The 71,702-nt window shown below is 31.0% G+C and overlaps 7 protein-coding genes across 10 annotated transcripts in view; 2 read left to right on the forward strand and 5 right to left on the reverse strand.

Annotated features, from left to right (window-relative positions):
• The first annotated feature begins 13,079 nt into the window (after positions 1-13,079).
• Positions 13,080-18,746, forward strand: LOC108454492 (pyruvate kinase 1, cytosolic). Of its 2 annotated transcripts, XM_053019302.1 has the most exons (18): positions 13,100-13,317; positions 13,512-13,586; positions 13,703-13,799; positions 13,892-13,989; positions 14,235-14,390; positions 14,625-14,702; positions 14,869-15,000; positions 15,132-15,212; positions 15,352-15,423; positions 15,512-15,601; positions 15,941-16,085; positions 16,340-16,428; positions 17,130-17,225; positions 17,364-17,431; positions 17,571-17,670; positions 17,937-17,984; positions 18,149-18,208; positions 18,306-18,746. In XM_053019302.1, the coding sequence occupies exons 2-18, from the start codon at positions 13,518-13,520 to the stop codon at positions 18,456-18,458; spliced, it is 1,632 nt and encodes a 543-aa protein (XP_052875262.1). In that variant the 5' UTR covers positions 13,100-13,317; positions 13,512-13,517; the 3' UTR covers positions 18,459-18,746. The 2 variants fall into 2 exon arrangements, with proteins under 2 accessions (XP_017608458.1, XP_052875262.1); XM_017752969.2 differs by lacking the exon at positions 17,937-17,984 and having other exon boundaries at positions 13,080-13,317.
• Positions 18,747-22,362: 3,616 nt separating this feature from the next.
• LOC108457420 (uncharacterized) lies at positions 22,363-24,630 on the reverse strand. Of its 2 annotated transcripts, XM_017756475.2 has the most exons (2): positions 24,220-24,572; positions 22,363-23,988 (listed from the first exon to the last, which is right to left on the reverse strand). In XM_017756475.2, exon 2 carries the CDS (start codon positions 23,984-23,986, stop codon positions 22,589-22,591), a length of 1,398 nt encoding a protein of 465 aa, XP_017611964.1. In that variant the 5' UTR covers positions 23,987-23,988; positions 24,220-24,572; the 3' UTR covers positions 22,363-22,588. The 2 variants fall into 2 exon arrangements, with proteins under 2 accessions (XP_017611964.1, XP_017611963.1); XM_017756474.2 differs by having other exon boundaries at positions 22,363-24,630.
• Positions 24,631-34,425: 9,795 nt separating this feature from the next.
• Positions 34,426-39,728, forward strand: LOC108454274 (F-box protein PP2-A15-like). The gene is made up of 3 exons (XM_017752683.2): positions 34,426-34,959; positions 35,482-35,600; positions 38,283-39,728. The coding sequence occupies exons 1-3, from the start codon at positions 34,648-34,650 to the stop codon at positions 38,743-38,745; spliced, it is 894 nt and encodes a 297-aa protein (XP_017608172.1). The 5' UTR covers positions 34,426-34,647; the 3' UTR covers positions 38,746-39,728.
• Positions 39,729-43,025: 3,297 nt separating this feature from the next.
• On the reverse strand, positions 43,026-45,186 carry LOC108456921 (60S ribosomal protein L24). Of its 2 annotated transcripts, XM_017755660.2 has the most exons (6): positions 45,036-45,186; positions 44,191-44,266; positions 44,002-44,103; positions 43,591-43,739; positions 43,295-43,482; positions 43,026-43,145 (listed from the first exon to the last, which is right to left on the reverse strand). In XM_017755660.2, the coding sequence occupies exons 1-5, from the start codon at positions 45,044-45,046 to the stop codon at positions 43,326-43,328; spliced, it is 495 nt and encodes a 164-aa protein (XP_017611149.1). In that variant the 5' UTR covers positions 45,047-45,186; the 3' UTR covers positions 43,026-43,145; positions 43,295-43,325. The 2 variants fall into 2 exon arrangements, with proteins under 2 accessions (XP_017611149.1, XP_017611148.1); XM_017755659.2 differs by having other exon boundaries at positions 43,142-43,482.
• A 1,361-nt stretch (positions 45,187-46,547) lies between these two features.
• LOC108456920 (embryonic protein DC-8) lies at positions 46,548-48,605 on the reverse strand. The gene is made up of 2 exons (XM_017755657.2): positions 47,051-48,605; positions 46,548-46,965 (listed from the first exon to the last, which is right to left on the reverse strand). The coding sequence occupies exons 1-2, from the start codon at positions 48,488-48,490 to the stop codon at positions 46,696-46,698; spliced, it is 1,710 nt and encodes a 569-aa protein (XP_017611146.1). The 5' UTR covers positions 48,491-48,605; the 3' UTR covers positions 46,548-46,695.
• Positions 48,606-51,049: 2,444 nt separating this feature from the next.
• LOC108454343 (probable glycosyltransferase At5g03795) lies at positions 51,050-55,285 on the reverse strand. The gene is made up of 4 exons (XM_017752774.2): positions 54,417-55,285; positions 53,895-54,178; positions 52,132-52,480; positions 51,050-52,044 (listed from the first exon to the last, which is right to left on the reverse strand). Exons 1-4 carry the CDS (start codon positions 54,825-54,827, stop codon positions 51,361-51,363), a joined length of 1,728 nt encoding a protein of 575 aa, XP_017608263.1. The 5' UTR covers positions 54,828-55,285; the 3' UTR covers positions 51,050-51,360.
• A 15,146-nt stretch (positions 55,286-70,431) lies between these two features.
• The window catches only part of LOC108454355 (threonine dehydratase biosynthetic, chloroplastic-like), a 4,751-nt gene continuing 3,480 nt past the window's right edge, over positions 70,432-71,702 (reverse strand). Inside the window, exons 5-9 of the mRNA XM_017752791.2 lie at positions 71,643-71,702; positions 71,462-71,529; positions 71,152-71,269; positions 70,924-71,058; positions 70,432-70,847 (exon numbers count right to left, since the gene is read on the reverse strand). The exon at positions 71,643-71,702 is cut by the window's right edge and continues 189 nt beyond it. Coding sequence (XP_017608280.1) covers positions 70,707-70,847; positions 70,924-71,058; positions 71,152-71,269; positions 71,462-71,529; positions 71,643-71,702 — 522 coding nt within the window. The 3' untranslated portion in view covers positions 70,432-70,706. The remainder of the gene's footprint in view (positions 70,848-70,923; positions 71,059-71,151; positions 71,270-71,461; positions 71,530-71,642) is intronic.

Below are 71,702 nucleotides of genomic sequence, written 5' to 3' on the forward strand. Positions count from 1 at the left end.
ATTTAGCATCATTATTATTTATATTGTGATTTGTTTTATCGTAATATACATATGGATTTATAATTGCTAAATTATGTGTTGAACTATGGTTAGTGTGTTCAACATTTCAGGTGTGATTTGAATTTGAGTCGCGCTAAATATGTAACTGTTAGTATTTTATCTTCCTTTTGTAATTAAAAAAAAAGAGTAAAGCAGAGACATTGAAAATAAATGGCAATGTATTATTATTAATTTTGTGGTGGTTTGAATTTGGTTACTCTTTTCGGTTTCTATGATCCAAATTTCGCCTAACCCGCCAAAGACAATGTCCTTTAAAATTATATTGTGTATCATGTATTTATTCTTCTCATCTTTTTTTGTTTCCAGCAAAATTATTTTACTGAGTTATCTTTTCACTGTGTAATACGAGTTTTAGGTTGAAATTCTTTTGGTTAATCTCTTAGTTTTAAATTTAAATTTTTTAAAGAAAAAAATTAGAAGCAAGTTAACAATGGGATCAAAAGCAAGAAAAAAATTTATATAACAAATATATTTTGTAACACCCAAAAAATTATAGGGTTAGAATTTATAAAAATTATTACGAATTGAGTCTTAGTATTAATGGTTAAGAGCTTAGTAAAACTCAAGCCTTGCTTTTTTATTTTTTTTTCTTTATTTTCAACTAATCTAGAATTGAGTCGAGCTTGAACTTTAAAATTAATATTCAATCAACCTCAATTTAAATATACAACCTCAAATTTCGAGTAGAACTTGAAGTTGAGCCGTATATAATCTGAAAGGTAACATTGAAATCCACCAAGTTTCATCACATCATTTGGAACTGTCTTGATAAAAAAACTCAAGCTCCGGGGTGATTCTTTTATTCCCTTCTTCTGAAACCATCCTATAAGTAAATACAAAATGTTGCAAATGATGTCTAATGAACTTGGATTAGTATTATTACTCACTGTTAAGAACATTATAGAAAATGGAAGTATTTGCAGAATGCTTCAAAACAAAATGTTATTAATGGCATCGGGTTTCACCCTTCTGTTCATGGAAATCTCATAATAAACAGTGATACAAATTGTAAGCAATTTAGTGGTACATGCCACTAATAAGTTTTCAGCTTGTGACATCTTCCTACTTGTAAATTTTAATTCTAATCTAAGAGTAATATCAGTGAACTACAAACTCTTCCCATAGTATCACTAATGTCATTGTTACACCGCAGCAACCATACTCCATAGCTCATGTTTCAATAAGTTGAATCTATTTCTAACACATTAAAATTCAATAAGAGAATAAAGATTGTGAAGTGAAGCAACTAGCTACAAGATGTTGCAGACCTGGCATCCATTAGAGCAACAGCAAATCTTTAAATCTATCCAAATTTTGGGGGCACAAGATAAAATTGGCCCTTTTAAAATGGGTATTCCTGAGAGAACATTTGAGAACAATGAAGCCCCAAAGTTTTACGAATAATTACACATTTCTTTGGGAATTCGGAATTGGCTATTTTGGCTTTTCAACAGTCACTACCTCCATTACTCGCATTTGGATTCCATTAGTAAGAAATTAGGAGTCTTAGGGTACCCACCTGAAATACGAATCATATGATTTTTAAGTTTTTGGTTTTATTTAATAATTAAATTTTATTAAATTATTTCATATAATATATTTTTTTAACTTTTTAGTTTTGACAAATATGATTAAGGGTGCGTTTGGACAAGTGGTGCTTTTATATGCTGTTAGTGTAAAAATAGTGTTGATGGTAAGATTAAATACTATTGCGTGAGACAAAAAATAAACTAAATGTACTACAGTGCACTCCATCGCTCATCCAAACCCATCTTGAAAAATCAAAATATAATAATTGACAATTAAATTTTTTAAAAAATGATAATTGACATTAAAATTAAATATCTATATTTATTTAGAATCAATTTTGTAAGGGCCAATTTTGGCCCAGATCAATAAAACAAAAAAAAACCCAAACAAATCAAATTAATTCTAAAATAAAAAGTCTCAAAATAAATAAAGTCCATTTTACAAAATCAAACAGCAGGCCCAATTTCCATATTGAATGGCCGAAACCCAAAACCAAATGGCCCATTACATCAAACCCTAGCCCAAATCTTAGCGTAATATCCTAAACTTTTTTTCAACAAACTAACCCTAGGGCTAGTTCCTATTGTGGCCGCCGCTCCCACCTTTGGCCTCCCATCTGCTGCACACCACCCCTCCACGCGTCTCTCACCTCTCTGACACATGCAAGAAGGAGTAAATGTGAAGACAGAGAGCAATACACGGGCAGTAGAAGAAATCAAGCAAAAAACGACAAAAATATGAAATGGATGGTCACCTTAATCGGCTATAAGAGCCCGATTCTTCTATTTTGTATTTTTTACACACATTGGCTCCCTTTGTTTGCCAATAAAATGTTTTCCAGAAAATGATTTCTGGAAAATAATTTACTTTTCTGGAAATGATTTACTTTTCTGGTGTTTAGATGAATCTGTGTAAAATATTTTCTGTTGTTTGACAGATTTCATGAAAATATTTTCTAAAAAAACTGTTTTACATATATTAATAAAATTATATATATATTAATAAAATTATATTTTAAATTATTTTTACATATATTGCAATGATTTATTATAAATAAATCAAATTAAACATATAATAATACTCAATTATTAAGTTAGAATATTAACATCATAAATTAAAAACAACCAAAGTCAAATAAATTATTTGTAATTGTGTTATAAAAATAAAAAAAAACAAAGATTGAATAATTATAAATTAGCTTCCAAACCACAATTAATACTAGAAATTAATAATATTATCCAAATGCATAATTAGTAGTACACCACATAATAACAATAATATTGTTCAAGTGCATAACTAATATTACACCACATTAAAAGTATCAAGATCTTCAACCTTGAGAAAATTTTTGAAGCCAAAATTTTCTATGCTTCTTACTTGAAAACATTTTTTATCACAAATTTCAGACGTAGAGAAACTCACCAATTTTCAGCTTTGAATGTAAAGCATAATGTTAAGATTCTAGGAATAACTGAGATTTCTAATGATGCTAGTAAACAATGACAAAGAGTAAGTTGTTATGATCATAAATATACAGTATTTTCCAATAGACGACCAAGCATAATAAGTGAATCAGGATGTGTTGGCCATGAACTCGATTAGGAGCTGGTAACCCTGTGCTAACACACGCTGCTAGTGCTAGAACATCGGAACCAAGGCCATGAGACATGGCTAGAAACAACAGCAAATGGAAATCCGTGATTCACTTCACGAATGGAAGGCTCTTTGTCCTATCTAGATGATTCTTCAGTGTCCTCATTGTCACAAGGTTGTTCTGGTTCTCAATAGGAAAGGTTGATGAAAGAGATCCCTGCATCAAAGCAACCATTCATTTGTGTTTCAGAGTAATTCTTAAGTAAAACACAGGTCCAACTCTAACCTAAGAAATAAAAACATAATAACCACCACTCTTGTATTTATTGTAAGACTAGTAGCGAACATAGGTGGACTTCGTTAAGCCACATACGAGGCTGCTAGTAGAAAATGACAGTCAATGATGTTTTTTAGGAGCCTTATATTCTAATATTAGCGCTGCACATAGTTACACGCCTAACAATGGCGATTACTGATTTCATTTGTTTCAAAAGTGATTGTTCGGTATGGTGCAAGGTATCAATATCAGAGTGACAACAATCAAGACCAGACAGTCATGTCTACTTCCAAACTTAAACACTAATATCAAACTTAAATACCATGAAGCGGTCATGGCAAGAAAAGATCGATTTGGAACAGACATCAAGCAAGAATGGTAATTAAGAAGCTGCAAAGTTTGATATAATTGTGGTTCTTGCTGTTTATCTGTCTGATACATCAGATTAAGGCAGTCTGCAAAGTTAAACCTTTGACGTAGAGCCCAAAGTGTTACTAAATTTGCTCACAGTAGATAAATATGTAAGTCGAAATAGTGTGTTTTAATGTAGATGAGCATTACAAATCAAGGGATTCGGTTCATTAGCTGCCCAATTTCTTCACTATAAATGTGTGTGTATATATATATGACCCACCTTCCTTTCTGCCAGTGAAAAATAGAAGAAGCCGGTCATTGCCCTCTTTAGTGCATTAGGATAATAATTGTTCCTTTTATTCTTCTTTCCATCATCTTTTCCATCTCTACTTTTCTTCTTACTTTCTTTAGAAGAAGAGGCAGCTGCAGCTGCAGCAACAGCAACTTCCTTTATTTGATCCTTTTTCGCAGGTTTCTGTAATTGGCAATTCAATGTGAGATACCAAATTATACTTTGTCGACAATTTCCATTTACAAGAATAAACTATATGAATGAACAAAATGACTTACCTGTTTCTCAGCTCCACTTTCACTAGCATCAGATTCTTCCTCCCCAAAACCATCAGTTGGAGAACCTCTGATAATACTCTAAAATGACGTGTTTTTATATATTAATCATGTGTTTATTTTGAGCTTGAGCCTACTAATTTGAGCTATTTATGTCTTTTTATCTTTTAGGGACTAAATTGGAGGTGAAAAGTAAATTCAAGAGAAAAAGCGTCAATTTGAAGATTAAATGGGCCAATATGCAACGTGGGACAAATATGGTGCCAAAAGTGCGAACATGGAAGGCACAAGGACTTAAAAGCAAATAGAAGAGATTTTATTTTGGAAGACTCTATTTTCTTTTATTCTATTAGGATAATTAATATTAAGATAATTATTAGGATTATTCAAATTTAGGATTTTATTTTAATTATCTTTGTTTATCTTTAATTAAATGTATTTATCTTTTTAGAATTTAAGTTCAATTAGACTATCTCCCTAGCACTATAAATAGGGGGTGAAGTGACTCTATTTGGAGGATCTTTTTCGTAAACACTCTCCCCAAAAGTCTTTTGTTCTTTCATATTTCTTTTCAATAAAATTTCTTTTCCATATTTTTATTTATTTTCTTTCCCACAATTATCATGAGCCACTAAAACCCTTCTAGCCAAAAGTTGTCAATATTTCCCAAAAAGGTTCTTGAGGCCTAGAATCCTGACTTAGCTTTCTCGCCAAGTATTCATCGTTTCTCGACTACGGGCCGACGCTTCCGTCCATGGCCCTTAAGAAGTAAGCTTTTCAAAGCATATGCAAAGGCGGCCGCTTTGTATGTTTTGGAAGGATTGCATAGTCGGTTCGTTAACTTATCGTCGAGGTTGGCGAGCCAAAGAGACAAAATGGCGTGGATTCGCCATTGAGAAGCGTTGATCTAGCATAGATTACTGGCTAGAGTCAGGTTCCCTAAAAATCGTAAGTCTAATCTTTGGAGTTGGTGGTCGTAGGCGTCCTCTTCCACTATAACTGGCTTACTCGAGTCGAGAAGGATCATCCGAAAGCCAAGGATTGAGCCCAAGGCGAAATGAGACAACCGGAGGCTGGAACTTTCCCATAAGAATTTCTTTTCACTTAAAACTCTTTTTATTATTTTTATTATTTTCGTAATCATAATTTCAGTAAATTTTAAAATCTGTTTTAATTTTATTTTCCCTTCCAAAATCAATTCTTAAAATCTATTTTTTTTTTATTTTTTCCAGGAACGCAGGTTTTCTTGGGCACAATTCTGTCCAGGATTTCGAGAAACAAGCATTCGTATAATCCGGTCCCTGAGGATTCGACCCTACTTTCCCTTTACTATTCTTTTTCTATTTTTATTATTTTACAGGGAATAGGTTATTTTTGGTGCTCTCAACGACCGCATCAACCTCCGTCGTCTTTTTCAATAACAAAGTCCTCATCTTGCATTTACAACTTCATCAATAGGGATAGCCAGAAGCTAATAGCTCAGATGTCAATATCTAGAATGTGTTTAGATATTTTTCCTATAACTACTACTAAAACCATTGTGTTTAGGGGTCACTCGATAACCAAGTGAAAATTGTAATCAATGCATATTTCAAAAACAAAGAACCAAGTGCATATTAAAGACCTAAATAAAGATGGGGAAAGAAAAAAATACCTCATCATCATTTTCATCCACACCAGCTTCGTTCTTAATGTGTTCAAGATGTGGATCAACTGCATCATCATCATCATTTTAAAGAATCTTAGCCATACTATCTACGGTTTGTACATCTCCAAGGTTCATAATCTTCAAACTCTTAGAACTACATGGTAAAAGAGCAGTTAATGAATTGCCAAAATGACCAGAATTACTAACTCAATGGAAGAACCTATTAACCTAAGAACCTATTAACCTAACCTGATGAAGTCAAACAAATTGTGATATTCATTTCTCTGAGTATTCCGAAATAAATGTTCTTGCTCAGTTTTTAATCTTATAAGAAGATCAAAGTAACGCATATTTGAGCTACTAGCAGCATGCCTCTCAAATTCAACATAGTCAATCTGGCATTTTGAGCAGAAAGGGAAAGATAACCAAACATGTCAGTTAAAATGGGTATCTGTCATTTGCATCTAGAACAACAATCAATCAAGAGGCAAAAGTATGAGGCTGGTTGAACTGTCAAACAAACATAGTATAGAAAAGTATGTTAAAGAGGTTGTAAATATATTTTGCCTCTCTTATACCAATGAACATTACTATATTATATCAGTGAAAGAATTGAACCTTTGGAAGCAAAAAAAGATGCACAACACTACTATATTGAATTTTGAAATCATTAGCCTCTCCTTGGAGTCGCAAGAATGACAGATGAAGTTCAACACTATACCAACCCTTGTATGAAGAGCATACTAAGTCATACATTTAAAGGAAGAAAACAAAATTGTATAACCTAAAAGAAACAAACCAAAAATCAAATATACACAAATGACACATTGGTTCTGATTAGATGATTTTTCATCCCAAATGTCAATGTGCTACCTTGGTGTGAGGATTGCAATGCCCTCAAAAGTGACAACAGCTTCCTCAACTCCAGTACCAACATCTGCCACTGACATGATTTTTTTCACGGAAAACCTAAAAGGTAATGGTACATAGATCACCAAAGTAATCATTAGTTGTAAATTTACATTTTCCTAATAAAAAAGTGACAACAGACTTACCTGAGCAGAATGATGATTTTCATCACCAACAAATTGGGTGTTGGCGTTGGGTATGTGGAAACTTATCTCTATAAGAATAGAATATGCGACAGACTTTTACCTGGAAGAGAAGATGAAGAACAGAAGAAGGAAAATGAATGAAGAACGGAAGAATGAGAAGGAGCCTTACTTGGATGAAGGAGGAACCGGAAAAGCTCATTGACCAAACTGATTTGCAACCCAAGGAGAAGGGGAAAGGGAGAAGAATGTGTCATTTTCCGGAAAATGTCTTACCGAATTCAAAAGGGTAAGACATTTTCCTTAAGAAAGGATTCTCTTTTTCCTCGGGTTTGTAAAATATTTTACCTGGGAAATCATTTCCACCCAACCAAACATCAGAAAAGCCTGAAAAGCTTTTACACGTTACAAAACGGAGCCTAAGAATAAAAAAGAGAACAGAAGTTTAAAAAAGGTGTTAATTTTTTATTTATTTTTTCTTTTCGTTCTTGTTTCTTTTCATTTTTATATGTACATATATATTTTTTTACGAATTGATTTTTTAATAAAAAACGTAGGATAAAGGAAAGAGAAAGGAAAACTTACCCAAATCCTCGCAGCCCTGTCGTCGGAGACCTTTTCTCCGTCGTCAGTTCCTTTTCTTTTGATTTTTTTTTTGGTTTAGGAAGCCCTCACCGTGGAACTTGTTTTTAAAAAGGGTTAAAAAACCGATGTTGTGCGCCTCGACCGCCGTCCACGGTGGAAGTCACTGCGGCGATGATGGGTTAAGAAACCTTAGCAGAAAAATGAAAATAAAGGAGAAGGGCAGCTGTTTTTTTTTAAAAATTTTAGGGCTAAAATGGAATAAACAAAAAAAAGAGGGGCCTTTTAAACATTTACAAAATCTGAGCCATTTTTGGGAGTTTAGGTGCTGAAACGGCACCGTTTTGGACTGCTCGTGCGTAACCCGACCCCCCAGAGGGGTCTGCGTGTTTCCCATTATCGAGATATTTATGCGTGAGGTCCCTCCGCTTTTGTGCGCGCCTGCAATTTGGCCCTTTCATTCACTTTATTCATTTTTATAAATCTGACCGCACAATTTATTTTTGTTTACATTCGGGTCCGTGTTGAAAAGTTGCGCCTAAGGGATGAGAATATTTTCTAATTAGTCCTTCATTGCTTTAGCGCGTTTCACCTCGATCCCTGATAGCTTTTTTCATTATTTACAATTTTTACCCTTAAGTTTTGATCCGATTTCAACCTAGTCATTCGTCTGTCTATTTATTTATTTATCCCTTTTTTAAAAAATTTGTTTTATTATTATTATTCATTTTAAATTTTTTTATATATTATTCATGTTAAAATTTTTATATATTATTATTTATTTTAAAGTTCTTTTTCCACATATTATTTATTTTAAACTTTTATACGTTATTTTAATTTTTTATTATATAAACTATTCATTTAAGGTTACTATATATTTTATTTTATTTTAAATTGAATTATATATTAACTACTTTAAGTTATTTCATACTATTCACTCTAAACTTACTTTATATATTATTTTAAACTTGTTTTTATGTATTATTGTTTTATTACTTGCTAAATTGTTACCTTATTTTAAACTTATATACACATATATTATCTATTTTAAAGTTATTCATATATATAAATTTTTTAAAATTTTTTTGTGTATTATAGATTTTAAAATTATTTTTCACATTATTTATTTTAAATTCATTTATTATCATTTTAAATTTGTTTTTACATTTTGTTTATTTTAATTTGCTTTATAATTTTTTAATTGTTATATATTATTTAATTCATCGGCCTTTATTTATTGATGTTATTATTTAAATGATGGATGTTGCGTGATTGTTGTCATTGTAGATACTATGATTCATTTACTTGTAATTTCATATTATTGTCATTCATAGCATTTGTATATTATTACCTTGTGTTCCGCATCATTTTTTAGCTATTTCATTTAAATCGCATCGTGAATTAAGCTCCAACATTGTTATCCAATATAGATCACTTTACTTTTCTCCAAATAAATAGATGCACATCGTTTCTGTTTTATCATCGCTATTACTCGAAATTTTTTTAAATAAATCAATATTTTACGTTTTAGGAAATTTGAGGAATCGTGCCCTAACTTATGGGGTTTCGATTTTATCGTTAAACCTAAATGGCCAAATATCCTTTTAAGTTTCAAAACACATGAAATTTCAATTAAAATTAAAGATAAACTTGCGCTCAGGAGTTCATGGTATCGCGTCCTAACTTACGGGATGTGATACTCTGATATCTCGAGACGAGGAAATCTTTAGCAATCGTTTTGATCTAATTCAAGCGCTTTTAAAATCGATGTTAATAAAAAATGATCATATTTTAAATTCGTTCCTGATTTTTAACTTTCGACATCAAGACACTAACTAATCAATTCGGTACCAATTTTGGGCGTGACGGGGGTGCTAATCCTTCCTCGCACGTAACTGACTCCCGAACCCGTTTTCTCGAGTTTCGTAGACCAAAAACATTGTTTTAATAAACTAAAACGTTTTATTAAAGCAAAGGTGATCCGATCACACCTAATAAAGATCAATGACGACTCCCGTTTTAATTTTCATTTTCAAACGAAGTCGATTCCCGTTTTCAAAAAATGATTTCAACAAATTTAATAGTAGTTTAATACAGGAGTGAATTATATTTATTAATTAAAATATATTATTTTTAAAAAATATGATCAGGTATCTTATAATGGAATTTATTTTATTTTATTGAATTTAGAATTTGAAGTAGTTTATTTTATTTTACATCTATGTGGACAAATAATAGAATATCAATTTTTTACAAATTATTATTTTATTTAATTAAACTTTGAAATATTTATTCTATTTTACATGGATATGAACAAATAAGAGAGTTAGTTGTATACATAGACATGGTGGTAAAAATCATTTTAGGTTGAGATCCTTTAGAAAACCGCAATCAGCTTTTATTGTATTAATTATTATTTATTATGTGGAACAAAAATATGTATGATATTATTAACCTATTGATAAAATTTTGTTAATTGAGTTTTAGTTCGATTAATATGAGTATTGTTATCAATATAAGAAGACGTAGACTCAAGTGTACTAAAGCACATTATCTTCCTATTTATAAGTTAGGGACGGGTTATAGGTAGTTCTAAATATTGTGTTAATAACTCTTTTAAATTTTATAAATAATGTATCAAACAATATTTTATTTAAATATAAAATTTAAAAAGATGCCCTAAACAAAGAGTAAAAATATTAATGGGAATGCAATAATAATGCTAATAAAACTTATGGAGAAACCTATTTTTCAGAATTAATCTGCTAAAAAATTAAAATCAATAAATAATTGAAAATATTTTATTCAAAAATTCATATACTACAACTATGAATTTGATAAATCACAATGGTTAGATTGTAATTGTAATGACTTTCCGATATTCATTTCCAACTTTCTTTGCCTCTGACGATCACATCAATATTACCTTCCGACTTTTCCTTCCCTATTAAATACATATTTTTCTATTTCCAGCTTCCATTTAGGTGCATTGGACTTCCATTTATTTATCATTTAAGAAATTACAAAAATATTTTACCCCCCAAAAAAAAAGGGCTAAATGCTAAGTAACCTATATATTACGATGAAAATGATTTTAGCAATCACCTATTTATAATCATGAATAAGGACGTAGTAGTTAAAGATTTTAAATGAGGGTTTTAAAGTCTCTGATTATTTAATTAAAATTATTATATAATTTAATTATTAAATATAATTATATCCAAATTACTACATTTAATTTTCTTATTTCAATTTTATTTTATTAAATAAATAAGTTATAATCAAATTGACAATATATAAAATTTTGAAATGTAAATTTTACTTATATTTTAATTTTACTTCAATTATCCAAATTATACCTAAATTTGATAATTGATTTTTAAAATTTTACTTATATCCAAATGTAAAATTATCACAATATAGACTTGTGTACCTTATTATATTATATATATATATATATATATATATATATATATGTATGCATATATATGATGATTATATTCCCATTTAAAAAGTTTTTATATAACAAAATTTAATCATTTATATAATAAGTATTTTTATATTTAATACAATCTAATATATTATATTTATATTAATTATATATTATTTACATTATGACGAATTTATAAACTATTAAAAGAGGGAAAAGTTAAATAGTGAAAAGTTCAATTTTCAACTAAATTATGACACAATTATTTTAATAATTTAAATAAAAATATTATTTTACACTAATTATAATAATTAAAATATATTATTTAAAATTAATTATAAAATTCAACGAGTAAAATCACGTTGATTTATACTAATAAATATCACATTAATCCATATCTTATTTCAAACTAAGTTTGGTAAGTTTTTCTTACTCATTTTATTTTTACAATAAAAAGAAAAGGTAAAGTAGATAAATAATTGCAAGCTTCAAAGGCAAAGCTATTACTAATTTGCTATGATAAAAAAAAAAAAAGGCTGTTAAAAAGACTATAGTAGATTAGGACTAAATTTGACCAAAAAAATTAGGATTAAAAATAATTTGTTTAATCTATTATCGGTATAAAAGTATAAGTTTATAAATTTAGAGAAATTTTAAATCGATAAAAATATATTTTATGATTTTTATTTTATTAATTTGATATCAAAATAAAATTTTATTTTTCAATATTAAATAATTTTATTAAATATAAAATTTATATCCATGTTAAACTATAATTTCATTTCACTGTGAACTAATATTCAACTTAGGTATTTTTATTTTGAAAGAATTACAAAAAATAATATATGAAGTTATTGTTTTTACAATATATTAATGATTATAAAAAAATAAATTGAACATGGGTTTTATTTCGTATATATTTTAATATTTTCTGGTTTGAAAAATCATCACACGTGAAATTACCAATGAAATTTTCTTTGTGATGGTTCTTTTGACTTTATCATCTGACGGCTTTGACATATGAGTTTATCTACCGTAGTTTGAAGTATATTTTGGTTTTATACATTTTAAAAATGAGCACAATGTTTTATTACATTAAAATGATCATTGTTGTGCTATGAGCTAGACATATGAATTTAGTTTAAAATATAATATGGTACTTTTAAGTGAGGTGTAATATTTAACTTTTTAAAAACTCATGTGGCTATTTTGTTAACTGTCAGTAATGACATCCATCGAAGCACCTAATAAAACTACCATTTCCAAGTACAGATAACATTTAAGTCCAACTAAATATTTTTTTTAAGGTTAATATGTGTCTTTAAAGTACCTGTATTTTAAAAAATTTAAGAATTTAGTCTTTTTATTTTTATTTTATAGAATTTAATTTAATTTTTAAAATTTAAAATTTAAGTTTAATTATTAATTTTATTATTTTTTATTAAATTTAAATTTATTATATATTTAAATTATATGATAATGAAGTGAATATATTTATTTTAAAAATATGAAAACAATAAATAAATAAACTTACTAACATTTTAAATTGTTTTTAACATACAAAAACATTATTCTTATTTTATAAGAAGGAAATAAATTTTGGTGTATAAAATTTAATTAGACAAGGAGATTTGTGAAGGTAAGTAGTAGGTTGGCAGGGGCATTCTTAGGATAGCCTGCTCCTCTAAAAAAATATTTGATTTTGATTGGACAAATAACTTTTGGATTAAACAGTCTAGCGAGTCCATCCTTCTAGATTCATATTTTACTCAAGAAACGTGCCCCATCCACTCAACACCTCCCCACAACGGCCAGCGCCCGTTCTATAAATCAATTATAATATATTCTTAAAAGAAGTGTAAAAGGACAAGCCCACTGGATTTGACCCTTGTTGTTTTGGTTTCCTTGTGCGGAGCTAACTTTCCACCTTAGACGCCATGCCGCCATTCTATAAAAAGCACGTGCTTCCATTCTTTTTACTATATAACACATCCAATCACTTTTCTCACTCCATCCATCCAATCCTGCCCTTTCGTTTCATACACGCGCTACGGCCTCGAATGGCCACGCCACTTCATTTTAACCCCCCCGCCAAGAAACCGTACGATCCATGCTTTACCAATACCAACCCTAATGTCAAACTCGTGAGCCGTTGAAAACACAATCGGTCCATCTTCTTTACCAACGTTGTAATTTCTAAACAGTGCGCTGCCTGCTGAACCAGGTTTCCTTCCTTCAATTAAAAAAAAAAAAAAGAAGTTATTCTTTGGTTTCTAGGTTTTTAATTTCTACTTACCAGGGCAAAAGCATATATATAAATATATAAACCCTTCGTTCTCTTAACGCTAAAGCTCAGAGGATTCTCAACAAGGGAACCTAATTGATTCCCTTTTTTCTTTTTTTGTTTAAACTGTGAAGAAAAAAATGCAGTCGAGTCATCTGCTTCTGGAAGAGCCAATCAGGATGGCTTCAATCCTGGAGCCATCAAAGGCTGTAAGTTTCGCTTTCGATGTTTTTCAAGTCAATCTGTTTAGGAGTTTTTTTCAGGGAGCCTGTGAACAGATCCATGTATGTTTGGATTCTGAATGGTTTCTTTGTCTTCTTTCCAGAGTTTTTTCCCGGCAATGACGAAGATAGTGGGAACTTTAGGTCCAAGGTCTCGATCCGTTGAGGTTCTTTCTGGTTGCCTTAAGGCTGGAATGTCTGGTACTCTATTTGCTGCCATAGACTTAATTTTTTTCAAGTTATTAATTATTACTGTGTTGTTGGAAGTAATTCTTTTTTTTTTTTTTTTGTAGTGGCTAGGTTCGATTTCTCGTGGCATGACCCGGAGTATCATCAGGAAACATTAGAGAATTTAAAGGCAGCCGTTAAACTCACTAAAAAGCTTTGTGCGGTATGTTATTTGTATTTTGATCGAATTTTGTTAGTTATGTATCTTTTTGTTTGCTTCCTGTTTGTTTGTTTGTTTCCTAGAAAAAATGTCTGTTTCGAAGTAATCTTTATGTTCAGCAGAAAACAAAATACTTTTTTTTTTTTTTTGAGTGTGGCAAAAAGTGGGTAGTTGGTTATCGTTGTACAGATGGGGACAATGAAATTTCAGAAAGTAAAGCGATCTGTATGTGGGTTATTGCCTTTCAGGTTATGTTGGATACTGTGGGCCCTGAGTTGCAGGTTGTTAATAAAAGTGAGAAAGCGATTTCACTTGAGGCAGATGCTACCGTTATTTTGACACCAGATGAAGGACAGGAGGCATCTTCCAACTTATTGCCTATCAATTTTGATGGCTTGTCAAAGGTTTAATGCTAGCCCTCTCTACCTCTCTTTGCAGTTTGTGTATCCCATTTGGTTGGCTGTGAGAAGTATCTATGAGCCTTCTTTTGTTGCTATTTGATTCTCATGTTAAACTTCAAGGACAGCTTTTCATTAATTAGGGGTTGGGAGGCATGTCAATTCAATGTCAAATTTGTGGTTGTCACTCTTTTTTACGAGCAATCTTTCTGACAAACCACTCAATCTGGTTTTCTGCAGGCAGTGAAGAAGGGAGACACTATTTTTATTGGTCAGTACCTATTTACTGGGAGTGAAACCACATCTGTATGGCTGGAGGTAAGGAATGAGGAACTAGAAATACGAGTTTTTTTTTTTCTATTTGTGTTTCATTTGCTGTTACTGTACTACCTATTAGTTGATTGGTTGATTAGGGAATTTGATCTTCACAATTACAATTTCCTATACATCTTCAATTGCCTAAAGTGGGAATGAAACTGTGCAGGTTAGTGAGGTACAAGGAAATGATGTGGTTTGTGTGATAAAGAACACTGCAACATTAACTGGTGCATTGTTCACTTTGCATGCTTCTCAAATTCGTATTGAGTTGCCTACCCTCTCTGATAAAGACAAGGAGGTAAGATTGCCATTGATATTATGTCCATTTAAAGAGTAATGGTGAAAGAAACTTCTCTCATAGTAAGGTTGTAGCTTGCTGCTTTGATAATTCCTAAAGTTCCTTTCATGACCTAGTGATACTTACTTCAGGTTATGAGCTCTTGGGGAGTTAAAAACAAAATCGACTTCCTCTCTCTATCATACACGCGACATGCAGAAGATGTTCGTCATGTAAGTATTATTTTTGCATGTCCTTGTGGTTCTTTATGCAGTTTATGCAGTTCTTTGATTGCTCTTATATGTTCTTTGTCCTTGTGGTTCTTTATGCAGTTTATGCAGTTCTTTGATTGCTCTTATATGTTCTTTGTAGGCTCGTGAGTTCCTTTCGAAGCAGGGTGACCTCTACCAGACACAAGTTTTTGCCAAGATTGAGAACATAGAGGTGCATTATATGTTGTGTTTACTGAGAATGATGAATATATAGTTACAGAAGCTATGAATATGTATGTGACATTATTTTGAATTTCTAGGGTTTAAACCATTTTGATGAGATCCTACAAGAAGCAGATGGTATCATCCTTTCTCGTGGAAATTTGGGCATTGATCTCCCACCTGAGAAGGTCAGTTTCTAAACTTAAACCAGCAGTGATCTGTGACTCAAAGTCAGCAGTGATTTGTGACTCAAAGTTTTTGTTATAAAGTATGCAAGTCATCTATAAAAATACCAGAGATCAAATCTGCAAAGAGGGTATGATGTGGAAGCTTTTCTGCAAAATGTTTCTCGTTGAATAATAGAGCACATTGTTCTGTCACATATAACTTTACTTTGTAAATGCTTCCTAGCAGCCTTGATTCTTGGTGCTTGTTTTAATTTTGTAATTTAGTTTGATACGTGGATTTGTGTGTTCATGGCAATTTGTTAGAGCTTTGCTGGTAATTAACTTCCTTTTTCCTTGCAGGTGTTCTTGTTTCAAAAGGCTGCCCTCTACAAGTGTAACGTGGCTGGAAAGCCTGCAGTGGTCACTCGTGTTGTGGACAGTATGACTGACAACTTGAGGCCAACTCGTGCTGAGGCAACTGATGTTGCCAATGCTGTTCTTGATGGTATATTACTGTGCATATTGTGGACATTTACTGCTTAGAATTTCTCTTTGTTTATGTCTTTCAAATTATTTATAATTTCATATTATACGTGATGATATTTTATGTATGAATGTTCTCATTCTGTTTGTGCCATTTGGGACTGAAACTGTTTCTATCGAAGACTTAAGTCTGTTCCTATTATTTAATGTTTACACCCAGGACCATACAAGACTTGCAACCTCAGTTTTTTAAGTGACCCATTTTCTTTGCTGCAGGAAGTGATGCTATTCTTCTTGGTGCGGAGACCCTGCGTGGATTGTACCCTGTTGAAACCATTTCTACTGTTGGCAAAATTTGTGCAGAGGTAAATTCTGTCTCATAAATGTGCATGGTTGAATCTTTTGATATATGCAGCTCCAAATTGGATACCTATGGCCTTGATGCCCTTTGAGTGACTATGTATAGTCCTAAAATATTCCAGACATAGTATGTTTTAGACATGAGTTGCTAATGAGATTCTGTTTTTTAACTTACTGTTTCCATGTTGGGGCTTCGTAACCATCTATCTGTGGTAACACACACTGCCTTTGTGGTAAAACACGCAAGCTGCTAATGAGATTCCTCTTTTAACTCACTGATATCATGTTGGGGCTTGGTAACCGTCTTTTTGTTGTAAAATACACTGCATTTGTTCAGGTTTTCCTGGAGAGCTGTATCTCTGTGGATGAATAAAAGTACATGCTTCATTGGATGAGATCCACACCTGTTCTTAACTTGTTGTCTTAATCTATGGTTTTACTTGCCTTTTCAACTAAGGAAACACTTTCAAATTTAACTTTTTATCTTGGTAACCAAAATCCTGCCCTTTGGATGCAATTTTTATGCAATAACTCAAAATTCATGCATAAACTTTTATTGAAATCAAGTATCCATTAACTTGCTGAGCATGCCAATGAGATGGATCACTTATTGTTCTTGAAATGTTAGAAGTGAAATATGTATTACTGTTCCATTTTGTAAGCATTTTCAATCTGAGTTTTCTCATTTTCATTATAAATTTCACAGGCAGAGAAGGTTTTCAACCAAGACCTATATTTCAAGAAAACAGTAAAATATGTTGGAGAACCAATGACCCATTTGGAATCCATTGCTTCCTCTGCGGTATTTATTCATCCTAATGATTCTATTGTGAATAATGTTTTTATCATTGTAATCTAGTGGCCTTTACCAACTTTAATTATTGGTAAATCAAGTATGCATCTGCAAGTGTGTTTTTGACCTCTTGAATTTCTTGTTTAGGTAAGAGCAGCAATTAAGGTAAAGGCATCGGTTATTATATGCTTCACATCATCAGGGAGAGCTGCAAGGTATTTCATTGTTTCCACTTGCTTCTTTTATCATTCAAATTTCAATAGTGTTTTAACTGGGGCCTGCACAATTTTAACATTCATAGTCCTTGATTTATTTATGGGGTTTCTGAATGTATTCCATGTATATATATACCAGATTGATTGCAAAGTACAGGCCAACCATGCCAGTTCTCTCAGTTGTTATCCCTCGGCTTAAGACAAATCAATTGAAGTGGAGCTTCAGTGGGGCCTTTGAGGTATGTCATTTATCATGAATCCTGGATGTTCAAGCAACTGCTTAGAAGTTCATTTTGTTGTCTTCACATTGTTGTGCAGTGTTAGTGAAGTGCTAACTGATTCCTTGTTCTAGTTCAAATTGTTTTATAACTTGCTTTTCTGTAAAAATTGAATTGGGAAATGAATTTGTTGATGATTACTTTACACTAATATGGAAAAAGCTTTCTCTCCTAAAAGCAATTTAATTCACCATGAAATCATTGGTAACAGCTGGCAGTTTTTTCAGATGCAGTTAATAATGCCTTGCAGTAGTCATCTGAAAGAAGAATTTGTGGTATAATCCTGTCGCTGAAGTCTTGGAAGTCGGAATATTCATAGTTGTCAACTTTAATTTCTATAGATAGTTAAATTTGTGGAAGTTCACCATGTGTTTAGGGAACGTTTATTTCATGGCTTGTATAAATAAGGATGTGCTGATGTTTTTGGGAATCCTTGCAGGCAAGGCAATCCCTGATTGTGAGAGGTCTTTTCCCTATGCTTGCTGATCCTCGACATCCTGTGAGTTCCGCATTTATATGTTCATTCTATTACAACCCTGAAAGAAACTCGTAGATGTAGAGAATTGGATTGACTCAGAACTTGTGTCGTATTGCAGGCGGAGTCAACAAGTGCAACAAATGAGTCAGTGTTGAAGGTAGCTCTTGACCATGGGAAGGCTTCAGGAGTTGTAAAGCCACATGATCGAGTTGTGGTATGCCAAAAGGTCGGAGATGCATCTGTGGTGAAGATTATCGAGCTTGAAGATTAAATGAAATGAGATATTATCGTCTCTTTTTCTCCTTGTTGGATATTTTTGCAGTGGGTGAATTGGGGGGGGGGGGGTAGTGTTTTTGGTGGCAACTGCGAGCTATTTTGCTCCAGGTTTTTGTGAACTGTGGATTTGAGATTGTATAACACCCACGTCTACAATCTGAAATTTATTCTAAACATACCCCAAATTAATGTTTGTTTGCATGAACATCATCCCCTTCAGTTCCAAATTGATGAAGGGATTGGATTTGTTTTCTTTTTTAAGCAACAAACTTTTGCTCGTGAATTAGCTCCAAACAATGCAAAAGACTGCTATAACATTGTTTCCATATTGTTTTAATTTTTGTTTGCCATTCTAGCGATGCAAGAATATTACAGTAGAGAAATCGGAACAAAAATTCCTAAATTTACTTTGGGATAAACGTGTACTCAAATACAAAGAGATTGGAAACATTTAGCTCAATAAAAACAATGTGCAGCTAAGACCCACCATATTAGCTCCAATACCTTCAGCAAGCTCATCAACGTAAGGTTTGGGTAAGTCAGACCAATGGCAATGTGCTCATCCATAAATACTCACCAACAAACCAAAGGGAAACACGAAACTAAAAAAAGAAAACAATAAAATTATCACAAGAAACGTCAAAACAAATCTCTACCACAGTGGTTTTTAAGAGCCAAAAGAAACGAGTATATTTTCAAGTAAAAATGATATGAAATTTTATCGATGTTCATATTTTTATTTTTATTTTTTGCTAAAATATAATAAAATAAAATCGTTTTTTGGCTCCGTGCTAGTTCGGAAACATTGTGGAGTATAATTACAATATATAGATCAAAATGGATAATTTACACTTCACATGTTAAAAATGTAATATGTATATGAAATTGATCTGTGTTTTTTTCATATCTAAGCTTACATTTAATGCTCATATCCACAATTAGATTGATAATTATTGATGCAATATTAATATTTTGTTGATTAAATTAAAATACTAAAATTTGAGGACTAATTTAAAGTCTAGGCCATAATTTGAGACTTTACCGTGTGAGAACTCAATTAATTAATTTTAAATAATGACTAATAAATTAATTTTACTTTGAACTCAATTATTTAATTACAATCAATTAAATAATAATTTTAAGAAATTAAATTAATTTTTAAGTCATCTCTCGTTCCTTTTGAGAAAATGCATTTATTGCATATAGTAATACATGCAAGCTATTTCTCTTTCTTCATTTTCATTGTATCATTTTTCGTCTATTAATTAGAACATTATTTTAGTCATGAAGTCAATCCACTAAAAATACTATAACTGAACTCCCCATTATATATCATTACGAAAGCAACTTAGATTTGTGCTTTGTCTAATGACCTTATCATAAATGTATTACTCTAATAGGATATCCTTAATCTCTTTTGGTTAAATCCGTTCACCCAATATGATCTCATTGTATCTTAGGTCATCATTACATCTTCCATAATGAAAAATATTATTACTAACAAATAGTAATAATAATCATTTGTCCAATACGAATGACCCATGATCACGTTCCTTTTTTATAATTTATGCAATGCTAGTGAGATGATATCATTTACTCTTTAATCAATCTATGAATTTCACTGTTGTAAGTGAAGTCATGCCATATATAAGTCATATACTCAACATACTAGCCTTCGGCTCAGATACCAACTTAACACAAGCTTTCCATATATCAAATCATATTAGTTACCTGCACATAGTGATCATCACTTATTTAGTGTTGAGGTAAGTCACACTATGAACATCACAAGTAAATAAATCAATATAACAGATTCAGGATAAATTCAACTTAGTACTATCTGATGTATTGTCAATCCAAACAATCACACCTATATCTCTACCTTCCTAGAAGTCATTCACTCTTATATGTAAGATAATGTATTTCCTAAATTGATGTTGATAAACAACATAATAGTCTTTTGAATCAATTGCTCATTTTTATTTCTCAAACTACATACTATTTAGATTACTTACTAATATAAGTTTTCTCATATCATAATTCATCCTTATGATGCAATTTAATATTACTTAAATTTTAAGTAATCAATTAGTCAATATTTACTTGTTCATTTTACTTTTCATGCAAAACCATTGAAAACAAATATAGAAAAAATAATTTTAATTATAGAATTTTATTAATCAATTTACTGGAAAAATTACAAACATAATAACCAAACAACTGCACTAAAAGCACGAAATCCGAACAAGCTCACTAACCCTTCTAATAGTAGAAACAAGGAGGAATTATTACCAATCAAAAGGCTTAGCCATCTACACGAAACAGCCACGTAAATGCATATAATCCTTTTAACCGTAGGTCCCCATTTTCATTGATTAGTGAAGCTTTAAACAAAACAAAGGATTGGAAACATTAAACATAACAGAAAAGATGTGATGTCAAGCAACCGTATTAGCTCCAACATCTTCAGCAACTCGTCAAACAATGGATGAGGTGCTTCAGGCACCTCCTCAATATAAGCTTCGATTAAGTCAAAGCAATATGATCCTTCAAGACCAATCAAGTACACTCAATAGCATGTTACACGCCTTCGAGTCCTTTTTGCTCTTTCTAAGCCTTAAACTACCTTCCTAAACTTAAGGAGGCTAATCTTCACACTCCCCTCGTTAATGGATCCTAATTCCCATTAGGTGAGCAATAATTGAACATAATTGGAGGAGAAATTGGCCCCCTACCACTTTTCCTCCAATATCTCCCACTATTGCTCTAAAGATGCATTCTTTGCTCCTATGACCCAGTCTCTCACCTCGGTAGCAAGAATTTTTGGCATTCTTTCGTATTGAAACTTGGCCTCTGTTATTTCGTTTTCATGACATTCAAAGTTGTTCATCCACATTTAATCATTAAGTGTAAGATTTCATTTCATTTAATTTCCTCTATTCAATTAAAATCGACCTCTTGCAATTTTAGAAGTAGGTTTTCAATTTTAAACACATTCTCTCTAGACAGAAAGGTGAATGGCGGATTAGATATTTGAAGTCAAACATTTCAAGCACAACTCTTTTCGTTTAATCTTTAAGGTAAAAATGCTTGTCCATGATAGACCAAGGGCATTAGACTTCAACGCACTTTTTGTCATCCACTTTATTAAAAGTCCAACTCAAGCTTTAAATATAATCATCTTCATAGACTGAGCTTAATCTCTACAATAGAGGGGAGGTTTTTAAAAGCCAAAAGAAATTAGAGCCAAGATAAGAGTTCATTTAGAAGTAAAAAAATATGAAACTTTATTTGAGATTTCTTGCATTTGTTCTTTGATTAATTGAGTCCTCATATTATTAATCTCATATCAATCAAGTGTTTCGTCAAAAAAATTAATAATATCACGTCAGAGCTAAATTGTTTATGCAATATGCATATATATTTTTTTTGTTTGTTTTTTCATATCTAGACTTACATTTAATATCCATATTGACAGCTAGATCGTATGAAGACTTGATTGAAATGTTGAAATTTGGGACCAATTTAAAAGTCTAGGCCATAATTTGGGACTTTGGTTTTATTAACCCTTTATTTTTGCTGCTTTCGAGATTCTAAAGTTGAAATCTAAACCGACTTTCCTTTATTCTTTTTCTAAGAAATAGAATATTCGAGTTTTTAGATTTTAAACCGACCCTTTTTATTCCATTATAAATTATAAGCATTAGGAGTTAGGTTGGAATCTTATTGTTTCAACTCACTTCATTTCATCCCTTTTCTAGATTTTGGATCGACCTTTTTTACATTGTATTTTTATTATTAGTAGATTCTGGAGTCTCACTACAAATTATTATTTTCCAGGAGGAGTTGTTATGGTAATATACCAGATATATTTAGAAATTTAAGAAACTTTGACACCCTTGTTAGCAAGAAGTTTAAAATTGTTATGGTAAAATTTGTTCATATGAGCCAAAACACCTGTTTGCAATACAAGATTGAAAACAATAATTCAAACACAGAATTCATATGTTTGAAAACATAGATGTTTGTTCATAAACAAAAATTTTGACAATACAAAAGCAGAGAACAACCTTTCATGTAATTTAAGTATCTATATCTAAAATCTAAAACTAAAATCTCTATTTTTCATCCACTTATGTTAGACGGATCTCTCCTCTTGCTACAAGAATGCTGCTGAGACAGATGTTGCTGCTGAACATCAACCAATTCCAATTCCTTTTGCTTAACAAGCAGCACCATTCTCTCATTTTCGAGCCGTCTTCGTTCGTTCTCCAGCTTTGCTCTCTCCATCTCCCTTTCTTTCTTGCCGCTGAATTTAACCCACTTGAGCCTTTGCTTCTCCAGCTGGAATGCTTGGTATTGGTAGCTCACTTGCTGCTCTTCCAATTGCACTAGCCTCATCTTCATCCAATGCTTCTTCTCCCAAGCACTCTTTGACCCATCTTGTATCACGTTCACCACTTCACAGCTCAATTGTTGCATCAAGGGCGACGGTGACATTGAAAATGCTCCCTTCCTGGGCCTCTTATGTGATGGCTTTTCATTGTTATCTTCATCATCTTCCTTCCCATGTCCATTTTGGCCCCTTGAGTGACCATCCACTGCCTCATCATCATCGTCGTCATCATCATCCTCGTCCTCATCGTCCTCATCTTCATCGTCATCCTCTTCTTCACTCCCCACTTTAGACAGTTTCGATGCCTCTGTCTCAATTCTACCGGCAATTTGAGCATTTTCCGAGGAATGGAGGCATTGAGCTTGCTGGTGCTGAGTCTGGGATATCTCCGTAGCCACTACTGGTGATTGATGAGCCCCAGCAGTTGCAACATGGCCGCAACTATTATGATAAGCACACATCTCCCTGAAAAACAGGTGCTTAGAATTCAACAATTTCTTAACTTCTTCCTTCATTTTGGGAGACAAATCCATGGAATCAAGCAAGCTTTGATTCTCCACCACTTTACAAGCTGTCCCTCTACCCAGTATATCATTAACCCTCTTATACCTCTTATTCAAATCATTGAACTTATCTTCACATTGCTGGGGTGAAACATAAAACCCTTTCTCCATCATAGCCCTCGAAACCGACTTCCACTTCCCTTTCTTTTGCAACAACCCACCAGCCTTTTTCTTGGCAGTAGGGTCTGATCCATTCCCTTCTGATCCACCTTCATCACCAATATAATAAACCGCCATTATAAGCAACTTAACCATGCTATCCGTCCATTTCATCCTTTGCCATGGAGAACCCTTTCTCTTAGCATCAGCAGAGGCATCATCAGGATTGAAACCATGTTCATCTTCATCACTAAGAGGGGAGGTTTGTTTGGCTTTGGAACCAAAAGGGTAGCCGCCTTGTTTGACAGATTGCTGGTGCAGTGAGTGGTCAGTTTCTTGATGCGGGAAGCCAACCATTTGTGGGTTTTGTTGCAAATGATGCAAGTTTGGGGCAGCTTGGGGGTTTCTAGCGGGTTGTTGGTGTTGATGATGTTGGGGGTGTAATGGCATTTCAAGACCTAGCATACCTGAACCAATCCCAGAAAACACCCCACCACTCACACCACTAGTATCCATTCAGAATGGCAAATTTAAAAGCTTGTACAACAATTATTGGATATCTCAAACACCCCTGAGAAGGGTAATTGTCATTGGCCACAACTACTTTATTTTCCTGAGTTATAAAAAGAAACAAAAGATACAAATTCCAAACAAGCAAGCGATTCATACAAGTGTTGGAACAGGAAAAAGAGACATACCCAGTAAAACAACTGACTACAACAGAGTTGTAACAATCACCAGGCACCTAAAGCTGAAAGCTTTCTTCTTCAACACCCACAGAAGTTTTAAAAAAAAAAAAAAGAAGAAGGAAAAGGGAAAAGGCTGCGAAAGCTATTGTTTAAGAAATTGAATAATGTAACAGAAGAAAAAGAAAGGTGAAGCGAAATAGAAGGCAAAGGAATAGATAGAAGAGATATAGAAGAAAGAGAGAGGATACAAAGAGCGGAGCAGCTGGTTTTAGATTGGGAAAGTTTTACATTTCGTGGTGCTGAGCTTCAAAAACTAGCCCATGGTTTCGGTTTTGGTTTCCGCTACTAACCGGCTTTTTAGATTCATTATAAAAAAAAAAAAGAAAAAAGAAAAAAAGTAGTTAATCTATAAACCCACAGGATTTCAAAACTAGGTGAGGAAAATGACTTCTATACTCTACACTATACATACCATACCAATATCAATCCAACAAAATAATTACGATATTATCAAATTTAATTCCTATCAACTTTCTACATTTTCATTTGAAATGCAAAAGGTACATTATAAACAGGGTAGAAAGTAGAACTCAATTTGTTTTTATTATATCATTTTTAGGTTTAGTATGTATTAAGCATGTCATTAATTTATACCCTTTTTGTTACCCCATTTTACATTAATGTTTTTTATATATTTTTTAAATTTTAATTAATAAAGCTTCCTTTCATATAAATTTTAAATTCTTTTCTATTATTCTTCTTTTATACTATATATCCAAGTCAACGATGTTCAAAATTTATTTTCTTAAAGTCAAGATATTAGTGAATAATTGTTTTTTTGAATTTCACCTAACGGGATTAAAAAAGTTATTTCTATCAATCAAAAAGAATTAGACCGGATTAGTAGGTCAAACTAATTGGACCAAAAATCAGCTAGGGTACTGGTCTTAAGATAAGGGTTGAAACGATTGACCTACAAATCAATACAAATTAATTAATATTATAACGTGAGATAAACAGTAAGCCAAATGTACTATACCGCACCGCATATTCAAACCCACACTTAATAGTTTAACTTACAAAGATACTAACTTTAAATATATATATATATATATATATATAGGTTGATAAAAAATATTCGAGTATCAAAATAGAAATTTGAGATAATTTAAATATCAATTTATAAGTTAAACATAATTATAATTTAATAAAAAATTGAAGATAATTTATAAAATAGGTTATAATTATTAAAATATTTTACACACAATTATACTGATAAATATGTAGAGAAATCGAATCAATCATTGTGGCGAATGCTATATTACAATGGGTTGGGCAAGTCTAAACCATGATGCCCTTTAGCGTTAGATATTTAGACCTAAAAAATAGGGTAAACTAGTCGGCTAGGATGCTTTTATTTTATTTTATTTTTTATTTTAGAGCGCTTTTATTTTATTTATTCAAGTGTTAAAATTTTAATGATTTTTCAATGTTCATTTTTTGGTGTGGTTGAAAAGAAATATTACTTTTTCTGATTTGTTAAATTTTGATAAAGAAGATTATTATAACTTTTTTAATAAAAAATATAATTACTTATTTAGTACTTTATAAAAAGTCATTTTAACCATTCATTTAATTTTTGGTCGCTTACTTTACGTAATATTTTGAAGGGTCATAACTTACTTTGAATTAAAATAAATCTAGATAGGAATCACACATAATAAGATTTAATTAAAATAAATATGAATAAAAATCACACATGATTTATACAAGGCTTTAATAGCGTATTCAATCATATGTTTAAAATATTAATAGAGTAATATTTATAAATGTATCTATACTATTATTTAAGTATTTTACGTAGATGGAATCACCCTCAATCGGGTTATAAATTTAAGTGTTTAATTATGTGAATGCCCTCTCGTAATTAAAATAAATTATATTATCCGAGGGTATTTTAATACTTTTCATTTAAAAAGCAATAAAATATGCATATTATAGGATTTGAACCCATATCAATTGCATCACTAAATCCTTTAATTTATCATTCAACTAAAGCATTATTTAAATATTTTTATACATTTTATTTTATTATGCATACTATTACTTTCATCAGTTGTATATATTAATAATATATTTGATTGAGTTGGTATCACAAAATTAATTCGACATCAACTCAAGATTGATGACAACACCGTGATAAACAATTTAATCTCATTTATTTATTTATTTTAATAACGTATATATTTCATGTGTTATTAATTAGTTTCAAATAATAAATTTTATTATTTATTATATATTATTTTAAACTCATATTTATATTCTAAATTTATGATTTTCACGTGGGTGGTATAATAGAATTTATAGTAAAAGTAATTTGTTTGATCTCTCTTGAACTAACTCTAAAAATTTGTGGCTTCATCTGTTTTTGGTACCAACCATTTGGGAATTGTATATAGGCCTTTGGGCAAAAGCCGTTTTCTACCCAATAGGCCTCCATAGGTGGCCTTGTCCACGAGAAGGGGAAAAGACTATGGGTCTCAGAAACAGTATGATCCATTTTAACCAATAGGCCCATTCCCAATGCACAAGAAATGGCATGATCCTGGAGTATTTGTGTGAGTCAAAAGGTTAAATTCTGCTCTTAGTCCCTAAGCTTTACAAAATTTGTTCCTTTTAATTTAATTTGGTCATGTTAGTCCCTATACTTTTCAAGTTTTAAAATTCCAGTTCTCACCAATTGAAAACTGTTAAATTCATTAAGTTAAGTTCTGTTATTTTTGAAAATCCGATGCACCATACATATTATCGTATGTGTAATGTCATGTCAACTTGTTATTTCTATACATTACTCACTAAAAATTTAATTAATGTATTAATGACTTTCATTTGCATCAAGACTAAAATTTCAAAATTTGAAAAGTTTAGGTACTTAGAATGATTCAATTGGAAAACATGGACCAAATGTACAAATATTTGCATAGTAAAGATTAGTAATTGAATTTAACCAAACAAATTATATAACTCTCACTGTTTGGGTTAGAACTAAAATTTTAAAATTCAAAAAAGTATAGGAACTAAAATTGATCAATTCAAAAAGTGCACGGGCAAAAGTTGATAAAAAAAAAGTACAATAACTAATAAAATAATTAAACCTAATAAAAATAAGAAAAATTATTCGTTAATCAAGTTTAAAAATTCTGCAAGCATGGTAAAATGAGTGAAACATATCTTTTAGGGGTAATAAAATAATAAATGATATATGACAATATTTGAACCCTAGTTATGAAAAGGGTTAAATTATTATTTGGGCCTAAACTAGGTAGTTTTTCTCATATTGAGGTTTGAATTTTTTTAATTAAAGTTAAGTCCTCAACTTGACAATTGTTCTCACATTGGGGCCTGAACTTTTTTATTGTTGTCTAAGTTGGATCTTAAACTTGACAAATGTTCTTATATTGAAACCTGAACTTTAGGGTTCTCGAGGATTTATTTGGATAAAAAAATCTTAATGTGAAAACATTTATTTGGATTTATTTCCTGATTGAAGGTTTTTTGTTGATATATACCTTAAGGTCTAAAGTTGGACTTCTAGTATAACGTTTTCAAGTAATTTCATTTAAGAATTTTATATAAACTGTTAAAAGATATAAAAATGTTTTTTATTTGTTTTTTAAATAATGATGTTTTAAGACTTTTCATGAAATTTGCTTAATTAGAGATTTTATATTATTTTTAGTGGGAAACTTTATTTTTATTTATAAGGGTTAAATCATATTTTAGAATTTGAATTCATATTTATAGGGTCTAGATTTTAAATAAACATTTTATTTTTATAATTTAATTTTCCTTTTACTCATTTTGTAGCTGCCACATATAGTCTAGTAATTATTTGATAGTTTGGTTTTTAACCTCCAAACGATATTAAAAAAGGTTAAATATTTTTAAAATTAAATAAATAAGATTTTAATCTCATTTATGTTCTTAAAAATTCCATCACATGTATATATTCATATTTTGACAAAATTGTTAAGAAAACATGTTAGTGCAAAATTTGGAGGGTGGAATAATAGGGTTTATTTGCACAAAATTCTACAAAGTCATGTGTTTCACTTGGCAACATTAAAGGAGACAGAGAGAAGACGACAAATTAGACGTGAATATAACTTGGTAGGAATTTGAAAATTGAAACACTTATTTGGAGTTTGCTTGTTTAAGCCATCGCATTATTCCCCCCCCCCAAAACGAACACCAGCCAAGGTCAAGCATCCCCATCACCCATGTGTTCTTTCTTTCACCTTGTTTATCGCATTCTTCTTTCTGTTTTGCTAGTATTATTGAATAATTAAGGTTTGACGTAGCCCTAGGCATTTGCAACGTGGTAATCTAGAAAGCTCACAACCAATAATATTCCCATTTGCCACCATCATTCTTATATGCTCACACTTGAACAAGTTCCTGCATACTCATTTAAATGATGAAATGTTGAGTAATTAATCGATTGTAAAAACTTGACTTTTTCAAAGTTTGATTTTGATAGATTTGTTTTTTCATCACTTCTATATAGTAGAGGTGATTTATATATATTTTCCTTAAATTTAATTCAATCTAATTTTATATTAACATCTATTTAGATGTGTTGTTGAGTATTTTATATTATTTATTTATTTTAATTAATAATTATTGGATACAATGGTAAAACATATTATTATCTTAAAAGAAATACAAATTTAAATCTTAAAAATAATATTATTGAGAAAGACCATCACGAACGTAAAACATAAATAATGAAATAGACACGAGAAAACTCTACTACCATTACTAAAAAAACTAAACTTCGCTCAATGCCCTTTATTATTATTAATTAAGCTTAATATCTATTTTAGCTGTACATAAAAATTTTCAATTTGATATTTCAATCATTTTCTAGTCACTTTAATCTCTTTGGACTTTAATCTGCGGTGTATATATATATATTCATCTATCATTTTCACTCATTTTTTCTTCAGTGAATCAAATGATGTTACGTTGCAAGAGCTTAACAGTAAAAAAAACAATAAAAAATGCAAAAAGAATCATAACAAAAAAAAAAAACTTAAAAATATAAAATTATTAAAGAATACATATTGAGAATAAGCCTGGACATGATGTCTAGGTTCATCCTGTCAATTTTAAAAATATATATAAATATAAATATAAATGAAAATTTATTTTGAAATTATTATTTTTAAAATTATAAAATATTTAATTAGTAAAAATCTATGTGTAGAGTGAATCCAAACAAACCACTGTCCAAATGCATATTTATATGGATGTGCATTTTGAGTAATTTTATATTTTTATAATTAAAAGTTAATAATATGAAAATTTGATATTTAAAAAATCAAGTTAGTTTTAGAAAGTTTAGAAATTTTCTTTCAAATTTTGGATTTTGATGATTCTTTTTTATAATTTGTTGGAATTTTTTCTCATTTTATGGTTCTTTTTTAAATTTTCTAATTTTTTATGAAATCTTTTCTTTTACTGCATGTCAATTCTTATTAGTTCAGGTAATTATTTAACGAAAATATCCATTGTTTCAAAATATAAACACCAAAGCCATATATATGTAAAACTGAGAATTTATGTATTATAGTGGAATGTTAGTTAAAAATAAAAGTGTTCAATGATCGGGTGGAGTTAAGTATGATATTAATATATTTTTATTTTTATTTGTTTAAACTTAATCTAACTTAAAATATGAGTTTAAAATTTTCTCGAGCTCATTCAAATTTGTAAATTTCTAATCTAGACTGATTCTAAAACCCACTCATATTTAAAAATAATAATTTTACTATTTTTAATTTAATATTTAATATTTTTTATATTTTTATTTATTAAAATTTTTATATGCAAAGCTTTCTAACATTTTCTTTATGTTTACGTTATTAAATTATATATTATTATAAATTTATTTTTATATGTATTATAAATTACATAATATATAAAACAACACAATATAATATATTAGAAACATAAAAAGACTCGAGTTGAATTCGAGTTTTAAATGTTTTAACTTGAATTTAAACTATATTGTAAATTGACTTAATTTTATGTCAAAAATTAACTTTCAAAGTATTTACTCAGACCTTCATAAATTTCCAACAAATTTAGATGAGTAGCTGAATTCATTAGCAAGTGTGGTTTTATTGGTGAAGGAAACCGGATTTGATAAAATGGAGTTGAAAATTTGAAAGCCGAAAAATAGGTAACCACAAGGTTATTAAAGAAACGTGATTGAAATTGGGTTGGGACATTTGTTTTGTAGCTAAAGAAAATCATGACAGCCTGATACTGTCACACTTGCAGAAACGCTCAACTGGTTACAGCTACTTATGGGGCCAATGTCCTCATCAACCACGGAAATCAAAACCCCCGAATTTGTTTTACCATTGATTATTAAGAAATGTGAAAGGGGCAAACAAAGATGGTGTAAACTTCATTCACCCAGCTGTTTTGAGTGTGGTACCAGACAAAATAATTTCGACATCGATACAATGAATAAAGCAAGCAGTCCCCTCCCTATTTCTTCACAATACCCATCTATTGCTCATTCAACCACTTTCATTTACATAGTGAAGCCTTCAAAAGGTTGATGTGAGAGTGAGTGGCATTTTCAGTGGATTTAAAATTTTACCAAAATGCAGCTTTGGGAGTTTCCATTTACACGATATAGTATAAGGGACGGCCCTTTTTGAAAAGATCAATTTGTCTAAATATCTATCATTATTCGTCAATCCATGCGTACAAGCCTTTAACTCTATGGTGATTCAAGCACTTGTATAGTGAAGTCATGTCGTTCTACCCATAAAGCCGATGTGTGTTTCCCTTTAGTATAAAATTGACAATACGATTTCGGTAGGTCAAGAGTTAGTTTATTGTTGTTTTTGATAAGTGAGGTTAAAATGCATTTTTGCAAAGATAAAATGTTTATGTTAGGCATAATGTTATAAAATTAAAAATTTATAGTTAAATAATATTCGAGTTTACTCATAGCTTTTATACATTTCAACTGTTGATCAGTTAGTTGATATTTTAACCAAACCATTGTCCGAACAATCGGTTTGGAGGGATTTTGTTGTACAAGCTTAACCAACAAAGAAATTAATTGGTGTGCGTGCCATTTATAATCACCTATGCATCTCTTTATTAGTAAAGATAAATTTTGGATTTACATATTCATATGTAATTCATTAATATTAACACATATTCATAAATTTTTGTATAATTAATATTTTAGTAAACCAATAATAATTATTATACATATAAAATTTCAAATCAAGATGATATATTTATCATATTAATCTTAAATATAATTTTATTAATATATATTTAACAATTATAAAACATAAAATTATTAATTTTAATCACATTATAAAATATTATTTGGAATAAATAATAAACGGTTGAGTTGAAAACAGATCATTCAAAATAAATTTTCTTCATAAATGAGTCAAAACAAAATGTATTTAAAGAAAATGAAATAAAAAAAGAAAGAAAAGTCCAACCTACAACTTAGCACGATCCGGTGATGTCAATTTACATGTGACCTAAGAAAATCATCAAACATTAACAAAATAGAGAGAAGTGAGGAGGTATCATTTTCGTGAAGTGATTTGCATTTAATGACCCCATTTTGTCCATTTCGCCTAACTTTATATTTTAACTAATTATTTCATTTGTTGGCTTCCTACTTTTTTTTCAATTGTCAACTAATTTGATTTGAAGTTGGATGTCTATTTTTCTTATGGGGGTTGCTTAAGAGATATATAGCCTGTGGTTTTCATTCTTCAGTTTAGTAATTTCACCTTCAATTTGCTAATTATTACTTCAAACCTAATTGCATTTTTTAAGGATTAGGACAGTGTTATCAAATTTAATCTTATTGTTATTATTGTTTTTATGCTAACAACAAATAGTACTGTGCATCTGAAGTAACACTTAATAATTTTTGGACGGTTGAAATACAGATTATTTTATATTTTGACGATTTTAAAGCTGTTATCATAATCCAATCCCCTCACAACTAACTAAACGGGAAAAATGATTTTTTTTAATAAAATTTATTTAAATGCATTTCAATATAGAGAAAAGAAAAGAAAAGAAATTAAATTATTGTATTTAATTTGAATATTTTTATTTTTTTTGTCTATCAGGTTTGATATTTAATTATTGAAATTAAGAAGTTGGTAAAGATTTTTTCGTGTCATCAGGATTTTGATCTCTAATCATTGTCCTCTAATATGTATAGAATAAATACATGAATTTCATATAATCCTTTTTCTTCTAATTTTAAAAATTAAAAAGAAAAAACTGTAATCCCTTGAATAATAATAACCCTTTATAAACTAAAATATATGTGATGATTACCTAAAAAAATATATTTAATACATGCATATTGCTAACCTTTTAAAATAAATTCAAATGAGATAATTTATAAATGATATGCCGAAATCTTCTTCATTAATCATGGATACATCAAATATAAAAGTTAATTAGGACAAAAATAAAGAGTATTAAAACTAATTTCATATATCTTTATGAATTCTATGGTAATTCGGTAAGAAATATTAAGTTAGTTTATATTTAATAATTTGTTTCTATTGAGTTTTAGTTAATTATATTTTAAAGAAGTTAATTAGCGGTGTATGTATGTATAAATACAATTCAACATTATAAATGATTAGATTTTATGATGGGCGAAAGGAAATGTTTTATGTTAATAATATTAATTATAATTTAAAATAAGGGATATTTTAATAATTTTATAATTGAGTTGGTGACCGGTTAAGAGTGACACGAATTCAATAAAGTGTTTAAATATAAGTATTAGATACATTTATATGACTATAATTACGACTTGATTGATGTGAGTAATATATCCGACTTAAATCATGATAAATTTGAATAGAACCCACAGCATGATGAGACTTAAATCAAAACAAAATCTAAAAAAAAACTCAAATAAAAACAATTTATTTGTAGATAATATTTTTCAACTGATACTACTATTTAGTAAATTATTTTATTATAAAGCAAAGAAAATATAAAAAAAAAAATAGAAATGTGGAACGTGAGCAAATTGTTTAATGATAAAGTGAAGTAATAAAAGATTGCATTGCATGAATCACGTTGGTTGATAGGAAATTTATATTTTTATATATAATTTTCAACCGCGTGTGTTCCTTTTGGAAGAATAACCAAATAGAATGGAGAAAACAAGTAGGATGGCTTCAAACCTTTCGACTGCATATATGTACTATATAATTCAGGTTGTTTCATGATTTGGTTTGTCGTTCAATGTTTGAAGATAGAGAGACATAAAATATTTTACCAAAATTTAGTCAAAAAAGAAAATGGTTTGCCGGAACAGATATTCAATCTCCAACACCTTTATCATCTGTCAAATGATACAGTGAATATTATTTTCAAAGTAATTCAATAGGGTTGGTAGTGTATATCAATCAATATAGTATATCATCTCCCTATACTGTATACCCAAATATAATTGCTGTATTGCTTGACGCTCGCTCAACTTTTGATTAAGCCTTATACCTAAGCATAACTGTACGATCTTGTTTGCATCACGACGTACCCTTTTTTTCTTTTTTCTTTTTTTTACTTTCCATCATAAAATAAGTATAAATAATTTGAGATATTTAAAATTTTAATTTATTTAATATACATATATATTTTTATATAATTTTTTATTTCCTAAAAATTATCCATGTCAACAAAACTCTCTGTTTTATTTCATGTAGGCGTAATCCAAGTTATTTCAAAATTGTATTAATTTTAGAAAATAAAAGGTGAATAACAATATATCTTTTGTACTTTCAAATAAGTAATATATATATATATATAAAATAAATTGAATTTAGGTTATTTTTGAAAAAAATATCACTCTATTAATATGCTGCAAGTAAATGAAAGCAGCATAAATAGAGAAAGTCTTAAGGTTAGTAGTACATAACATGTTGGTTTTAATTAAATGTTTAAAATAATAAATCTGAAAAAAATAGAGATTCTAGATTTTAGAGAAGAAATATAGTCCAAAATCACAAAATAAAAAATCTACTGGTTTGCCACAATTGCCTTAATTTTTTGTCGCAAAAGTAATGAAAAAAAAAAGAAAAAAAAAGTGTAAAATAAAATCCGGGTCGGGTCTAGCGGAAAGCGAGTAATTGAAACGACAATTGAACAGTGTTAGAATCCAAATATAAAAGACGTCCAGAAATTTTCCAGTCTAAGACATCCTCTTTCTTCTTCACTCTTTCGGTCTTCCCACCAACTTAATTAAAAAAACAAAATCAACTTCAAATTTCCAAGTGAATTTTTATAAATAGAAACGAAAGGGAAAAAAAGAAAACAGGGGAGGGAAGAGAAAAAAAAGATTCGATGGGTGCGTCTCTGTCCAACTTAACGGAAGGAAGCAATGGGACGGTGATGGGACCGGGATTAGGGGACATACCGGAGAGCTGTGTGGCCTGCGTTTTCACTTACTTGACGCCGCCGGAGATTTGCAACCTGGCGAGGTTGAATCGAGCGTTTAGAGGGGCTGCGTCTTCGGATTCTGTTTGGGAAATGAAATTACCCAGTAATTATCAAGATCTGCTGGATTTAGTGCCACCCGAAAGGTACCAGAATTCGTCCAAAAAAGATATTTTTGCCCTTCTCTCTCGCCCGGTACCTTTTGATGATGGAAATAAGGTAGGTCGTCTTTAGAGTTTGTTTCCTCCTCCTTTTTCTGGTTAATTTCATTTTTACTTTTTTTTAAATATTTATTTCTGGGTGTTTGAGTTTTGGGTTCATTTGGTCGTTTTTACTTTCGTTTTATGCTTGGGAAGGATTGAACTTGAGGCTTTGTGATTGTTTTCATAACTTTTTGGTTAATATATATATATTTTTTTCTTTTAGAAATTGTTTTTAGCTTTTTGAGTGAGTTTAAGATATTTTGTACCTTAATTTTCTGGGAAGAATGGGGATTTGGTTAGTTAGTTGTTACTGGTGGGTTAATGTTATTATTTCTTTTTTGAAGAGAACAAATTTAACAACTCTTGTTCATGCAAAAGGGGTGTTTTTGGGGAGCATTTGGCGTGAGGGAGGGTCTTGGAGGTGGTTATGTATGAAATGTTTTTCCTTTTGTTTTGCTTCAGTGCTTTATTTTGAATTTAATAATGGCCAGACTTGAATAATCGAAGACTAATGACGGTTGAAAATTTGATGATGTAGGAAATATGGCTGGACAGAGTGACCGGCAGGGTATGCATGGCAATATCTGCCAAAGGGATGGCAATAACTGGAATTGATGATCGGAGATATTGGAATTGGGTTTCTACAGAAGAATCTAGGTTAGACATTCATATTATTATGGTTCAATACTAAATTTACTGGTACAATTTATTGATTTTGACATTGCCTTAATGTGGGATTGAGATGCTTGTATCTTGAAAATTTTCTAGTATGGTTTTTGACCAGCTTGTTAGAATTCTGTATTGATTACTTGAAGAAGCACAAAATGGAATTAATTATGCCAATTTTGCTTCTACATGGAGCACATAGATGGTTAAGCTATATATTTGTTGGAATGGGACATTTTGTGAACTACGTTGTCAAATGCATGTCTCATTTATTCTTTGGTGGGAGGAAATGCATTCGGGTGCTGCTTAAGGGTTTTGGCTTTTTGTTGATGTTTTCTTTATACAAATGGTATTATGTAGAAAGACTGAAATCTCTGAAAGTTTGCATCTTTGTTGCTGATTCATCATTAATCTCTAGATGATGATGGGAACTTTTACTAAATCTTGTTTAGAGATTATGTTTTTCTTCATTGCCGAATTGTTAATCTCGAGGAATGTTTTATTAGTTGGATTTTGGAAGAGGTTTTCAAAGAAAGGTAATTCCGTTTATATGCTTGGATCTTGCAATAAGAAATTTGTGAGCTTTAATGAATTGAGATAATGCTGTGTAGTGTAGCTGTGTAGTGTAAGTTCACTTTTGTCGAAGTTCTTGTAGTCAGAGGTTGAGAAGTCTTGTGTACCTAGAGAACCTTGTACATATATTTATGTTTTCCATTATGATTGGTTCATGTTGATAGCTTTATCTTTTTCAGATCTATGTATTTTGGGTTAGGAGTGCTATTTTGATGGTGAAACTCATTGAATGTATGAAGAAGTGTACAAATGCTGATATGTTAAGCTTTTGATTTCTATCTCCCTTTATATGCTGCTCCTAAGGGTGTTTACCTGCTGGAACTAAGTTTCCCATTAATGCAGGATAAGAGTTAATAAGCATCGACCAGTTGCCTATACAATGAGACAATGTGCTAACCGTTTTCTTATCTCTGTGAGAAAAGATTGTCTTCTTCTCTTGCTTAGTGCCTTCTGAAAATTAATCTCTTCACAGAAGTTTGTGCTTGCCCTATAGATGATTATAATTGGGCAAGCGTGCAACCACATTGGATGCTTTGCTCTTTCTCATAATACAATTCTAGAGTATTCTGTCATGCGATATATGCTTAAAACTTCCTTTTCCCTAGAGGATATTGCATTTCAATGTTGTTAATTCTAAGATTTAGCCCTCAGGAAATGGGATTATAGTCCCAAAACACTGTGTAGACTTGAATTTTATTTTTGTTGCATAACCATACTGACTTTTTCTATCTTCTTTTTTATGTTTGATTCCCATTTGATTATGGTGGAAGTTATAAAGGGATACCAGATGTTAAAACATTCAAACGTGAGAATTTTGGGATTTAGTGGTCAACTATTTGACTGACTAATTGAAGGAAGCAGTTTCTTCCCGAAACATTTTATTATACCTTTTGCTTCAGTGGCAAGGCATGGTTAAAATGTTTTGACGAAAAGAATAGCTCTGATTTTCAAATTATTAGTCTCTATCTTTTGATTTATTCAAAAAGTTCTACAACCAAAATCTATATGATTTTGAAATAGACCTTCAACTCTACTAACTACATCTACCATTGTGATAAGGCAGGCTGATTTCGAGTTTCTTTCATCCAAATGATGATTAATCCATCGATGCCTTACATGGAGCAATTTTTTTTGGTTTATATATTTTCAATGCCTAGGCCATATGATTGAGAGGTAGCCCTTCAAATTTCTATTAAACCTTATATCCTTTATTTAGGCATGATATGATCTCATCATCTTGAGACAATTACCGAACTGCTTTGAGTGTAACTTGTAGTTTTTATGAGTGAGAGCTTGATAGAAACAAAATTGTATTGCTGAGGCAGGCTTCCAGGTTCTAGTATTCTCATCTTATCATTTCATTGGTTACTTAGCTTGAACGTTTTTCTTTTCTTTAGCCAGAAATGGTTCATTTATTGATTGGAATGATTGAGGTGTAGTAAATCTGGTGGAGAGTGATAATGATTTTTAATACTGATCTTTATCTCACAAGTATGTTCATGGCGTTTGGTATTGAGTTATTGCTGTTTACATGTTTCTTTTATGCTCTTCTGGCACTGGTAAAGATGCTTTTACGCATGTAGTTATGTATCAAATGGATGCATATTTGTTCTAGTGTGTTTAGGGTGATCGACTTTCCAGAGTACTAAATGCATTTATTAGTAGTAGGATTTTCTAAGATTTCCCCGAATCCTGATCTTTATTCCATCCTATGGTGACATTACAGTGTGACAAGAGAATTGGGTTCCCATTCTTAGTGACTTCTTTCCACTACTCTATACTATATGTACTGAGTTTAGTCTTTTTTCATGGTGCTTCATTAGTTGAGCAGAATATTTACTAATGATTCTGTTCTACCTATGAAAATATTATAATGCTTAATTGTGAAATTTTTGTTGAACTTTTTTCTTTTTCTGTTAAGAGTCTCTGTAAAACAGGAAAATTTTCCGGGCTGCAGTCGATTTTCAGATTCTTATTCCATTGAATAATTTATTTTCATGTTGCATTGGCCAGTGGTTAACATGTTGTTTTCCCATTTTTTCTCCTCTCCGCCTTTCTTTGTCAACAAATTTTATATTCTCTATCTTGCTCTGCTTCCAGATTCCATACTGTGGCCTATTTGCAGCAAATATGGTGGTTTGAAGTAGATGGAGTAGTAAAGTTCCCTCTTCCAGCTGATATCTATACTCTTTCATTCAGGCTTCACCTTGGAAGATTTTCCAAAAGGTTGGGAAGAAGAGTGTCTAGTTTTGAGCACACCCATGGTTGGGACATAAAGCCTGTAACATTTGAGTTGTCTACTTCTGATGGTCAGCTAGCATCATGTGAGCACTATTTAGATGATACTGAACAAGATTATGATAATGGAAATCATAAGCGCGGATGCTGGATAGACTACAAGGTTGGGGAATTTATTGTCAACGACTCTGAACCAGTTACTGAAGTCAGATTTTCTGTGAAACAGATAGATTGCACACATTCTAAAGGAGGACTTTGTGTAGATTCTGTATTTATCATCCCCACTGACCTAAAAGAGCGTAAAAGAAAAGGGATGTTGAAATAGCCAGAAGCATATCAGAGTTACTGTTGACATCAGCGATCCCCGGAATTCCCATGTGGGGTTTCACGTACAGGTTATACTTCTAAAGGCATTTGTTGTTTTAGAGGATTTCATCTTAATTGATTTTCAGAGTAGGCATGTGTCCTCTATGATTACGCAAGTTTCACTACCATGTATTTGATCCAGTTTTGTTTCCTCTTTTACACCTCTGCACATAAAATTAAGAGATTATGGTTGGTTATGATCTTGTTTTTCACCAGAAGCTTTCTGTTAAAATTTTTGTAATTTAGTTGTGATGCAAATGAGGTAATCTAATTCCTTTCTTATATCTTAATTGACCCAGTTTTTATTGTCTTGTTGTTTACTTATGCTTTTAGAAAGGTTCGTGGGAGTTGGAGAAGCCTTGTTTGATCTGTTCTTATCTCTTTGAATGTTTTTAACTGTTGCAATATTGGTTAAATTATTTTCTGTAGTTATCACCATAATGAGTGTTGGTATAAATTATGAAAATTGTGGCATCCCTGCAACTTGGTCTGTGGTTGTTTAGATGTTGGGTCGTATCTGGAGTTTATGGTTTTATCTAGTTTTACTGCAATAGTGATGTTGGTATAAATGCTTTTCCTGGACAAATTGGCATTTAGTTGAACCATTTTTGCACGTAGGAATACGATGGTTCTGTTTCCAATTTAATCTTATATGTGGTGTTAGAAGATTTTGACAGGAGGAAACAAAATACCAAAACTTGGCAGTCTTATGGTTTGGATTGGCTGTTGGTGGTGATAGTAGGTGGTCCAGTTTTGGTATTTAAAAGATGTAATGAGTGTGAAGTGAGTTGCATTCCTACATGAAACCCTGACCTTAGCTCTACTGACCTCTTTTTACCAAAGGCTGGTCCACGGACAACTGTCATGCTAGGCTGGGATAGATCATGTTCCTTCTTCTGTTTTGAATCTTTTCCAGTTAAAAAGAAAGAGCATTAATTAAAATTTTACATTTGTTGTGCAATTAGGTTGTTTTGATTTAATATTGAATCTGTGACAGCTTGAAGCAGGTTTGTATCCTTAAATGATCATTTAATACTTGAGATATTATTATCACAAAATAATTCCAACACAACATATAAGTAAATGGGATGAGAATTAAGACCTTTTATTTCACACCACAAAGTTGCAAACAATATCATACTTATATATCAATTCCACACATTTATAAAAGTAATATTATTTGTGTATATAATAAGACATGCTAGTAATGATGTTAGTGAATGTCAAAATTTTATATATTACCACTGCTTCTTAAGTCAATTTTCAATTCAAATAAAAAAGCTTTAAGAATGTGGTAAAATATTTCAATTGTTTAACATTTTTGTTAAGAAGTACTATTTAATGTCTGATATTTTAATACAAAAGATAAAGTTAATTTAGATCTATTCAAAATATATGTTGTTATTATTATTAGTAGTACTATTTTGGTATTAATAAATATTCAATTTTTTAACATTAATATCATTATAGATTACTATCATATATGCTCTTTTTATATAATGTCTAGAACTATTTATAGTCTCTATCCCCAATTCGAACCCTTAAATATTCAACTTAAATTATAATGAAAATATTAAAATAAATTATAGTAACAATTGTTACATATTTTTCAAGCAATTAATAATTTTTTCTAAAATTTAATTTGAATAAATAAATTATATTTATAATTTATAAATACTACAAATGAGGGCACCTAAATTGAGTTTTGAAAAGTGAAAAGTTAGAATTTTTAGATTTTTGGTATGGCTATTGCTTATTGGTATGGGTTAAAAAGTTAATGCTACACTACATCCAACTACATAACATCTACAATCAATATTTTAATTCTTCATACTACTTTTTGATCATACTATCAAAACGCTTAAAAGAAATGTATAGTTTTAAAAGCTATGGTTTGGATGATGCATGAATGAGCATTTGGTAGTATGAATTTACATTATTTCATTTTGAAAGTAAAATTGATGTATTTTATTAAAATATTTTATTATAAAATTTATTTATTTTTAATAAAGTTTTATTCTTTTTAATAAAAAAAAAACTATACAACTTTTTCATTTGGTATTTTTATTTTCGTTTTAGAACCCTAAATGTTATTATTATAACTAATATATTATCTTCAAGTATAATCCTTATCTCATTATTTGAATATATCACTCTCAATTTCTTTTATTTTAATATTCAACATCATTTTTTATTAAAAAGTATTTTAATTTATTTTTAAATTTTATTAATATACTATTCATGTTGAATATGATAACCCATAATTTTATCTATTTTTAATGTATTAAGTTAAAATATTATATTATAATAATTTATAAAAATAGATACATATTTTATTTACTTAATATATAAAAATGTTCTGCTTGGAAAATGCCATAAAATAAAGGTATAAGATATCGGTTCATGTATTATGTAGATTCATATGTAGGAATTAACCACACAACACCAAAGTACGGAGAGACATGTAAATGAAGAAATTCTTTACTAACTCTTCTCTTCTGCTCCCACACTTTCGCTTTCTCTTCGTATGGTGTGGTCATAAACTCATAATAGAGCTATCTTTGGTGTACTGACATATTCTGGTTGATTTTGAAGACAGAAGATTCAAAAATGGATTGGAATGGCACCTTTGCTTCTCGACCACAGCCTACTCTTAACTCCCATTACAACTATAACTATGATAAATGTCCAGGTATATATGAATTCTGATGCTAACGGTGTAAATATTATTTGTTTGAATATTACTTTGCTATATTCTGTTTTGTCTTCTTCTTCCGCGGAGTCAAGCAGGGACAAAAAAGCAGCTACAACGCTCAAGAGAAGACCACAACTGTTTATTGGAGAGGAGTTTCCAGGAAGGAAGAGATGAAGCTTTCCAGGGAACTTGGACACCAACCAAGGCAAATTGTTATCTGGTTCCAATGCAGGCGTGCTGAATGGAAAGCTAAACAGCTTGAGCGCTTATATGATACCCTTAAACACGACTATGATGTTATTTCCAGGGAAAAACAGAAGCTTCAAGATGAGGTTAATTATTTAGCCCAGGGGTTGATGGATAATGTTCAAAACCCGGACTCTCTTTCCATGCACAGTTCACCAAATTTGAATACTTAAATAAACTCTCACACCTCTTGGTGCAGTGCAAGTCATGAAATGGAAAGGTATGCTAGTGCAACAGGCGACAAGAGAGCAAGTCGTCTCCACAGTTGACACTAAAATCTCCGGTGAAGAGACCGTGGAAAGCACCTCAGTTCCCAGCTCTAACAAGACAACGGTAGCAGCAAGCCCGCATGTCCCAATCCCCGAATGCAACTATGTTTTCAATCTCCTTACTGGGGGTGCAAAACTGCCTTCTTATCCCTAATAGACAAAACTTAATCAACTTGTTTATATTTTGATTACAACATTCAGTTTTACAAGTTTTCTCAGACCATCGGCTATGATTTGGTTGAAAAATTGACATTTATATCAATTCACTAATACAAATGCAACTGGATTAATGTTCAAGCCTCAGCAGATCGGATTATGAACTTGAATTAGTTTTGCATGATGATTAAAGCTGATTTTTCTTGGCGTTTGTTTTCTGCTTTCTAACACGATCTCTCTGTTTGGGAATTTTGACAATTCAGAGAGCAAAGTCTCCCAGATGTCCACCCAAATTCACTTGCTTATACGGTAAAAAAGTTGAACGCACTCTGTTACCAGTGAATACTATCCACTAATTACATAAATGAAAGCTGTAGAGCGCATCATTTACAACACGACTAAACCCCATGTGATATTAGTTCAACTTAGTATATTGTATGATTCAAATATAACTTTAAATCCAATTCATTTACAAGCATAGAATCAAAATTATAAAAAAAAAAATGAAATAAATATTGGGGTAACAAAATAAAGAAAATAACTATCACTCATCGATGCGAAATTGAAGCTCTTCTAGTTTTTACCGATTAAGTGTTAAAAGTATGTCTTAGTCGGCTTATTCAAGTTTGGAACCCATTCCAGAACACGAGATGATTTGGAAAATGTTACGGGACCCGAAAAACTAAATTAAAGTAAAAATGGAACTTAATTAAAGTAAATATCTATAATATAAACATTAAAAATAATATAATTTGAGAAAAATTAAAAGATACATGATATAAGCAAATCTAAAACAAGCTTAGATTAAATATTCAAAAATATAGTCAGAAAATTTTAAGATACAAATTTTAAGTGAAACAGAGCTTGATAAAATATAAAAAATTCTAATATAATATATATAAACTCTGACGTAAGAATAATTTTAGTGTGCATCGGCTACAAAACTATGCAGTATGAATGGCATTCTTCACCGTCTAAGTCCGGGTACGTAGGCTGAAAAACAAAGTCAAGCATAAAATAACTTGATCACTCATCTTCAATACAGAGTTCAAGGTTTAATGATAACGCATAAAAAGCAAAAAAAGATACACGGCCGAATGGCCATTCAGTCCATACAAATGCCTTCAAAATCAACATACTACCTATGTAAAAACAGATAATAACTGGGTAAACTTATCGCTTTCCACCACCACCACCAAGCTTGGGACCTTTGGGTGCACCACCCTTTGGAGGGTTACCCTTGCCTTGTGTCTTCTGTTGCTTCGCTGCTACTTCTGCCTTCTTTGCCTTCTTTTCATCCTTAGTCTTCTTGATCCTTTCCTTGATTTCTCTGAACAATAGATTAAACAGTAAAAATCTCAGTAAATATAAACCATATTACATGTCGAAATCAGCAATGAAATGGAATGGGTGCAACTTATAATGAACAAACACACACCGGAGAGCAGCTTCCCTGGCTGCATCACGAACTTCGGGTTTCTCACTCCTCTTCTTCTGGATAACCTCTAAGGTGGCACCCACAATGGATCTGGAGTATGGCTTCTTTGCAGTACGTCTCCTCTTCTTCACAGCTTCTTGGGCAATGTCCTAAACATATGCATCCAGTAGGAAAACTAATATGAGAAAGGGCATGAGAACAATGTATTGATAAAATAATCTGATTTTGCAAAACTTTTATAAGATAGATGGCAGCGATAAAAAGAGATGCCAAAACATCAACATTTTGTAAAAGAAGTCAATTTCCAAAAAATACATGATTCTGCTCACAACCAAAATGCCACAGGTAAGGCAAATGAAACCCAAAAATAGTTTTTCTGAAAGAAAACCTGCTTATGATGCTGACACTCACCTTCTTGTGTTGCTTCCTGTACATGGCCGTCCATGTAAGTTTTGATGGCTTCAGGCGGTTGTGGAAGTACCTCTTGCATTTTGAATTGGAAAAGAGGAAGACCTAAACAAATTGATGAAGATCACAGTTCATTGCTAGTACCACAACACAGTATCAACCACTTGAAATCAGAACTAGATGAGAATTTACCTGGGAATCACCACGAACAAATCTGATGCCTTTCCCAGGGTATATCTTGGCACCACTAAATCGGCAAAGCTCCGTCCTAGCATGCCAACAAAATACAATCAATTGCAATGTCTACAAAACCTACTAAATAAATAATACCAATCAGCTTCTTTTAAACTGAATATAGCTCTCTACGCATGAACATAACCATTGACTCAGAACATCACACAATTAACTAAAACAACTATATGATTTTCCAAAAGCCTAGCACTTCATTACAAAACTAGCTGAATATAAATCAATGTTACTCGAACTTGGGAGTGTACAGAGTTCTGTCTGAAACTGTAAATTCAAAGCTGTTTCATGTATTTGGAAGATGTTTGGAGGATCATATAACATACCCATTACAAGATAAGTGTTTGATATGTGTGTCAAATACAGGTCTAAAGGCCATAGGACGAGGGAAAATTTAAACTGATTTTCCATTCCCAAGATATATTTATTTTTCCAGAAAAACTAAACCAATATACTCCAACTATCTTCATTAATTAAAAAACCTTAGCTTCAATGAACCAATTGAAGCTCGTATAACAAATAACCAATAAACTAAAATCCCGCTAACATGGAAATGAACATGTAAATAGAACTAATAAAAACAAAAAAAGTAATAACTGAAAGTTCAATTCCCCGCATAATACTAAATAAAATCAATCAATCGCCATATTAGAATATGGAATAAAACAAAATGAAAGGAAGACCTGGCCGTAGGCAGATCTTTTTGGGGGGTATATTTTCTAAGATCATACCAATTACTCGTGATTAAAGAATAATTTGAAGGGAAAGAGAGGAAGAGATAAGGAACGTACTTGAGAACCATGGCTGCTGGTCTTTGCACCGGAAGATATCCCTTGAAACCCTAGCGGCGTTGCAAATGTAGATCAAAGGTTTGGGAATATGATGGCCCTTATATTGTGTTAAATTCACAAAACTACCGGCCCAGAGCGGGCCGCTGCATACATTAAAGTGGCCATTGTTAACAAATAACCAAACCATCGGTCCAAATGACAGATAACCAAGCCCAAACCTATTTCTTGTTCACCTTTTTATTATAAAATTATGAAAAATAAACATTGCCCTTTTCTTTTTTTTCCCTCACAAACATGATCAACAAGGCTACAATTTTAGTAGTAAATTTGGTCTAAGTTATCGCTAACATCATGTTCGGTTGGGGGAGCAGGAATGTGTTACATATTAATTAGCGGTGAGGATTTATTACATTTGTTTTAAAAATAATTTTATTCTGTAAAAAGATAACATCTCTAAACTTTTCCTTTATCACTGAATAGCAATTCAACACAAGTGAAAACTCTTTTTTTTTTTTCTATTTCCAATTTTTACCCCTCGCCTTTTTAAACATCCTCTTTACTTCCTTACTTTCTTCTTTTTCTTTTTCCTTTCATTAGAATTAAAATCACGCTATTTGATGGGTTTTCAAATTTATTGCAACTAAAAACTAAACTAAGGTTTTTAACTCTCTTTTGCTCTCTTCTCTCGATTTTATAATGATAAATTAAATCATAATCTGTCCAAAATTTATGATAGCAAAATAAAAAAAAAACTAAAAAAAATTAACTGATTAAATCTAAACTCGAATGTGAATTTAATTACGTTGAAATATGCTCCTATTTAAGAGTTCATCGTCACAACTTTACAACCCGAGTTCTTGACATGAGCAAATGAACAGCCATGTTTGAAGTAGGAATAAAAATTTTCGCAATCTTTTTTGCTCAGAACTCATAATTATATCAAATTTTTTTATCTAATAGGTCATTATTTATTTGACTTAAAATAAAATATGTCCAGGCAACTCAAATCGGGTGTGTGTGGAAAAAAGTTGGGTCAAAACCTTAAACCTTATATCATTAGTATATTATCATATATATAGATTTTTTGGGAACTATCATAGATATATAGGTAAATCATACACATTTTCAATTACGCAAAGAGTTTCTAATTCATTAAAGGCTTTGTGGAAAAGCTAAAAAAATAATACTAATTTTATCTATTGTCTTCATGAAAATTGAAGTAAAAACCGTCATGATGATATGAAAATTTACTCGGAAGAATTAGTATGATTTTGGGGCAACGAATCGGCTTCGTTTACATTTCAGCGATCTATCACCAACAGGAGCTTGCATTTATATCCTTCTTTCAGACGCAGCATCTATCCAATCATTACTGTTAATTTCGGCTTCCGAACTCATTGCTAAGGTAAGAACATGAATTGGCTTCACAATGAAGACATGATTTCTAGAACCAAAACTCACACCCTAGCCATACTTCCCATTATCCTTCAAACACCCAGAAATGCACATTCGTCCCAGAATTCATACTGTTCTGTTTATTTAGAAGATATGCAACAAAGAACGTACTTGTATTACAAAAAGATAACACAAACAGAAGTTAAAACAATGAAAAGCAACGCAAATATTCCACCCCTATATTAAGGGTATGTGCAGTGTGAGATCACATTTTGGTTTTGCTGGAGCGATCACGAATAACGCCTTCCTCCCCAACACGCCCAACATCATTGAATGTTTCATCAGATGATCTCAGTGTAGCATCAACGGCTCCTGCCGGGGATTCTTCAACCTTAATCACTATCGTCTCTGGAAACCCTTCACGACCTTGGCGTTTCGCATCATCATCATAAGTCTTCCTTCTACCTTCATCACCTCTCAGCTTCATCTCTTCCATCTTCTGTCTAGCTGACTCCGTCGTTTCACTCAATGTCTCCTAGATAATTTAAGCAACATTTTGAGTACATTTTCAATATGAGAAAATTAAAAAAAAATAAAGTTGGAATAAATAAGGTCATCACCTTGGTATTCTGTGCAGTCTCGGATGCCTTCTGCTTCGTTTCTTCGGTCTTCCCAGTGAGGAAATCCATAGCCCTCTTAGCAGCGTCTGCAGCTGAATCTTTCAACTCCCCAAGCTTACTAACTGTTGTATCCTTACCTTCCTTTGCTTTCTCCGCTGCATATTCCGTCCCCTGTTTTGTCTTCTCAGCTGTCACGTCCTTCGCTTCCTTCGCTTTTTCAGCTGCATAGTCTTTATACTCGGTCGCTTTTTCCATTGTAGTATCTTTTGCTTCCTTAGCTTTCTGTGCTGCGTAGTCTGTAAACTCGGAAGCCTTCTGCGCTGTCGTATCCTTTGCTCCCTTGGCTTTCTCAGCTGCATAGTCCTTATATTCAGTCGCTTTTCCAATTGCGGCATCCTTTGCATCCTTAGCTTTCTGTGCTGCATAATCTGTGTACTCAGAAGCTTTTTGGGCTGTAGTATCTCTTGCCTCCTTGGCTTTCTGAGCTGTATAATCCTTATATTCAGCCGCTTTCCCCATTGTAGCATCCTTTGCATCCTTAGTTTTCTGTGCTGCATAGCCTGTATACTCGGAAGCCTTCTGTGCAGTGGTGTCTTTTGCGTCCTTAGCTTTCTGGGTAGCGTAATCTGTATACTCAGAAGCCTTTTGGGCTGTGGTATCTCTTGCCTCCTTGGCTTTCTCGGCGGTATAATCCTTATATTCAGTCGCTTTCCCCATTGTAGCATCCTTTGCACCCTTAGTTTTCTGTGCTGCATAGTCTGTATACTCGGAAGCCTTTTGTGCTGTGGTGTCTTTTGCGTCCTTAGCTTTCTGGGCAGCATAATCTGTATACTCAGAAGCTTTACCTGTTACAGTGTCTTTGGTTTCTTTTGTCCTCTGGGCTGCTGTGTTTTTCGTCTCCTTTGCCTTCTGAGCGGCGTAATCTGTATATTCAGCAGCCTTCTCCTTCGTAGTATCCTTCATCTGTTTGGCCTTATCAGCACTCTGGTTTGCTTTCTCAGCTGCATAGTCTTTGTACTCACCAGCCTTTTCCATGGTAGTGTCCTTTGCCCTCTCAGCAAACTCCTTCGCATTATCACCTTCATCAGTAGTCCCCCATGTCTTCCCTCCACCTCCGTAAACTCCTTCCCTCTCATGGCTCTTACCGACCACAGCTTCTTTTGCATGCTCGTAAGTACCTTGCACAGCCCTCAACACGGTTCCAATAACTCCAGGCCTCTGTTGCTGTTGCTGGGGTGAAGTTTCCCTTCCCCATTCCTCCTTATACGCAAAACTTTCTTCAGGCAACCTTTGTTGTTGTTGCTGTGACGATCGATCCAATTTCTCCTTATAAACAACTCTCTCTTCACATTCTATTCCACTGTTAATATCCCTAAGATCATCCGCGGCTTGTCTAGCTGCGGCCTCCGCTCTTCGCTCCTTCTCTTGCCTCGTCTCCATGGCTAAATATTCAACCTCGATTCAAGTCTCAAACGCAAGCTCACTGGAAATAATATAACACAAGACTGTTCAGCGTGTATATGTTCCTTCGCTCTTTATACTTTCCTTAAGCCGGTGAAATGCATGCGATCGATCTAATATACAATTTGCTGCATTCCTGGGAGCATGACACGTTGGGGGAGATGGCTTGCTCTGATTGGCTGCCGCGTGTTAATCAATTGATGATGAGTCGACACGTGGACTCCTATGCTGATGGAAGGAAGATATGTTAATGTCATCAGGCGGTGGAATGGATTGGATGCTACTTGTCTGTCAGAGATGACATTGATTTAGGCAACCTGTTGTTCATTAACGCATCTTTCCACGTGTCAAATGATTTGCAACGTGGCTCTCTGGTTTACATTCTATTTTTGCAAAGTTGATCTAAAAAGAGCTTTAGTGCTTATCCAAGTAAGCATTGTAAGATGCTCAACTAAATATGGGATTTGAGCTAATATTCCAGATCAATTACACGCTGAATTTGCAGCAAAATGATGGAGCTCTACATTTCCATGCCTAAAACTCACCAAATTGCCTAATTTTATCAACGGTTTCAAACCTGGGGTTTTTTTTATTTAATAATACCAAAATACAATTTATAAAATTAATTAGAAAAAATTATATAAGTTAATGAGTTGAAAAGAATGGTAAAAATGTTATCGTCAACATGTTAAGTGATATCAACTATAAAAATAAAATAAAATGAAAATAAATAATATTTTAATTTAAAAAGAGTGTGGCCAACATATTAGGCGACATCCTTTTTCTATTTCTCTTCTTATTTTCTTTTTATGTTTTTTAGTTTTATATTTATATTTTATAGTTTTTATAATTTTATTTTATTTAATAAAAATGGCTAAATTGTTTAAATTTCATAATTTTTAATATTTTATAATTATAAATTTTAAATATTTAGCATAATGATAAGTTGATATATTTTTGGTAAATTGACATAAAATGTTAGAATAAACTATTTAAGTAGTCACTTAAGTTTTTAGCAAGTTCATGTTTTGATCACATTTTTTAATTTGGTTACTCCGTTAGGTGAATTTTAAATTCTAATCACTCCACCATTAAATGTATTTGCTCACCAAATAGAATGCTGATGTAACATTCTTTTGATTGGTATAATAATAAATTTTACCCCAATATTTTACACATTATCAACTAGGTCACTATTCTAAATATTAAAAAATATATAAAATATTAAAAGAATAATATTATAAAAATAAAACAACTCAACCATTTTTATGAAATTAAATTAAATTATGAAAACTAAAAACTTTAAAATATAAAAAAATGGGTGAAAAGAATGTCACCTTATGTGCTGGGGACACCTTTTTTTTAATTTTATGTGTTGGCGACACCCTTTTTAAATTAAAATATTTTATTTATTTTATTAAAATATTATTTTTATAAGTAGTGTTGTCTAATATATTGACAATATCACTTTTTACTGTTTATTTTAATTTATTTTCGTAAATAATTTGTTTTTCATATTATTTAAATAAAAAACCCTTGAAAAGGAAATAGTACCGTAAATATATACCTATATATAAAACGAAGAAAGGGATGTTTCTTATGTTGCCACATAGCAAGCTCATTATTCTCTTTGGTAGCCTATTGCTTCTTTCATTTTCTTTTATCTTTTCTTTTACATTTTATAAAAACAGTTGAATATCATATTTCGTCATTCTAATACGGTTAATTTTAAGATTTAATTTGTATATTTTAATTTTAGCATAATTTACTCTCTACACATTTTATAATGTTTTTGATTAGATTAAATAATTAATATTATTAACTTTTCGGTTAAAATATTACATGATTATATATAATTTGAATATCCTAAGAGTTGTAGAGATCGACATGTAACTTCTAATCTCTTTTAAGTTTGCATCATATTTTTATATGATAAGACAATAGCCAAATTTCAATTTACTCTCTAAACTATGTAAAAATTGAGATTTAATTTATATACTTAAATTTTGACATAGTTTAGTGCATGCGGATGGTTAATATTGTCGACTATTTCAATCAAAATGTTGACCTCAATTTTTCTCAACAACACTATTCCAACAAAAATAAATTACTTTATTGCAACAGTTTTGGATGATTGTTCTTAAGAAAAATCATAATAGGTATTTTTAACTATAGTTTTATTGTGATATGACTATCAAGTAAATAGTTTTTTTTAATTCATACTAAAAATTTAATAGAAGAATTTTAACAGTGATAACAAATGCACTTGAATTTTGAAATTAAAAAAATAAAAATTATATTTTTAAAAATAAAAGTGATGGAACTAAATTTTAAATATACAAAATATATAGAAATTTAGACAAAATTTTAACCTGATACGAATATATAATCAAATAATCATGAAACATGGATAAAATAATAATAATTTGTAAATAATTTAGTTTCCAAGAATTACATAGAAAGATTTATATTTCGGAAGAAATGATTCATAAATGGTACATGAACTGATAAAATGATGTACGAATTGGTGAAATGATGTACCATGAAATTACTCAAATATTATTATCAAGTATCGTTAATTTTACAAAAATATGTAAAATTTATATCTCGTACATCATTATATTAAAATTTCAACCGCAACAACATAAAAAAAAAACTAGGCCTAAATCAATTAACAAAATAACTCCCTCGAAACAAACAATTCATGATGCCTCAATTTTGGAGTCATTTTCGTCTGTCTACGCATAACTTACTATGTTTCCCAACAAACAGAAGACATAAAAACACATGTACAACAAAATTTTTTAATTAATCTGGTCGAAATTATTTATTACTTGAAAATCCAGCCATCAATTAGCCACGACTCCATGGTCATCGGTGATCCTAACGTTGAGTCTTCTAAGCCAAACCGAGTGTAGGATCATGTGAAACACATCGTAGCGCTTAGGCGGAGAATTGAACTCGAAATGCCTTCTGACTTGCAACACTCTCCTCTGCATTCTTATGTATTGCCTCGTCGATATATTCATTAATATTTCCTTCAGTTTCGGGATGTCATCCACTGACACCGTCACCGAAAACGACTTCCATCGTAGAACATCGCTAAATGGTGCCACGTAACTTTTTGATATGAGAACTGGAACACATCCATTGTACAATGCCTCCACAATCCTCGGGCTTGCAACTTCGTACCCGCTTGGACAGATGCAATACTTGCTATTTCTCATCATATCGTAGTAATTGACACCTCTTGGTAGGTATTTATGTACCTTAATGTCTTCATCCTTGTCTTCCCAATGCTCGAGTAAGACCGGTCTTATCGGACCATGAACCCCTCCTGCAAAGAAGGCCAAGATTTGACGCTGAGACGCTGATGGTCCACCCATCAAACCGGTTAATTTATCAGTTATGAGATTGATTTCTGGAATCGAAACATCCTTGACGGGGTTGAATCTTTCAGAAGTGTTGGCGTTGCATAGAGCTCGAATGGAGTTCTTTTCTAGGTGAGGAAGTGAAAAGCTAGCTTCTGGCCCCTACATTCAAAAAACCATACACATCTCAAGCTCAAATTGAAATCAATTGAGAACTTGAAACGATAAAAAAAAAAAAAAAAAACTAACCCAATCATGACATGCGAGCATGAAATGGTCCGCGCCGTGGCTCCGATTCCAGTAAGGGTACTTCTGAGCAACAAGATTGATGTAGTCCACCACTGTCCTTCGTATGGGACTAAAATCACGCGAGTCCCGTGAATAAACGAATCGGACCATCTTTGCTACACTGAATGGAAGGTAAAAAACATGAGCTTTCTGGGGATCTTTAGTTTGAAATTTGGTATCAACATCCAACTTATAAATGAAATTTCCTTCCATGGAATATATGCTCTTGCAGGGACCGTCATGAAACACAGGAGGTTCCCCTTCTTTGTAAACAAACACCTTAAATTGTTTCTCCATTTCCAGGTAGCTCCTATAAATTACAAAGAATTAGAGATTAAAGGAACTTTAGGGTAGCAAACGCTGGTAAATGAATTACCTAAGCCATGAATTCCGATATGAGATTTAATCTTTGTATTTTAAAAATTAAAAATTCAATCCTTCCACATTTTCAATTTAAAAATTATAGTCTAATTATTATCGTTATTGATAATTTCTGTCAAAATTTGTCAATTTAACATGTTTATTTTCAGTCAACATATCTCATGTTATATGAGAACATATAACATTGATAGAAAATATTTATGATTTTAATGACAGGACTGATATTTTTAAATCAATAAAGTAAGAGGGCTTCAGTTTTAACTTTTAAAGTACAGACTAAATCTCAAATTTTATAAAGTACAGGGACTAACAACATATTTTAACCATATGTTGTGGAAAAAGTAATTGGCAAAATAAATAAGTGTAAGTAAAAAATTTAACATTCTTGTTTGGATAGAATTCCTTATTTTCTAACTATAAACTCAGTCTTCTTGGTTGTTTCAATCCATGAGTCACAAATCCACACCATTCAAATTTTAAATAATTTCTTTTAAGATATAAGTTTAGGATTTAAGTTTAAGACTTAGGTTCTAGAATTTAGGATTTTAGGTTAAGATTTTAAATGTTCTAAAAATAATAAATTAATTTTAGAATTATTTTGATAATAAAATATGTTTAGTATAAGGGAAAATAATCCTATTTTAAATTTACCAAAAAAAAAAAAAAGCAGAGTGGGGATAGATGTGCGGTTTGGATTTAGCACAAAGTTCCTTGGGACTTGGGGACTATCAGCATGCTGCTACGGTCGGGCAGGATCGAATTGATTATCCTTGCTTGTTTTTGAAATGTCAAAATTGTGTATGATTTCCATGTGGGTAAATTTCTATATTTGTGCTTGAATTGTCAAAAATGTGTATGATTTCCATGTGGGCAATTATCATATCTTAATAGCCTATCCATTTCAGACACTGGGCTTTCAACCTCTACATGGGACGACTTGTCCATCCTCACCTCAATGTCCCATTGCTGCCACTCAACCCTGTTTACGAGTTTTCCTACCCATTTCGCAAGTACAGACCCAAAATCTTAATGAATAATGACCCAATTCTTGATGGTTACTAATCATATGAAAATCATCACAACAAAAGGGGAAAAAAGAATCTTATATATCTAAGATAAAGAGAGATGTTGTAATGTTTCCACGCTAAACTTTCTATCAATATCTAGTTGATCCTGATTTCTTTAGTTATCTGTTTCTTCACTTTTTTCTAGTTTCACTCTGTTTGAAACAAAAAAAGAACAAAGGTCAAGGTCTTTTTCATTCTTTTCTACAGTTTTTGTGACATGATTGTGATTCCAAGTTTGAAGTTTCAAGTACAAGAATAAAGAGGATACAGATATACCTGTGAAAGGCCTTTGCATCCCAGTACATAGGACCTATTGGGACATAGTCAGATTCCTGTAATTGACTCCCATTTTTAGCTTCTCTTATGGCCGATCGAGCTCTTTGTAGACCCGCTTCAACCTTGTCCAATTTGGTTCGAACTTGTCTGCTGTGCTTTAAGGGAAGAGCTATGGTTTCATTCAGGGATGTTGTAGCATTATTTGGAGTCCGGTTAATGGTAATGTCTAAGCTATCTGAGTCGGTAATTGAGGTGTTTAAGCTACTATACTCCTTTGTTTCGTTCTGTTCAAATGAATCCAACAAGGGAGTTATTCATGTGTGATAAAAACACTACTTCTCTAAAAAGAAAATTAAAGGGAATACAACAGCAGGCAAGAAATTGTGCCGACAATGACAACCATTATATCATGTGAAGAATCTAACTGTGAGAAAAAGATAATAATAGTAAAAGAAGATGAGAAAAAAAGGACAAATTCCACAAAGGAAAACTGCATGAAAGAGAAGGAAACTAATCACTCACTAATTCTTGAAATTTGGTGACTGCTTCAACAGCAGAAAATGGGGGTGAAGCTGAGCGATTAACAGCAACCTCATCTGAGTCAGACAGTGTTGCTTCTCCCGAGCTGCCTCCAACATCCACCGTCTTGACCACCCTGGAAGGCAAATCCAATACTTGTTGGCTGCTTTCAGCATGCACAGCTGCACCGAGCTTCTCGCTGCTATTTGCCGCCGCCGCCGCCACCGCAGAGGTAGAAGGAGGGAGGCTATAAATCAAAGCCCAAGTTGAGTTTCTTGGTACTAAAACAAACACAATGAATGATACCAGAATCAAGGGAACTATAAAGAACAAAAGCTTGATTGCCGATGAAGAAGAAGTTGTGGGTGTTGAAAAGCAACATGCAAAGCAACTTTTATTCCCATCCCTACCCATCTCTCAGTTTGTTCAAGGGGAATTTCACTATCTATCTAAAATCTGTACTTTGCTTTGCTTTGCTATCAAAACCTTCATCTCTCTATCTCTGAAGTCCCTTTCTTTGGTATTGATTAAAGAGGGTTTTGTTGTTTTTCATTAAATGGGAAAATTGAGGGGATGTCTGATAAAGGAAGGAACCAGGTGGAAATAAAACGGGTGACACAAAAGCTTCATAGCTCATGCCAAGCGTCCTCAGTTTTCCCCCCTCTTTATTCCAGTTCCGACATGCAAAATTTTTATTTCCAACTCCACCCCTCTCCAATCACCGAATCTCTATTTAATTCACCCCTTCACGCGCCTTTGCTAGGTGTGCTTCCTGCTCCATTCTCACATCCTCTGTCTCTCTTGCCAATCGTTCCTTCCATTAATCTTAGTTTTATTTATGTCTTCAGTTTTTTTTTTAAAGTTAATATAAGTAGGATGACTTGCTTTTATTAAGTTTTTATTATTATTACTAATTTAACAACCACTCGTGTAATTCACAATTTCTTTTATCTTTATTACTTTAAACATATGTATTTTATTAATACTAATATAATAATTGGTATTTAAATTTGATATCTAAACTTGATACTTGTTTTCAATTTGGTACTTTATTATTATTTTTTTACAATTTGATATGTAACTTAACAAATTTTCCTAATTTAGTATCCAAACTTTATTTTTCCGATTTAATACCTAATTTTGTCAAATGTTACACAAATTACCTCAGAACATTAATGGTGTTAGTTTATTATGAGGGAAAAAAAATAGCTACATATAAATGACATTTGATAGATGATGAGAATTTAGTGGCAGGAATGATTACATTTGTTTGGAGTTTCCTCTGTTTTGCTAAGCAATATATCTAAATTTCATTTTCATTCAAGTTGAGATTAATTGTTAATGGCAAAAATGATTCATGAGGGACTACATGCTTAAAATATGACTTAGTCTTCACAAAGCTCTTATTTCCACAAAAATATTGTTAGCATAAGAGGAAATTCATATTAAAAATGTGCTTTGAGCTATACTTAAAAGAATGAATATTTAAAAAAATAAGAATTTTAAAAATCCAATAAAAGAAATTCAATGTGTTAATTAAAAATAAAATAAAATGAATTGAACATTTGAAATACAAAAATAAAATAAAATTTTATGTCATCTACCACATGTTGATCATACTAACACTATTAGTATATTGAAATAATTTGTATAACAATTAACAAGTTTAATTAAGTACTAAATCGGGCACAAAAAAGCTTAGATACTAGATTAAGAAAACGTAAAGATTAGATAACAAGTTGAATTAAAAAAAGTTAGATATCAAATTTAAAAAAATTCAAATTCAAACATCAAATTGAATTAAAAAATTAAATATCAAATTAAGAAAAGAATAGAGTCTAAATACCAAATATTGTATTAAGTTATCATTAATTTATTACATATCAAAAATGGTTTTATGTTTTCTTTTTCACTAAAAGTTTGAAGATATAAAATCATATATGTATATATATATATATATATATATTAAAAGAATGTATGGGAGTATATATAGAAACATTAGGTTAATTTTTTAGTTCCAAATGTTTCGATTTTTTATATAAATTATTTTATGAACCCTTCTAACTATATCATTCATAGTCTCTTTCAATTATTTAATATTATTTTAGTAATTTTTACATGTCATTGATACATAATTTTAGTAATTTTTTACTCGAAACCCTAAATCTTAAACCGCAAATCAAGGCCCTAAACTCTAAACCTTGACCTGAACCTTGAATCTTAGGATTCACGTTTTAGGTTCCAAGTTTAAGGTTTGGGGTAAAAAAGTTACCCAAATTATGTATCAATAACATGGAAAAAATTTGTTGAAATGTCGTTAAATAATTAGAAAAGAACCATTGATGATGTGGTGGAAAGAGTCCATAAAATAATTTTTCATTTTTTAGTTATATTTAAAGTGGTTCTCGCCTTTATAATTAAGTTTTATATATGATTTTCTTACCATTTTAATTAAAATTTATTTACATTTATTAATGATAGTGTATATTTACATTAATGAGATATTTAAATACATAAATTCTAAACTGATAATAATATTTGCTTTATTGATGATGTATTGACACATTAATCAATAATGATAATTATATTTGCTTTATTGATAATGTATGAAATTGTATATATTAACATATAATTACTTTCTAAAAAATTTTCATTAATCAACATCGGTGTTGAACATCATATGATAGTGACAATGTATAAAAACTCGAAATTGCAATCAATACAATATATCATTATCGATTAATTATTACTGGTTTTATATTTCTTAACCTATCAATTAAATATGATTAAAAGATCTTTTAAAATATATAATTATAGGATAAAATTCATTACCCTATAACTAAGAGTTATATAACATGTTAATCAAATGTAAATTTGTGGTTGTTTGAGGTTGAACATGGGTATAAAACATCATATGATAATCAATATGTAAAAGGTCATTATCTATTAACTGTAACCGATTTTATATTTCTTAACCTATCAATCAAATGTAGTTATAGGATTTTTTAAAGAAAACACACATATATATATATATATATATATCTTTGAGTTTCAAAATATTTAAACGAAAGCAAAAATGAAAACTTTGAGTTTCAAAATATTTTTTAAAATTATATTTAAAGTGAATTTCATTTTTAAATTAGGTTTTAAATATGGTTTTCGTATCAGTAATAATAATAATAATAATAATAATAATAATAATAATAATAATAATAAAATTTTCAATAATAAACAACTTTAAACAAGTAATTTTCATTTTTAATTTTTAATATCAAGCTTTTATGAAATTATATAATTACTTTATAAATTTAAAAAATAATAAAATTTTTAAAACGGTATAACATGTATTAAAATAAATTGTTTAATTTTTCAAATTTTACAAAAGTTTCCATAAATGTTTAAAAATTGGTAAAATATGTTAAAGCACATTAGGAATGGTTAATTAAACATGTATACAAATTAAATATATTTTTATTGTATTTTAATTAAATAAAAATTATTTAAAACTTCATTTAAATGAAAATTTAAAATTTTATTAGCAATTTGTATTCATTTAAAAGATTTCAAAATTATTAAGCATACTTTAATTTAAAAGACAACACGATATAAAAAACTAGTTATTTAATATATATTAGTATACATAATGTAAAATTGTGATTAATTTCAATAAATGCATATAATATTAAATAATTTATTATATCAGTTTAAAATGTTATATTCAAGCATAAATTATATGGGGAAAAAAACACGCATTACTGTTGGTATTGGTTTGCTGACATGAATTCTTCCGTCCTACGTATTTACTAATTATGTTTAAAAAAATAGGCGTGAATAACAACAAGGTTAAATTTATGAGCATAAGTTGGGAGGTATTAATTTGCAATCATCCCGTGCGTGCTCACCTCTCTCATTTAAGAATCCTAATTCATATGCTTTCAATGTGGACGGTACGAACATATTCTGGATGGGTGCCCAATTTTATCTTATTCGGAGATGCAAAATGGACCTGTTGGCGTGTGGATCGATAGGTGACCAACGACCCTTGGTTGAGAATATTAACTATCACCTTTTGTTAACTATGTCAACATCTTGTCTCTACTAAATATAAAATATGCATAGACCTAGCTCATGTTACTAAAGTTATTATTGAATGATCAAAATATATATTATTTAAATTAATTATGAAATATATAAATGTTAATATGAAATTAATTTTAAAATATTTCGTTGGTTTTTAATTGGATAAATTTCAAAACTATATACGGACTTTGGTTATACATGAATTATGTTTTCGGCAATTTTGATTTGATTCAATTTTCATAAAATAATATCATTTTACATTTACATATTACACACTCAAATAATTATATTTATCTAATATGAAAAGAAAATGATGTATTTAATTCTTTAAATGCGTATAGTTAAATCATAAAAAAATTCATGTATATATTTAAACCACAATTAAAGTTTTATAAGTATTATTTCACCTAATCAAAGTTCATGTATAGTTTTGAGATTTATCACTTTTTAAATAGAAAAACTGATATTGCATCTAGTCTAAATCCGACTTGAGTAAAAAACTTCAATAAAATTAAACCACGATACAATTCTTGAATCTTTAGTAGTATTTGTGACTTTGTTTTTGTTGAGTTGAGGTCTAAGTCTCCAACCCTCAACAAAAGTATCATCCTAATGGTGGGGTTTTGTCTTTCGTACTTTGAGAAGAGCTCAAAGGGGTTTTCATAAGGTTTGAACCTTAATTGGTGGAAATCTAGTCTAAATCCGACTTGAGTAAAAAACTTCAATAAAATTAAACCACGATACAATTCTTGAATCTTTAGTAGTATTTGTGACTTTGTTTTTGTTGAATGGAGGTCTAAGTCTCCAACCCTCAACAAAAGTATCATCCTAATGGTGGGGTTTTGTCTTTCGTACTTTGAGAAGAGCTCAAAGGGGTTTCCATAAGGTTTGAACCTTGATTGGTGGAAATATGGCCTTCAAGTTCACAAGAAAAAGTGTTAGTATTGTGCGTAATATTAATTTATGCATATTGTGCTTACCAGAGTTCGAACTATTAACCAATGTATATCTCCACCAATCGAGACATTCCCTAAACTTTGTAAAAAGTGAAAATCCTTTTAGGTTATTCTCGGAGTATAAGAAATAAAATCCAATCACAATATAATACTTTCATTGAGTGTCCGAGACTCCAAAGTCCAACCTCACTTCAACAGTTTTATTATTAGTGTTTTATATTAATACTCATAACTTTTTAAATTAAATTAAACTAAAAATTGACTACTAAATAATAACTCACATTATTAAAAATCTTTGTCGAAGATCAGACCTATAGGAACTAAAAGTAATGAATTAAATATTTAGAGTGGATGCTAAAATAGATGTACTTACAAATGGTTGGAAGTGAGATTATTAATTCACCTACCGATCATTTATTAATTCACCGTATAAGTAATATATTAAATTGTTATTGATGAAAGGAATGGCCATTGGCCACCGCATGCATTCAGAGTGGAAAACAGCACTGGCCATGAATTCATTCCACTGAACGTCCCAATCCCATTGCCTATATTAGCTTTCCTTAATTGAGCTCAGTTTTACCCGTTTTTAGACATTAAGAAACGTGAAGCCAGCGATCAATGCCCTTTCTCCTAAATTCCACACAAAGACAGCCAAATTGTCGGCGGACTGTTTGATTTGGGAGTAAGGTGTAACTGTATAATGAATCAATCACCCTCAAAACGGCCAGAGAAGAAAAACCCCTGTTGACGGGAAGAAGACGAACAGTAGATAAGCACAAAACAAATCAAGGGACTAACAAAGACTGTCTTATGGGGCATAGCTACAACCCTTACGAACTACAATTTGAGCTCTCGGATGAAGAAGCAATGATAACAGACTCTGGGGAAGAAGAAACCATAACACCAAGACTAATGAAGCTGCCATCACTTTAACCAGACAGCGGTGGCCAAAAACCCTCATTATAAGGATTTTTGGGAAAAATGTAGGCTACCAGTATCTTTACTAATCACTACAAGCTAAACCAACTACGGAAACCCTGGTGTGAATTTTATTGGTAAAATTCATTTGTGAGGAAGACTATGATACCCCAATCAAGGGGGACCATGGTTCAATAATGGCAAGTTTCTAACATTTTGAAATTGGCAACCCAACTTCAGGGCATCCAAGCTTCACTAAACACGGTAGCAATATGGATTAGGCTCCTAGAACTGCCCATAGAGTACTATGAAGCTCCCATCTTGGCGAGGATAGGGAAGAAAATTGGAAGTTACTGAAAGTGGATAATGCTACTATGCTAGAAAAAAAGGGGCCAATTCGTGCAACTTTGGGTCCTAGTTAAATTTGACGACCTATTATGCACCTTGATCACGATTGAAGGAAAGAGACAAAGCATCGTTTATGAGTAAAACTAAAAACAGCATTCGATAAAACTTTGCCCCACACATACCACGCTTAACCTAACTTAAATTTTGCTATTTCTATGTGTTTATGTGGCCTCTCTAGAGTTACAACTCATTCTTAACATCGAGGGCCGAAAAGGAAATGAAAACGACCGAAATCAGGCCAAAATAGGTCGACACGCCGGCCCAGGGCGCTGCGATTCCCACATCGTGCTCCAAACTTTTTTTATGATAGTAAAAATGTAATTTTACCATTTTAATAGCCTATATCTTTATAATTTTTAAAAGATTAAATCAAATTTTTTATCATTTTGGGAGGCCAAAATTCAATTTTATCATTATTAATTTAAAATTTTATAAATTATAAAAGAGACTAAATGGAAATGTTTCCATTTTAGGGGGGCGAGGCCTCTGCCAGCTCCTTGGCTTTGCCCCTGTTTGCACTTGTCATGCATCTAAAATTTTGAATTGATTCGATATCTTTATCATATCGATTTAAAATGTTTTCTACATTAATATACAAGGACAAAGCAAAAAAAAAAAAATTGAGGTTCGAAATTAAGTTGTATAATTTTATAAGAACTAACATGCAATTTCACCATTTTAATAGCTTATATCAATTTTGGGACAAAAGTACAATTTTGCCATGTACTCGTTTAAAATTTTATAAATTTTAAAGGATCAAAATTTAAATTTTCAATTTTAAGAGGGTTAGGGACCCTGCTAGCCCCTTGTTGCCGCCTTTGTTAATATATATTTAACGATTGAAAGTTTTTGACATAAAGCGAATAGTTAAAATTTTTAATTATATGCTAAACTTGACAAGTATAATATGCATAAATGAAATCTGAAATATGACAGTTAGATTATAAAAATATTAATAAAAATAATCGAAAAATATAAAATTACTTAATTTTTATATCAGTATAAAGAATCTCTTCTCATAATTTAATATAAGTGGTTAAATTATGAAATGAAATTGAAAAGTGAGAGAATTAAGGAAATAGATGATATGAATGTGTAAGTGATGTGGATTATTTGAATTTTTATATTGAATGAATGTATAAATGAAAATTGAGATTGAGATAATGGTGAAAATGTGAGAGTGAAAGATCAAATATAATATTTTAAAGTTTTGATTAAAGAAATATTGAAGGTAGGGATAAATTTGTAACATTTTATTTATTTCAGTTATTATAATGTAGAAGGAAAGTGATTGATGGTGACATGGACAACTAAAATCGTTCCACCGCCCATAATACTTTTCAACAATTTTTAAATGTGATTACATATTATGCATTGGTGTTGGTCTTTATCTCAGAATTTGCATCCAATTAAATGTGATAGAGATAAGGCTAATGAAAAGGAATAATCAGGTGAATATGTCAATTTGAAAGAAAATTTAGGGGTTTAGTTGATGTCAAAAAATGTGATTTTGGGATTTTATTTCCGTAAATTGAGTCCGTAGTTATTCAATAAAAATATTTATAAAGTTATTATATAGGTGAATTGAATTTTGAATAGTTAATTTAGTCGAAATTATAGTTAATTAGGACCTAGGGATTAAATTATAAAATTCAATCGCTATAGATTTTAATTAGAAAATGAATTAAGGACTTAAATTTTAATTAACCAAAGGTTTAAAATAGCAATTAGACCATATTAATATATATGATAGTCGACGGTTGATTAAGTGCTATTAGCTTAATTAATTTAAAGTTTAAATAATTAAATTATGTTTTATTAACTTAATTAAATATATGTAATATAGAGATAGTGGAAGAATAATAAACATTTCATCATCTTCTTCATATCATCACTACAACAAAACGAAAGAAAAAACCTAGGGGAAGTTTGAAGCTTTCGGTCTTAATTTGATAAGTGCAATTTAGTTTTTTTCTTGTGATTTAGTTAGTCCATGTACCACTTTGTAAAAATATTAAAGTTTATGACGTTTCTATTGTTGAGTTCTTGAAGTTCTAGGTGTTAAATTGATAAATTTTAAGCTTAGATATGCAAAAGGACTAAACTGTAAAAGATAATTAATAATTTCGTGCATTAGGGACCAAACATAATAAATTATAAAATTGACAATAGGAATAGTAAATAGGAGGTCCCTAATGAATAATAGTGAAATTGGGTTTCAATTTGGAGCTTTAAATTGAAAGTTAGGTTAGTCCTAGTTTTAGGGACTAAATTGAATAAATTGAAAAACTTGTAAAAATTGATAATTGACTTCTAATTGGTTTATAATTGATAATCATATTTTTTTATGTCAATCTGTAGCTAACGTCGACCTAGATTCATCGAGAGGGAAAGGAAAATCCAAAGTTGTCGACAAATAGCTCGGAATTTCAAGTTTGTATTTCTATGATTCGGGACCAATTTAATTGTTTCATTTTCATGTCACTTTACATCATATATTTTTTAGGTGAGTTATTTAGGTTAGTTGAACTGATCTAATGTGTTTGAAATTGATTTTCAAGATAGGGACTAAATTGAATAAAGTACAAAACTTAGTATTGACTTGATATTTGATAATTGGCATGGACTTGTCTAAAATATGTCATATAAGTTATGAAATTGTGACATGTTGATTGATTGGTGATTATTGAATTATAAACTGAATTGTATATAATGAATCGAAAATGGAATATCGTATTAGTTGTTCAAACCAAGTTAGATATAGTTGACATGCCATAGGGTCAGAGTATTATTGATAGCCATCATTTCCCGAAAACCCAGGATGGTAGATTATATATACTGATTCATCGTTACCGAGCAATCTAGGGTGACAAATTGATTAAGTTGAGAAAACTATTGTTTTCGAGCAATTTGAGGTGGTATTATGTAATGGCTTAAATTCAAGGTTATCGGAACAGTGGTTTCGTAACCAAAAATTCAATTTAAAGAGAAATTTATTTTAATATTTTTGCATGAATATTGATATGATAGAAAAATCGTATAAAAATATCGATAGAAAAATTTTACCGATTTAGTTGTTAGTTAGAAAAAGAAATTATTGAAGAAATTGGGTAAAAACAATGTATCGAGACCTCGATCTCGTAAAAATAAGTCAAAAATATTTTTATAAATATTTATATAATGTTAGCAATATGGTATTAAAATTTCGTTAGAAAATTTTTACGTTTGGGTAGTTAATTAAGTAAAAAGAACTAAATTGAAAAAGATGTAAAAGTTACTCAAAGGATTAAATAGCTCAATTGTTAAATGAGGAGGGATATAAATTACAAATAAGCCCAAATGAAGATATTTTGGGCCGCATAAGCTGTGAAAAATCAGGAGAATTGGTGAAATAAGGGCAAAATGGGAAAATAACAAAATTTACTAAAATTAAAATGGGACCAAATTGGAATATCCAAAATTCTCTTCATATTTCTTCATTATCATCAGCCAAAAACGTCTCAAGGGTTTATTCAAGCTGGTATTTCATGATTTTTGCACCAAGTGAGTTAATCCTTGCCTTTTTCTTATAATTTTTTGTGTTTTTAAGACTTTACAACTAGGTCCTACTATTAAATTCATTAGTTTTTGATTTCATGGATGAAATTGAAAGTCACCATGGTTGAGTGTTGTAATTTTATGATGAAATAGCATGAAATTGAAGCTTTAATTTGTTTATGAGATGACTTTATTAGGTAATTTCAATAGAAATTGATTTTTAGGACCTAATTGTGAAAATGTTTGGAATTAAAGTCTAGTGCTGAAATTCTGATTCCCAAAGGTTATAAAGTAATTTAAAGTGATAGAATAAAGTGTTAATTGAGAAAAATAAGCTCAATTGAGAGGCTAATTGAGTAGGGATGAAATTATTATTTATTAAAAGCTTAGGGGAAAAATGGTAATAAACATCTTGCACCAAAACACTTTTGTACAGCAACAGTAGACTAAATTTGAAAAATCACCATAAATTGTGGAAATCGAATTAGAAGATGAACAAAATATATAATTAAAGCTTATTGAGTCTAATTTCTCATAGAAGAAACGGTGTAAGCAATGGAATTATAAATCATGAGATATAATAAATTTTGTGAGACAAGGTCAGAATGAATTTGGGTTCCCCTATTCTGACTTTGAAAAATCATAAAAAATTAAATAAAAATAATTAGGGAGTAAATTTATATGTTTAGAATCCTTAATGAGTCTATTTTCAATAGAAATAAACGAGAACATCATTTGAATCTTGTATGAGGAGATAATTAATTTTTAATGAAGAAGGGTCGGAACTGTCATACAGTAGAATATGGGTGACTTTAAAGAATAAACTGTACTTATTGGTTAAACCAAAATTTTTTAAAATTTTATGGTAAGAAGATACGTGAGTTTGGTTTCAAAAAAAATTAGCGGATCTTAATTTGGAGTTCTGTAGCATAAAATATAAATAATTTAGTGACTACGACTCAAGTAGACAGTTTTGAGTGAACTATAAATAATAGTGGAATTGTAGAGAATGTTACATATGAAGATGAAATGTATTAAATTGATGATTAAATTTAGTTATATAGATTCAGAAAATTCAAATGCGAAGCTAGATCGAGGAAAAGAAAAATTTCAAGATTAATAGATTTTTTGTATACGAACAAGTATCGAGGTAAGTTCGTGTAACTTGAATTATATTCTTAAATGCTTAAAATGTATGTTATTGATGTGAATATGATTTGAATGTTCATCGTATGAAAATTTATGAAACATTCATATATTGGATGAAAAGGGGAAGAAATCCCAGTTGAATGAAAGGAAAATTCAATGGATCTCTGAAAAGGAATTAACAGTAAAAAGGATCTAGCCCGGATGGGTGATTCTATCCTGATATAGCCCTCCCGAGGAATATGTGTAAAATGGATTTAGCCTAGACAAGTAATCTCAATTAGGGTCTGAATTTAGCCTGGACTGGTTATTCAGATCCAAACTCATTAGAGTAATTGTCGTTGCAGGGGATTTAGCCTGGATTGGTAATCTTGACAATACTCTATGAGTTTATATTACAGGAGATTTAGCCTGGACTGGTAATCCCGCTATAAGGATGAGGTTCGCGGGATTGTGCTCTTTAAAATGGAAATGTGCGCACATGAATATAAATTGACGAACCCGGAAATTGTACACTAAAAGTGTACCTCTGAAAAACCATCGAAATTCCGAGAAATTCAACGGGATAAATATAGAAAAATAATAAGGGAATGGAAATCATGGTATTGATGAGCTCATCAATCATGGTATATATTATTGATACATGGAAATTATTATACTAACTTGAATGTTGAGTTTGTGCATGTTAGGGTAATAATGCATTGAATGAATATTTGAATGTTTATTGTATTGAATTGAAAATATTAGGTAAGTATAATTCTTGTTACATGAGCTTACTAAGCATAAAGTGCTTACCTTGTTTCCTTTTCCCCTGTTTTATAGTGTTAAGAGCTCGAAGGTCGGATTCAGTCGGAGACACATCACACTATCAACCTCAAGATTTCGGTATATAAGGAAACTTTATTTTGAAAATCAATGGCATGTATAAGCTAATAAAGTAAATGTTAATGTGAAATGATTGTAAGGTCAGCAATTGATATGGCTAACAAATCTTGGTTTTGGTATGTGATAAGGTTATCTTATAAATATGCATGAATCTATCTTGAAAATATGTTGAATTGGATTGGTTGATGTGGATTGGTCTCGGTTTAAAATTGCAGGGAAGGTTAGATATCTATAAAGGGGTTATATTGAGTTAAAAAAAATTAATTCGTAAACTTCAGTAATGCCTCGTACCCTATTCTGGCAACGAATACAGGTAGGGGGTATTACATATTATGAATCATTATAACGTCAGTATTGTTAGGCAACCCGAGGTGACGGATCTGTGTATCCATTATGAGTCTGTGTTTGTTAATAGTGTTATAAACAAATGAATTGTTTAAATAACATGTAATAAGATATATGATATGGAAATACAAAGTGCGAAATGAATCGAAAACGAGCTCTGGGAGTCGATTGTGTATTAAGGAGCCAATAGGCTCGAAAATGACATAAATTATGGTATGAGAAAACAAGTATGTGCATATATATGTATGCTAAAGATGAAAAATGATTATTATAATTGTAACTATATGTAACAAGTAGAAATGAACTAATTGCCTATAAAATAAATGTTATATGGCAAGATATTATGTATGCATGTAGAATTGGTGTGTCAACATGAATATAAGCATGTTAAACTATGTTGGAAGATGATTAGCATAAAATTTGCATATGAACTTATTTAAGTTGAATTGAATTTGTTGTATGTATTGACTTACATTTGTTTAAATTATTTTCGAATCATAGGTTTACCACTGAGCTATTTGCTTAGTGTACGATTTATTTTTCATGTACAGGATAGATTCAATTTGTGATCTTGAGTGTGGACTTCAACATCTAGTAATAGATCTCAAACTCAACGATGTTTGTGTACCTCTTTCACTTGTTGTTTGGTATGTACCTAAGTTGTGTCTATTCTGTACCAAATTATGTCCAAATTCACTTTTGCTTTAAGAATGTTAATGTAGGTATTGATTAGTTATGTTGTAATGTTAATGCAGGTATTGATTAGTTATGTTGTAATAGCTTATAAATGGTTAATAATTATGGTTGAAATGACATAATGCTCGATATATTGTGTTGGATTGGATTACATTAGAAGTTAGCTCATTGCACATGAATCATTTGTATATAATTGTATAAGGTAATGAAATGCATCAATTAGTGTCTAGGAATGACATATATTGGCTGAATGTGAAATGCATATGTTTGGTATTTGGGTTGCAAAATTTACAAGTTGATTTCATTTAGAATTTTCCAGAAACAGCCTGTGACGTCGCGACAAGAAATAGCCTATAATATCACGGAAAGACGAGGAACCCTGTTGTCTTGATGAAACCAAACAGTTTGTCACGTTACGACGTCAATCTTGTAATTTGAAACTTTTACAATTTAGTCTTGATTCGATCTCAGTTAACATTAAAGCTTTCGTAAGCTTGTATAAGTCTCGAAAATGTTTACTTATCTTGTTGTTTGCTTATAATGTTCATATTTGAATGTTAAAATGGATTGAATTGTGTTTATTTTGATCGTAGTTGCTTTGACAACGAATGTGACACACAGTTTGCCATATTGTTGCGTATCTGACTTGATTTCAATCGACCTTTTTGTTTGTGATGCAATTCAATATTTGGTAGCAATTCAAATTGAGTTCTTGAAACAGACGACCATCTACTTTCATTTAGGATTGGTGGGAATTTAGACTTCCATGCTTTCTAACAAGAAGCATTTTTCTGAAAAGTTTTTCTTTCTTAAGATTCGTATTCTTGTGAAAAAATTCTATCATAGAAAAGACCAGACAAACTGTAAATTTTATTAGGGATTCTCAGGTTTTCAAAAAATTATTAAACTTTTCTCGATTTTTTCAAATTTCAATCCAACAATTAAGTTTTCATTTATTTTTCTTTCAAGTTTTAATCGGACGACTATTTTAGTTTTTGAAGTAGTGTTTTTGCTACTTATACCCAAAATTGACTTATTTCTCTAAATTTCGAAAAAAAAACGACTTATTTCTCTAATTACTTTTTTTAAACATGACATGTATGCCTAATTCCCCCTAAAGAAAATGTATGTATACATGATGTACCATCATCGGGTAAATAAATTTCTATATTAACAATGTACTATGTCTTAAAAAATGTGCATTGTAAAATATTATTTATTAAAATTTTAATTATTTGTGTTTATTTTAAGGTAAATTACACTAAAGATCATTTAATTATCAGTAATTTTATACTTAGGCTACTCAATTTTAAAAAGTTACAATTTCATTACTAAACTATTTAAAAATTACAAGTTGGTCACTGGCTTGTTAACTTTGTAACTAACGTTAGATGTGGCTATTAACTCACTATTCATCATAGAGTAAATTACACCCAAGGTCACTCAAATATTAGTAAATTGCGCCCAAGGTCACTCAACTATTAGCAAGTTTATACTTTGACCACTCAATTTTTAAAAACTTACAAGTTGGTTACTAAACTATTCGAAACCTCCTTCGCAATTCTATTCCAACAATCTTGCCACCGTCTAACCTCCTCCTCTAGCAAAGAAACACACCAAACCAGAGTTTTCTTCCCCTTCTCTTTCAATTTTATTACTTAACTATCTTTGAAATTGCCATGATGGAGAAGCTCTTTAATCTTTGTTTACCACCGCTGCATGGTCCCCCTAACTCGGATATATTCCTATTCTCAAGGAGACTTTCTTGTTGACCTTTTGGATTAAGCCTCTATTGCCTAGAACTCTCTGACTAACTCTTGACTATATATGGTATATCAAGTCTCCTTTCTTTTCTATTTTTATTATATTTTCTTAGATTTTATTGTGTCCACTAGTTTGTAAGTCTTGATTGGGGCTTGTTGAAACATGGGACCTTTTTCCTTTTTTTATTTGCCTTTTCATTTTTGTATCTTTATTTACTTTAGTTGTGGTTGCGGTAATATTTGGTTGTTGATTCAAGGTAAGGATATGTGAATAGCTTAGTTGTGAATTTTCTAGGATTATGGTTTTGGTCAAAGGGGAAACAGATTGGTGAGTGAGTTAAGAATGAAGGATTGCTGAGTTGCTTAGGTTAGAGGTGAAACGTAGAGATATGTAACAATTTAATCCCTGTACTATTAAAAGAATCAAACAAGGTCAAATTGGATCAATTTAATCATTATACAATTTAATTTCAAACAAATTATTTCATTTGTGGAATCGTAAAAAGTTTTTAAAATATAACTCTACTAAACAATAAAGGACATTTTTAAGCTGTAAATGTTAGCTTTCCTAAAATTTGACATTATCTAATTTTTTATAATGTAGAGACAAATTTGATCCATTTAATAATAGAGGGATTGGATTTTGTACATTGAATCTTTATTTTTTTATTCTCTTTTCGATTTTATCTAGTCATTAACCTTCTTTATTTGGCTTAAAAAAACTATCTGCTTATCATTGCTTTTGACTGCAAAAATTAATTTGATTTGAAAAGTACTTTTTAAACCCAATCGTAAACAAAACCTAAATAAAAACTCGTACGTAATTCATGCATAATAGATTGTTTCTAGTTTTGCACTATGATAGGCCTTAGATAGCTTGGTTATTAAGTGCCCATATATGATTGAAGTGTACCAAATTTATACATTGTTATTCATTGATTTTTCACCTCATGCATATACTGGTAAGCTATTAAGCCATATGAATCGATAAGAGGCACTTACATTGAGGACATGATAATAAAATATTCAACTTTTGAGTAACTAATGAGTAGATGATAAAATGTTTTGAGAAGTTATGCATTATATTCCTAAGCTATGCCATTTGCACATTAAGCCATATGAACTGACAAGAGGCACTTACACAGACATGATAACTAAACTTTTGACTAACCAAGGCATAGATTATAAAATGTGACTTTTAAGGTTATTGGTGAAAATGAAACTGTAATTAAGAAAATGTAGTATAAGTGAATTTTACCAGAAAAAGGAGACACTAATAGATTATTGGAGCAACGGTACCAAGATAGATTATTAACTGATTCAAAGCATCAAACACATATATGCATGTGTGATAGTACATAGCAAGAAAACTAGTAATCTACTAAGGCAGCAGTAACCAAAACCATATATTACAAAAAATGAATTTGAGAATAACCACATGACCTGGCTATTCCACTGGCGATTAAGAGGATTGGAAAGCCCCTTTCTATCGGCTTCATGGCTTTCTCTAAGATGTGAACTGAGCCTCTCCCTGTCTACTTGGGAATTAAATCTAACTAATGCATCAAAAGTTGAAAGTTCTCGTCATCATTTACCAGTACATATTCATATCCGAGGCTATCAGCACGATGGATAAACTCATCCTCCTCACTCTTTGAGACTTGGACTCCAACCAAAACATTTGCTCCTGTTTCGCCCTGTTGGATGGGATATATCAGGATTAACAATTTTTTCAATAAAAAACAACTAGAAATAGAGTCTTTAGATGCTAACCTGACCACGATAATGGAACAAACTAATATTCCAGCGTGGACTAAATGTGTCTAAGAACTTCATCAAAGCACCAGGCCTCTCTGGGAAAATAAACCGGCACAGAACCTCATTTTCAACATCCGATCTGCCTCCCATCTGAAAGAGATATATAAAAAGAATTAGCAAAGGCTGCACTTCTGCCACCGCCAAAAATCAAGTAAATGGAAAAAGAAAAATAATGATAATTACCAAATACCGCAGGTGATCTTTAACCAAATCACTTGCTGTAAGATTGTAAGTTCTAAGTTGAGAAGATTCCAGCCTCTGCTTCATTGCTTCAAGTTCAGAAACTGTGTGAACACCAACACTGCAAACAACATTGATGGATGATGGAATGCTCTTAGTTCTTATATTTCTGAATATTTAATCATCCTTTGAATAAACAACACAAAACACAGCCATGGAAAGAACAATCCTAAGTTCAACACACTTGCATAGAGAAATAATACATGTATGAGCTTATTGAATTTCATTAGTCACTAAAACAGACTGAACCAACCTGTACAAAACGACAGCTTTATCAGCAGTACATCTATATTTGAACTCAGTGATATTCATAGGCCCCACCTGTCAAATCCCAATGGTTAATGGTTATTTTTACTTATATTATTTGGCAATACAAATGAAAAAATTGGTAATCTTGTAGAAAAGTTAAAATTCTAAAAATTGCAAAGAAATACCATTTCACAAAATTGCTTGAAACTTCCAGGTTCCTCTGGCAAAACAGTTGCAAGGACTGC

This window comes from Gossypium arboreum, chromosome 9 (assembly GCF_025698485.1).
Source record: "Gossypium arboreum isolate Shixiya-1 chromosome 9, ASM2569848v2, whole genome shotgun sequence".
Lineage (NCBI taxonomy): Eukaryota > Viridiplantae > Streptophyta > Magnoliopsida > Malvales > Malvaceae > Gossypium > Gossypium arboreum.

Coding starts and splice junctions, on each gene's coding strand:
- LOC108454492 (XM_053019302.1), top strand. CDS start 13,518: ATGCAGTCGAGTCATCTGCTTCTGGAAGAGCCAATCAGGATGGCTTCA. Junction 13,800..13,891: donor CCTTAAGGCTGGAATGTCTG/GTACTCTATTTG, acceptor TTTTTTTTGTAG/TGGCTAGGTTCGATTTCTCG. Junction 13,990..14,234: donor TCACTAAAAAGCTTTGTGCG/GTATGTTATTTG, acceptor ATTGCCTTTCAG/GTTATGTTGGATACTGTGGG.
- LOC108457420 (XM_017756474.2), bottom strand. CDS start 24,037: ATGGATACTAGTGGTGTGAGTGGTGGGGTGTTTTCTGGGATTGGTTCA.
- LOC108454274 (XM_017752683.2), top strand. CDS start 34,648: ATGGGTGCGTCTCTGTCCAACTTAACGGAAGGAAGCAATGGGACGGTG. Junction 34,960..35,481: donor CTTTTGATGATGGAAATAAG/GTAGGTCGTCTT, acceptor TTGATGATGTAG/GAAATATGGCTGGACAGAGT. Junction 35,601..38,282: donor GTTTCTACAGAAGAATCTAG/GTTAGACATTCA, acceptor CTCTGCTTCCAG/ATTCCATACTGTGGCCTATT.
- LOC108456921 (XM_017755660.2), bottom strand. Junction 44,104..44,190: donor TTGTTCGTGGTGATTCCCAG/GTAAATTCTCAT, acceptor CAATTTGTTTAG/GTCTTCCTCTTTTCCAATTC. Junction 43,740..44,001: donor ACAGGAAGCAACACAAGAAG/GTGAGTGTCAGC, acceptor GCATATGTTTAG/GACATTGCCCAAGAAGCTGT.
- LOC108456920 (XM_017755657.2), bottom strand. CDS start 48,490: ATGGAGACGAGGCAAGAGAAGGAGCGAAGAGCGGAGGCCGCAGCTAGA. Junction 46,966..47,050: donor AGACTGCACAGAATACCAAG/GTGATGACCTTA, acceptor TAAATTATCTAG/GAGACATTGAGTGAAACGAC.
- LOC108454343 (XM_017752774.2), bottom strand. CDS start 54,827: ATGGGTAGGGATGGGAATAAAAGTTGCTTTGCATGTTGCTTTTCAACA. Junction 52,481..53,894: donor GATGCAAAGGCCTTTCACAG/GTATATCTGTAT, acceptor TGTAATTTATAG/GAGCTACCTGGAAATGGAGA. Junction 52,045..52,131: donor TGCTCGCATGTCATGATTGG/GTTAGTTTTTTT, acceptor TTTTGAATGTAG/GGGCCAGAAGCTAGCTTTTC.